Below are 68,846 nucleotides of genomic sequence, written 5' to 3' on the forward strand. Positions count from 1 at the left end.
TGGAGAGAGAGAGAGAAAGAAGGAAAGATACAGACAGATGGAAAGAAATAAAAAGGAAAGAGAGACATATACAAATATACATAGACAACAGAAGGGAAAAAAGGAAGGAAAGATAGATAGACAGACAGACAGAAGCTGCCTCAGTCTCTCTTCTACTTTCTATAATGTTCAGCCCACCTCTCCTCTTTTTCTCTCTTCCTCACATTCCAGAATTTTTTTAAAAAAAGTTTTGCCCATAAGAAAAAAACCTACAAGCCAAAAGGCAGCCCTCTGCCCTTGCCCCAGCCCAAATGCCAGACACCGGACTTGGAAAAGTGATGCTGGTTCATTCATTTTTTTTCTCCCCTTTCTGCTGACCTTTCATAGAAAACAAAATACAGTTGATTTTTGGATTGTTGTTTTTTTTTTTTGTAAATTGTTTTCTCTAAACAAGAGAGAAAGGAAGCCGCGTGCAGTGGTTTAGTCATCGGCAGGTGACTAACCCTGCTAAGCATTTCACCAGGCGACAGACACCAGGATGGGATGGATGGGGGTGAGTGCAAATATTTTGATGAAAGGAGAGTTGTGGGCTTTCTGGGGGGTGGAATTCTGAGTTCCCACCCTCCCTCCTCTCTAAAGTTCACACGTTTTCTATTTTTCATTCATTCATTCTTTCTTTCTCCCTTTGTGTGTTTGTGTGCGTGGGGGGTGTTAGATTTGTGATTCATTAATCAGCAAAAGGCATCATAGCCCCATTTCAACAGAAGACCTTTCAACTGCATATTGTGACTCAGCACTGGGCTCCAACTTTGTAAAAAGTTAGATGCAGAGGCAGCTTTCCCATCTGCTTGGTGGTATTTTTCAAAATAAATGTCTCTGCATTCAAAATTTGAAATATTAAAAAATTAAAAGTATTTTGCTAAATCTAAATGCAGCAGAATAAATATTTCCACCCTAAAACAGGTGACCAGTGTCCAAAAAGACGTCATCCCTTCCTCCAGGAATATTTTATGTACAATAAATACTTATGTAACACACACATACATGTTATATACAAATACACACACATACAATGTAAATTTAAATGCATTTAAAAGTCTAATAGGTTCAGCAGACATTTATACAGTCATCATTCTGTTTCTCCCTTGTTTTGCATTTACACATACATTTGTGTATGCACAAGAACTACATAATGATATGGGCCCTATCCTGCAGTCCTTCCTCTGGCAAAATTCCCATTCACCAGTTTGCAAAATACATACAAAACTCATTGCAGTATTGTGTAGCACTGGTGTCCAAGTTCAGTGAGTTTTTCCTCTCTGAACAACTGCTCTGGTGAATGACATAAAAAGCTTCAAGATCTCTGTAAAAACTCAGTTTTGTTTGGTTTTAGCAGTCTGGTTTAATATAGATGCGTGACTTTTTTTCTTAAAAGATTTTCAAACAAGAATATTTATTTTTTGCATAGTGCAACAACTAAAAAAAAGTTTATTTTCAATTAGCCTCATTTATGGGACAAGCTTTGCTCTTGGTGTCTCTGTAAACTAGATGAGAGCTTTGGAAATAAATTTTACATTTAAAATAAACTATCAAATGTTATTAAACTTGGTATGTTGCGGATACGGGAAAAGCAAAAAAATCCAAAATAAAAACCAGACAAAAAAATCCAAAACCGTGTTTATTCACATTAGTAAATATTTACATTTTTTTCAAACAAGAAAAGAAGGGAGAGCTTTTTGTTCTGTAGAACAAAATACAATCAATGGATCCAAAATTATTTTCATTTGTGAACCATACTTGTTGCTGTTATTGTTAAAACGTTATTAGGATTTATACTTTGTGGAAAAGGAAAAAACTATTACAATCCTTTTAACTTGGGGTGAGGGGATGCATTCATTTTTGCAAGTTTTCTCTTAATGCTTTGTGTAAAACAAAGGCACTTATGGTCACAACTTGTGTTAGATTTTTAAACAGTGCCTGGAGCTCCCAAAAGATAAAACTCAAAATTAGTTTAAAATACAATCAGGGTTTTTAAACCTCCCAATATTGCAACATTTTTGTTTGAAAATTCTTCAACTAGTTTTTCTCTTTGGTGGTACTCACCATAAGAGTGTGAATAACTCAAGTTTTCTGCCATTTCTTAAACAGGAATCCTGCTATCATTTACAACTTGTTTATGTATAATCATTTATATACACATGTGTATATTGATTCATGTAACAAATACACACAAACAGATTTAAGTGAGTCTATATTGCAAAACAAACAATGATATTGATATTTATAACACAAATACTGACATATTTATGTACATTTCTGTATTTCTTTTTAGATAAACACAATTCTAAGTGTGTAATATGTACACATACACCCCCAATATCCTTATTCCACCCCATGTTTTTATTAGATACACAGTATCTGACTGTAGGGAAATGTAGGTTACAGGCTGGTTAAAATGGGGGATTGTTTCCTTTGCAACATTAACAGGCAAAATGTGAGCCCAAAATGCACGTCTCAAATTGTGTTTGTTTCATTCTCAATCCAAGGGAATGCCTTTTTTAAAAAAACTGCTCAGAGCTGGTAGGCAGGAATGGGGCAGTGCGTTATGCCACCAGGAAAGCTTTGGAGACCCACTGATATTGCTGAGCAATTACAGACAAGGAAATTCTTTTCTTGGCTTCAGAAAACTGGGGGTTTACCCTTCCGCAGAGGGAAATTGAACAACACTAGCTTTCAGCATACATGTCTGCCAGCCACAGGTAACAAGAGACAGAGGGAGGGGAGTGGGAAAAGAAAAGAAAAGTGTAGGTGCCTCTTTGTAAGGTTCCCCAATTCCACTCTTTTCTTCAGGACTAAATCACACCCTATACCCCTGTAATACCCAGGGAGGTGGGGGTGGAATCCCCAGTAACCTAGAACAAGCTCTCTGAATGGGGGACAGATGTGGGGGAGAAATCCCATTATTTGTCATTTCTCTATTTGGCTTTTGCTTTGTTTTCTGGCTTTCAGATGAAGGGGCAGAGGAATAGACAGAGCAAGGGCTGAAGAACAAACTTTGAAAGCTAGGAGCAATTCCTTCCTCAGGCACAGACTGACTGAATTGGGGTCTTTTTGCTTTTACCAAAAGGAGCTGCTTCCCAGTTCCGGTCAAACAGACACTGCCGCGATTGCAGCCCTAAGACAGAGCAAGAGACGCTCACTGGATTAGTTTAATAAATTATCTTCTCATCCCAATAAAGTTACTGAAACTGACAGTCACTTTGTCCTTCCTGAAGCCTCTGCCCCTCCTTCACCCAACATAGAGAAAAGTCCCTCCCTGGGAGATGTGGTATCGCAGTACCAGAGCTTTGGAAGTAGGATCACCCTCAGCCCCTCTCATAGATTCATAGATACTAAGGTCAGAAGCGACCATTATGATCATCTAGTCCGACCTCCTGCACAACGCAGGCCACAGGATCTCACCCACCCACTCCTGCGAAAAACCTCTCACCTATGGCTGAGCTATTGAAGTCCTCAAATCGTAGTTTAAAGACTTCACTTTGCTCTGGCTGGTATAATCTGCTGTAAGGATGCCCCAGTTTATATCCAAGCGATGGGGGTGGGGGGTAAGAGCCTCAGTCCCAAGGCTCTAGGTGAGGGACAGCACTGTGGGGGAAGCTCTCTCAACCCCCACCCCTGCCTGGCTATTTCCTTTATACCCCAACCTTCACTACATCAGGGACCCCATCCCACCCCAGACATTCCCCCAACCTTGGGGACCATCTCCCATGGATGCTCCCCTCTCCACTATTTAAGCACCATGGATGCTCAACCAGTCCTGTGTAGTTCCTTGTGCGTGTCAATATGGGACAGTCCCACCAACGGTGTTTTTCTGCCTGGCCTTCTTAGTGGTGCTGCAGGGTATTTGGCCTCCCCTTCCAGCAGGCTGGTAGGGAAGCCCCCTACAGCTAATAGCTGGAGAAAGAAGCACTTAAGTCTCCTGTGTCCAGAGGTAACCATGATGCAGCCATAATCTTTGGGAGCTGAAACACCTGAGCCAAAGGTCATGTAGCTGTCTGCAGTCTTGCTGTCTTGGGTGCAAGAGCTAGGCTGGAGACTAAGGGTATAGATACTCTGCAAATGGGAGCATGCTTGCCAGTGTGGGCAGATAGATGTTCTAGCTCTGCTCGAGCTAGTCCGCTGAAAATACTAGTGTGGCCATGGCAGCACTGGTGAAAACTCAGGCTAGCCTCCTGAGAATGTACCCAGGGGGTTGGGCGGGTCTGTACTCAGGTGGCTAGCCCAAGCTACTCCTTGACTCCTTGGCCACACTATTATATTTAGTGTAATAGCTCGAGCAGAGCTAGTGTGTGACACTCCCAGTTACAGTGTAGATATACCATAAAAGGGGTCCTTGCCAGCCTTCCTTGGCACCACATGGGGCTGATGCTGCTGTGTTTTGCAGGGAAAGGGCTCTGGGCTGGAGAAATTGGGGCTCACAATAAACTACCTGCCAATGGCTGGGTGGGAAGTGGTAGCTGATGGGGCAGCCATGTGGGGGCTTGGTTCCCTGAGCCCAATCAAGTGCCATCCTGACCCTTGTCTGTGGGGCTGCCTGGAGCAGTGGTGGGGCTGTTAGAGTGGAGGAGAGAGGAAAGCCCTTCCTCACACAGGGAGAGAGCTTCCTACTCCTCCCCAAGCAGTCCCAGGCGCTGTCTGGATCCTCCCCATTTTGGGGGTGTTAACAAGGAAAGCTGGGTCTGGGCAGGTTCCAGCCTGGACATGGCTATTGGCACTGAGGCTTTGTTTGGCAGGGTCTGGGATGAGCAACAGGTTTGAGATGGGGGCCAGCTGGCCCCATCCGTCATGCTAGGCCTCTCAGCAGCCTTGGAGCTGGTGGGCTGGAGCTGCCCTGCAGACAAGAGCTGATGGGAGGGTCACCCCTCCAAAGCCCCGCCCACCTTCTGGGCTCTTTGTATATCCCAGAGGGCTCTTTGGCAGATTATGTCTAAGAATAGGGTAGAGCATCTCTGGTATGTGGCTCACGTGGGTGATACTTGGATGCCCCATGGCCCTGGCTGCTTCAGACTCTGTCTGGATGAAACTGTTGGTAGCACTGCTGGTGGCAGGTTTCAAGGCTGCTCCCTCCCCTTCCACCAGATTAGAAGCAGGAAGCTGGGCTTAGAACCTTGGTGTTGCTTCTCACTGGGATTTCTCCACAGAGAGCCCTTGGAGCTGGTCGGCTAACTTGGAGTCTGTAAAGCTCATTCCCTGTTGTTCCCTCCCAGCTGGCAGACAGCACTCTTCTCATACCTGTGCAGTAGCAGGTTCCCCCCGCTGCCCTTGGCTCCTTACAATTCTCCCTCAGGAGGCATTACAATGGAACTCTCCATTTCTACTCAGGCCATTTCAATCCTTCCCCTTTGAGGCCATTACAGAGCTCACGAAGTGTAACCCAGGGCTGCTGTTCCAGCTCTGCCCATTGGGATGCCAACCAATAGACATGGCTGCCAGCCCAGGGTCAGAGCTGCCATCCCATCCCATCCATTGGGGCATCAGCCCGGAGTCATGGCCACTGTTTCAGTCCAGCCCGATTGGGGCACCAGCCCAGGATTTTGGCCACCATTCCAGTCCTGCCCATCGGGCACTAGCCTGGGTCACAGCCACTGTTCCAAGCCCACCTCTTGGGGTGCTAGTGGAAGAGGCCATTGTTTACAGAAGGCTTCCCTGTCCTGTCTGCTCTATGACAATGGGCTGAGTCATTTCCTGTGGGCTGCTCTCCTCTTTCCTATCCAGTGCTCAGCCCATGGAGCAACTCACAACATCTAGTGAAGGGTATTTTTAGGAAAGGAGGTAGATATGCCCCATGCCAACAAGGGCAACTGAACCTGCAAGGCTGTTTCCCTAAGGCACTGAGACCCAGCAATGTCCCAAGAGCCTCCTGATCCAGCAGGCCCAGGGATGGCAGCAGACACTGAGAGATGATTACAGACCAGCCCTGTGAGGGGGTGACTCCAAGTGTCCTGATCTAGCCCTATCACCAGACTTTTTATACTGTCTCCAGACTCCATTCTGCATGCAATTCAACCACATTTTTAAAGCTTCCCACGGGCTCATTCCAAGCAACCATCCACTCATCTGGCACCAGACTCCTCTTGGTCTCTTGGCCTCTTGGACAAGTCTTCTCCTGGGTACCTCCTACCTAAAATCCCATGTTCCTTATGCAGAAGCCTCCCTTGATCCCTCTTCCTGACTCTCTCCTCACTTGGGAACATCACAGGTAGATTCTTTAATTGTGAAGCACTTTGGGAGACAATTTGTACCAAAAACACTACACAAAACACAGGGAAGTTCAATGGGTCAGGGACAGCCTCAGGCCCTGCCCATGAGCTGCAGGCCAGCCATGAAGATGGAGCTTACGTGCCATGCTGATGGTTGTTTTAGAGAGAGATAGCACAAGAACCAGGAGTGCTATGGCTATATCAGGCCCTGCCTGTGGGTTCTAGGCCCGCCATGAGCTGCTCTTAAATGCAGATGGAATGTCCAGAGGCCCTCCATGGAGTGGCTCAGTCCAGCCATGGTGATGGGGCTCTCAGAATCAGGGATGAGACAGCCATGTGATAGCAGGCAGTCCCCAGAGGATGTGTGTCTGAGCAGCCTGCTCCCAGTCTAGCCTGTCTCCTCTGCTTGGCGGCTGCATTGTTTAGGACATTGGTCGTCTCCATGGCACTGGACTGGGACATCCTCTGCGTGGGAGGGGATACTCACAGAGCAAAGGGCTCCACCTGGCCAGCTTGGCTCAGTGGGTAACACACGCCCTGGCAGGCTGCCAAGCTCTCCTATCCCCTTGGCAGGCGAGCTGAGCTCCTCTTGCCCGTCCCCCCAGGCGCCCCGTTCCTGGGCAACGTCACAGGAAGCATCGTGGGCGGCTGACCTCACCTTCTGCAGAACATGAGTTGCACATTCGCCCTCCAGCGGCGCCATCAGCCAGCCAAGCCTCCCACTTGCTGACCTTTCCATTGGCCTCGCTCCCATCCCTGCTCACTGCACCTTCCCTCCCCTCCCCACTGACCCTGTCTAGACTGTGCTCATCTCTCCTTCCTTCTCATCCATTCCCCCCGCCCCACGCCCCGCACCTACGCATCTTTTCTGCCTTCCCATCAGCCTCTCTCTTCTCTCTGCTTTGGGCGACAGTTGAATACCCCAGAGCTCCCTCCATGGCATTATCCCACCCCTGCAGGAGTGGAAGTTGAGTCCATAGGTCCCCTTGGAGATGGGAATCAGAGAAAGAAGAGCGGCCTCACAGTGAGACATGTAGGGACATGTGGGACAGCAGTCTACAGATACCCTACCTCTGAGACCAGGCAGCCAGACGCTGGAACCTCTGCAGAGGGGAGATTTGGAACTCTGGTGACCCTTCAGTTTCCTACTTTAAATCCTCCCCAAGCCTCTAAAATGCCCCCTCCCCCAAGTGAGAACCTGGGGCTGGGATCTCAGGGGCCCAGCCCGCAGCTCTGTCCCCTCCCACTTCCAAGGGGATTCCGGGTGGCTCTGCTGGGAGCCAGCCAGGGGATTTCTCCACACACAGAGCAGGCACTTCGCTTCCTCATTTCTCAGTGCAGTGATAAGCACCTGTCACCCCCTGCTGGGAAAAACATGAAATGCAACAGTTTGCCAGAACACAAAGACCAGCTGTGTCTGTCTGTCTCTCAAAACAAAGCCCACAGAAAATAAATAAAGATCTATATGGACTGGCTGCTGCCTTGGTCAGGACAGTCTCTGCAGGGAGCTGGTGGTTCTGGAATGTATGTGACTTGACCCTGAGTGAGTATGTGTGTGGGGAGCATGATGGGCAGTGATGGCTGAGCCTGAGAGGGTGGGGTGAGAGGGTGGGGTGTGGGAGCAGTACTGGAGAGTGAAGGGTGACCTTGTTTGAGTGTGGAGATGCAGTACTGGGGAGCAGTGGTACAGGGGCTGTCCTGTGAGAGTATGGTTGACGGTGCTTGGGGGAGCTGAATGTGGGGGAGATCAGTGCTGTGGAGCAGCAGGAGCTGACCCTGTGTGAGAGTGGGGGAGCAGTGCTGGGGAGCAGGGGGTGCTGACCCTGCGTGAATGTGGCATAGAGAAACAGTTCTGGGGAGCAGGTGATGCTGACCCTGTGTGATTGCAGTCGGGGGGGGGGGAGGCTGTGCTGGGGAATAGGCAGGACTGACTCTGTGTGAACGAGGAGTGGGGAAGCAGTTCATGGTGGTGCTTGGGAGAGCTGACCCTGTGTGAGTGGGTTGGTTGGTTTGTTGAGAGGGCCGCTCTACGGTGAGACTGACCTTGTGTGGGTGTGGCAGTCTCCCCCAGAGGGGGTTATAGACTCTCCCTGACCTAACTTAAGGGCTCCACAGACTCAAGCCCCACCACTCATCGCCTAGTGTTAGCCTCCCCTGTGTCTAGTCAGTGCAGGATCTGGGAGGTCAGGATAGAGGAGGGGAGGGGTGCACATGGCTTTGGACACTGCAGAGGTGTGTGCATCACGATCACAGCCAGCTGTGTCCTATCCACAGCTCCATAAAACTCTGAGCCCCGAGGCCAGAGATCCTCATGGGGATGCTCGCTCCATAGGAGCCCAGTTGCTGTTCAAGAGCTGGAACAGACACGCTAAACACCAAATCTGGTTCTTCTCCTCCTCTTGGGAGGAAGAGGGGCTGTGCCAAGAGCCTCTTCCAGGGGCCATTGATGTCCAGTTCCAGTTCTTTTCCTCCTTCTGAAGGCTAAACCCAGAGCCCATTGCAGGGGCACAGGAATGCAGTTCTGGTTCTTCACCTCTCTGCAGGACTGCACCCAGAGCCCATTCTATGGTGGGCACAGAAATCCCATATGTAACACATTTGGTGGGTCTGAGCCCAGTCCCCAACATCCACAATCCTAATGGGCACCTCCTAATGGGCTCCCAGCAGAGAAGCCAAGGAGTTACTGTACCAGAGAGTTATTGAGCTAATTCAGGGACGGTGGGGACTTGGCCCTCCACCAGCTTCCCTGGCTGTACCTGTTCTAGGGGATTCAGAAAGGGCTCTGGACTCCAGGGTTCTCACCTCGACCTATCATCTCCTCCATTTCCCCCCTCCTCCAAACTAAGCAACACACCCTAAACATATTAATCAAAGAGAGATGGGGAAAAGAAAGAAAAGGAAAGGAGGTGGGAAAGAAAGGAGGAGCTGTGGGATTTATTGCAAGCGAAGAGTGGTAGCATTAAGCATAAGGCCACTAACTTGTCTTAAATAAAGATAATTTCAGCATCTCTCCTCTGGCTCTGGAGGGGGTTTACCCTGTGGTTCTATTGCTTAAATCAGGATCAGAGCTCCATTTCATGAGAATACACAGACATCACAAACACAGAATAAAGGATGGTCCCTACTCCCAAGAGCTCCAATCATTATTAAAAGCCAGCACAACAAGTGAACATGATGGATGCTAGGAGGGTAGTAATGAGGGATTCTTGCAGTTACCAAGTCTGACAACAGGCAGGTCCCACATGAGGTATTTTTTTGTTAGAATTCCCTATCAAACCAGATCCCCTGGACTCCCTCAAGGCTCCACCCCAGGAACACGTGATCCTGGGCTTGCTGCCCATTATTTTTAGAGCATTTTATTTATTTTCCCTTTCTGTACAGACTCTCCACACCATGGCCCTTTACCCAACATCACTGTTCCCATCTCAAACCGTGGGCCAGTCCCTCAAGGAGTGTAATCCCCATCTCTTTGCTGCTACACAGGGGGCCAGGATGGGTTCCGAAAGCATAGGGAATCCACTGATCAGTTACGTAATGCCTGCTTTGATGTCCCCACCTGTAAGGATACCAATGGGGCCTGCCTGCTACCTAACTCCCTACTTCGGAGGCCTGTCACTGGGGACTTCCTTATTGCTATTGATCTTTTGTGTGGAAGGTGCTCAGATACGATAGTGATGCACAGCAGGCCAAAACTAGATATCTCACCCATCCAGGAGTCAATCTCCCAACACTACAAAAACACTCCCAGAGTCTGGAAATGCTGAAACCCGAGGGGCTGCTCAGCTAAAAGGAACCTTCATGTAGAGCTGCTGAGAGGGGATAGGGGGCTACCAGGGCCCTAGAAGCCTGGCATCACAGAAGGAAGGGGACAGAGGTCGGCTCCATTACCAGTTGCAGTTTGCAGCAAGAAGTACCTCTGGCATAACAGTCCCTTTGTGCTGCACAGAACACCCCTTGGAGATAACAGTCAGAGCTCCCGTTTCTCAAGGAAACAAAATTTCCTGTTAGCCCCATAGACTCAGCCCAGTGACAGGAGAGGGAACCAGAGGCTAGTCTGGCTCACACATCACCAGTAGAACAGTTAGATGAGCCAAGTGCTCTTGGTTACACTTGGGCAATCTAATGAAGGCAATGGGGTTAGGACTGTGTGGCTCACCTGGGACCAGGACCCAACGGTGATGAGGGGGAGGGGAATGTGGCTGCACGTGGCTCACCTGAGGGTGTGACCTGAAGGTCACAGGACAGTTTGGGTGATGACTGCACAGAGGTCAGGATATGGCCTGCCGAATCATTCTTGCTGGTGATGCTACAAGGCGGGGAAGACCTTAGCATAGCTCCCAGCTCCTGGGGAGTTTGAGGCATTTGTGTCACTGAGATGATGAGTACAGGGCCCCAAGAGGTGGGTATGACAGTCACTCACCAGAACAGAGCTCACCAGAATCGTTTGCCTGTGCTGTGATGGGGAGGCCGCGAGGTCCTGCTCAGCTAGGGCACAGGGAGGGAGCTTCAGCCCCTGACAAAGGATCCTGAGCTGGGAAGGGGCTAGGAAAGCCCTTGCAAAGGCTCCTCCTGGTCCCTTTGCTTCTTGGCCTCATCCTCTGCACGAGCAGCTTGTGCCCAGATGAGGTGCCAGTGCCGGGGCATGGCTGAGCGGCCACCTAGATCATGTGCCACAAAGAGGTAGACTGTGGTTGCCCATGGAGACCACAGCTTCCAACAAACCTGGGGTAGCAAGTGTGGGACCTGGGGAGGGAACCTGAGCCTAAAGTCTCCAAGAGGAGAATGAGGTGAGCCCAGAGGGCGGGAAAGAGTCTGGGCCCAGGGGAGGAGACTCGGGGGGGGTGTTTGAGTGGGGGCCAGAGGGGCAGCCTGGGCCCCAGGGGGTGGGGTATCTCTGAGATGGGGCAGGGAAAGGAGCCTGAGTCTAGTGGGGTGTGTCTCCGAGCTTGGGAGTGGGTCTCTGAGAGTGGGGGAGGGAGCCCCAGCAGGAGCTGTCTCGCGGGGGTGGGGGCAATCTGGGCCCCAGGGAAGGTCTGTGAGGGCAGGCGGGGCAGGACCTGAGCCAGGGGGTCGCAGGGGAGGGAGCCTAGGCCGGGGTGAGGCTCTTGGTTGACCCGGCACTCTACCTCCTGCATTCGAGGCCCCATTGGCTGGTAGTTCTGTCCCTCTCTCGTCCCAGCCAATCAGCGTCGTTCGGCTCCTCCAATGGCAGGAGGGGACGAGCCCACCAGGCGAAGTGGCCTGGGTGACGCGGGGACAGCCAGAACAAGGCTCCACCCAGGGAGCTCACGTGCCCTCTAGCCGGGCCGGCGCGGCTCCTCTCTGGAGACTTTGTCACGTGAAGTGAAGAGCTCCCCCTCCACGTGACCCGTGAGCCAGTAGGACAGGCTAAGAGGCGGGGCCGAGACCGGGCTCGGCCAATGGGAAGACGGCCGAGGGGAGGGGAGGTGGGTTGCCCAGAAGCGGCGTCAGGAGTGGCGCGGGTGCTGGGCGAGAGCATCCGGAAGAGGCGCTGTCTCTCCAGAAGCCCGGGCGCCTCCTGTTCGGGAGCTGTCCGGCGAGTGGCGGGCCGGGCCGCCCCGCTCTGCGCTGGGGTCGCTGGAGATCGGGCAGCACCGAGCAAGGACGGGGAGCGCGCCTCGGGGACAGGTGTGATGGGGCGGAGCTAAGGTGGGCGGGGTTACGGTAGGTGGGCGGGGCTAAGAGCGGTGTCTAGGGCAGGCATGATTGCTCATGCATGGGGTGGCTTGGGGCAGGATTTGGTAGGGTGTGTTGGAGTGGGGCAGGGTACGACAGGGTGCAGATGGATAGTGTGTGGTATGGGGATGGGATGGGTAGGGAGGGGAACAGCATGTGGGGGTAGGACAGGGTGCCAGAGCTGAGGTGAGGTGGGAGAGGGCAGGGTGCTGGAGGTGGTGTGGAAGTTTGGCAGTGTCTGGTGTGGGGTTGGGACAGGACAGGGTGCTGGAGGTGGGACAGGGCAGGGGAGCAGTATGTAGGAGTGGAGTAGGACAGGTTGCTGGGGGGACAGTGTGTGGAGGGCAGGGACAGGTACTGGGGAGGTGGGGGGGCAGTGTGTGGTGGGAAGGACTGCGCGCTGCAGAGTCTGTTGATGCCCCCAGCAGCGGCACACCTGCACTGACAAAGCATCTTCCCTTTCAGTTCTGTTTCCTTGCCTGGGTGGCTGCTCTTGTGCTGGCGGGATCAATAGGCCCTTCAGAGTGGTTTGGATGGGGATGCAGATGGAGAGTTGCAGAAACTGACAGTAGGGCTGCAGGCTCCATGCTAACAAAGCGAGCTGTAGGGAGGTGTGGGCTGGGACCCTCATCACCTGCCTCCAGTCCCAACTGCAGGCATCCCAGTTCAGTCTGGCCTTGGTGACCAGTGTGGTTAGTGATATGGACCATGTCCAGTCTAGGATTTAGGGGAGGGATGGGTTAAATCATAGAATCATAGAATATCAGGGTTGGAAGGGACCTCAGGAGGTCATCTAGTCCAACCCCCTGCTCAAAAGCAGGACCGATCCCCAATTAAATCATCCCAGCCAGGGCTTTGTCAAGCCTGACCTTAAAAACTTCTAAGGAAGGAGATTCCACCACCTCCCTAGGCAACGCATTCCAGTGTTTCACCACCCTCCTCGTGAAAATGTTTTTCCTAATATCCAACCTAAACCTCCCCCACTGCAACTTGAGACCATTACTCCTTGTCCTGTCCTCTTCCACCACTGAGAATAGTCTAGAATCATCCTCTCTGGAACCACCTCTCGGGTAGTTGAAAGCAGCTATCAAATCCCCCCTCATTCTTCTCTTCCGCAGATTAAACAATCCCAGTTCCCTCAGCCTCTCCTCATAAGTCATGTGTTCCAGACCCCTAATCATTTTTGTTGCCCTTCGCTGGTCTCTTTCCAATTTTTCCACATCCTTCTTGTAGTGTGGGGCCCAAAACTGGACACAGTACTCCAGATGAGGCCTCACCAATGTCGAATAGAGGGGGATGATCACGTCCCTCAATCTGCTCGCTAAATGGGATTAGATTAGCTCAGTCTCACTAACTCAGGCATTACATTGACTGGCTTAGTGTATGCTAATCATCTAAAGTACAGTTTGCTTTTTCTTGACTAGGTGTTAGGTTAATCACTGTTATTTAGCCATCTATCTTCCTAGCCTGGTGTAGCCAGAGCCCAGGAAGAGGGTGCACCCAGCTCGCTAAGGAGACCTGCAGCTGCTGTGAAAATGGCAGGAGTTGCAATCAGCACAGGACAGAAAGGCTCCCTGGAGAAGGAGGGGGCTGATTAAAAGAAGGGGAGAGGTTAGGAATGTGGGCAGTGACTTGCAAAATGAGGCACTGAATGGGCAAGTGCAGCTGGGACACCTGAGAGGGATGATCTGCCAGCCAGAACCTGGCTGGGAGATGGGACAGCCAGAGTGGCCAGAAGGAGCTGGGGGGAGGACACGTGGCAAAGGAGACCACCTGGGTCTGTGATGGGATGAGGCTGCAGGAAAGGCTGGTGCAGGTTGAGGCTGGTGTGCATCTCCCACAGCAGGAACGAGCCCTGTTCTTTGCAGAGCTGAGGCAGTTGGGATGTTGTGTTTGGGAGCTGGGCCTCTCGGAACCAGAAAGGGATTGACAAACTCTAGGGCATGAGAAGAGCCACAAAACAGTACAGGGAGCTGGAGGGGGAGACTCCAGAGAAGGGGGTGGGGGGGGCAATCGGCCTAAGGGCAAGGGAATGAGCCCCCAGGAGGGGGAGGGGTAACATGCAGGGGCAAGATTAGGAGCTCCAGCAGGGGACTAAGAAAGTAAATCTACCTCCCTTGATTCTTCTTGAAGCTTCAGTCTGACAGAGGTTCTCCTTCACTTCCCGCTAGGCACTCCTGTGTGGCTGTTCAACAGCTGCCTAGCCCCACCCCAGAGGTGGCTGCACATTAGTGCTGGATAAGGGCAGGGCCGGTGCAACCATTAGGTGAACGAGCCGATCGCCTAGGGCGTCAAGATTTGGGGGCGCCAAAAAGCGGTGCCCCCCAATTTTTTTTTTTTTTACATTTTAACTTGTCTTTTCTCTGAGCATGGGCGCTGCCTGGCCGCCGCGCAGCACCGGGGGACGGACCCTGGGCGCAGCTTTCACTGTGGCGGGCGGGGCAGCACTGCGGGCAGTAGCAGATTCATCATGGTGCCAGGCCCACGCTCCGAAGGGGCCCCAGCGGCCACTCTTCTCCGTCCCCCGCCCTCCCCTGCAGGGGCAGAAGCTTGGTGCTGGGGCTCTGTTCTACTTCAATAAGGCAGGCTGTGCCTGCAGCCGAGCTCCTCCCCTCCCCCGCCTCTTCCCCCAGCGTGCTGGGTTCCCACCTCCCCCTCTCACTCCCTCTCCCTCCCTGCCACCGATCAGCTGTTGCCAGGGAGAGGGAGGAAGTGGAGAAGAGGCAGGAGCGGGGCCTTGGGGGAAAGGGGTGGAATCGGGGTATATCCCCTCCAGCCCCCTGCCGTGAGCCGCTCAGGGCAGGGGGCTGGGAGCATCCCCATGACCCTAGCCCACACCTCCAGCCCTCTGCCCTGACCCCTGCACCCCCCACACCTCCCTGCCCTGACCCCTGCACCCCCCACAAATACCCAACCCCCCCACACCACATGCCCTGACTCGTGAACCCCCCTCACACACACCCAGCCCTCAGTCCTGACTCCTGCACCCCCACATATACCCAGCCTGCCCACCTCATGCCCTGACTCCTGCACATCTCCACCCCCAGCAGGGACTAATCCTCCCCCCATGACCCACTGTGCTCATCTTGCCCCTGGCCCCTGTCTTGTTCCAGCTGGGGATCAATCCTTCCCCCCCACCATGCCCAGTTGTCAAGGTGGATAAAAATCAATGACTTAAAAAAAATGGATTTTTTTTTAATTTAAATCGGATTTTTGAGGGAAAAATCCATCTAAAGATACATTATATCTTAATTAAAACTATGATGGAATAGGGATTATAAATTCTAATTCTATAGTATGAGACAATATATTCATGTAATGTTTAAGAAAAGTTTTGTAAATGATTTCTAATAGTTCATGGATTAGGGACCCAATCTTATGGGGTTCTGTATAGATTATTTATGTTAATTTTTCTATCTACCCAATGGGACTCAGTGCTCAGTCTAGAAGATACCATCAGAGATGCTTAGTTTTGCAGTTCTCAAACTGTGGACTTGTGTCTCTAGAGATAACACGGTTGTTAACAGCAAACATGTTTTTAAATAAATAAATTAATGTATAGAGGTGAGAAATAACAGACCTCAACTCTATTGTCCCTCTGCAAATTTGTGTACACAGGGTCAACCCCTTACCTCTCTTTAAAAGTGAAAAGTTTCAAAAAGTTCAATGAATAGAAGAATAGAATTTGGGGCAGAATAGATCTGGACAAGGAGAAGTCTGGAGATAAATGTGAGAAGTGAGGGACATATGCTTTTTTTTGTTAAAATATTTTATGTTTGCTGTTGAAGAAAAAAATCGAGACTACTTAAAAATCAAAGACTACATATGCTTTTTTTTGTTAAAATATTTTGTTTGCTGTTGAAGAAAAAAATCGAGACTACTTAACGTTGTTGTTTTAGCTAAGTAAAACAATTTAAATGTCTTTCTGGTGATGTTCTCCTCCTAATACAGCCTGGCAAGAAAATCCTCCAAATATTAATGATTAACCTCTTGAATTGAAGATAGTTCACCTCCCAATGACTTCATAAATATCTGCTCCAATTATCTTTGATAAATGAAATAACCAAACAATCATTCATTTTCATCTGAAAAGTTTTCAAAAATAAATCATTTAAAAAATGTATAGTGTGTACCTTCTAAAAATGAAACCTACATCTATCTCTGAGTTGTGAAGAATATGTATTAAGGTTATAACAACCAACAAGAATGCACTTTTATGTAGAAACCCATGATTAAATCAAGTCTTTCTAACTAGTGATTTAAGTCATGATTTAAATCAAATCCACCCTGCCCGCTGTGTTCTTGCCCCGGCCTCTTCATTCCCCAGGGGGGCCCACAAAAAGTTAATCCAGCCCTGAGGGGAGCCGGGCCGGCCCCCTCCAGGGTGGGGAGCACGGGGCCTGGCCTGCTCTGAGGCGGAGCACAGCCCCTACGGGCCCACAAGATGGGCCAGGCTTGTCCCGCCTAAGGCAGGACCCTTCGCAGAGCAGGGCTGTGGCAAGACCAGATGGGAGCTGCGGGCGCTAGGGGGATGGAGCGGGACTCCTTGCCCAAAGCCTGAGGGTAAGGGATAGCTCAATGGTTGGAGCATTGGCCTGCTAAATCCAGGGTTGTGAGTTCAGTCCTTGAAGGAGCCATTTAGAGATCTGGGACAAAAATTGGGGATTGGTCCTGCTTTGAGCAGGGGGTTGGACTAGGTCCCCTGAGGTCCCTTCCAACCCTGATATTCTATGGTACCTGCCGCTGCCTCCCCGTGTGCCCCCTGCAGCCTCAGTGACCCCTACCTGCCCCCCTCATTCTACATTTGGCCCAGGACATTTTTAAATTTCTTGGGGCAGTTTACCCATCTCAGGATTTCTGTGGGAAGTGCTCACGTGGAGCCACAGCTGGTCAATGCAGAGACAAGCAGGCACCATGAGGCATTATAGTTACCAAACATGGAAACCTCCCCCTCTGGGTACCTAGAATGTGTGTGTGTGCGATGTCATTTTCCTCGTCACGCGCAGCCGTCACCCGTTCTGACAGATTGTTTTAGTGCTAAGTTGACTAGTTTTCGGAGGTTGTCGACTGAGGCTAACTATTTTTGTTGAGTTGTTTCAGATCTAAGACTCTGGCAAGTGCTGCTGCATCAAGTATTAACTTTGTGTCAGTTGTGTGTGTATGTTCAGTGTTTGAGTGTATATGTTTATGTGCGACTATGTGTGTGTAGGTTGTTGAAATTTGTCCTATTGATATTGTCATTGCCACTTTGTACCGTAGTGAAGCAGTACGAGGGGAGGGGAAGGGGGGGGCGCAACATGGAAGTTTTGCCTAGGGCGCAAATATCCTTGCACCAGCCCTGGGTAAGGGATCCCTGTGCATACAGGGGAAGTGCTTTGGGATCCTTCAGGGGAAAGGAACTAGAGATGTGCTGAGTTGATTATTCAGGGTGGTGTCTCTCCCATTTCTTCCCAGCATGTTGTACTGATTAGTCCCTGGAAGAGGCCCCAGGGCAGCACCCAAGGCACAGACTCTCCCCACCACAGGGCTGGATTATCTTGGGGTTCACGGCGCTGTGACCGGGGTTAGAGTTTGACACTCTCCCCCCCCAAAGGTGGGAAAGAGCCCAGCTGCATCACTCTGTGGCCATGAGGTGCCTTGTTACCGGGGGCAATGTCAAAGGTGCGTGCAGGGCTACCAGCTGGGCATGGGGATGGGGAATAGGACGTGAGGCCTTTCCCCCTAAGGGTCACTGGCTCCCATCTGGCCCAGGGCAGAGGGACTGGTCTCAGCAGGGTGGGGAATGGGACACGGGGCCTTTCCCCTCTAGGGGGCGCTGGCTCCAAATGGCCTTTCTTCCTGCCTCAGAGAGCAGGAGTTTAGGGGAGTGGGGGTGGGATGGGTCTGGCGTAGGGTCACTGTCTCTCTCCTTCCCCCCCAGTCATAGGGAAGGCCGTGCACTCTCTGTCCCGCATCGGAGACGAGCTCTATGTAGAGCCCACGGAGGATGGGGTAAGGGGGGGTTTGTTCTAACTGTTGGGGGGCACCCTTCTGATCTGAGGGGGAGGGAAGAACTGAAGGGGGTTGTCAGCAGAGGACAGGGGTGTCTAATCAGGGTTTGGGAGTTGTCACTGAGCTCCAAGAGGAGCAAGCTGGGTCGCTCTCTGGTTGGTGATGGGCTGGCTCTCCTGCGGGGGGGTTGGTTGGTGATGGGGCTGGCTTTCCCATGGGGGAGGCGGAGGAGCTGGTCGGTGGCGGGGCTGGCTCTCCCCGTGTTGGGCTGGTCGGTGATGCGGCTGGCTCTCCTCTCCACAGCTCTCCCTGCGTGCTGTGAACTCTTCCCGCTCAGCCTATGCCTGCTTCTTGTTCGCCCCACTCTTCTTCCAGCTTTACGAGGAAGGGAACTTGGACCCCGATGGGGAGACCTTCCGCTGCAAGGTCCTCATGAAGGTGAGGCTGTGGTGCCGTCAGGGTGTCAAGGGTGGGCCTCAGAGGGATGCCCCAGGGCATAGGGATATCTGGGATATGGGAAGCCCAGCAGAGGGCCCTGGCTCTATGGTGGGGGAGTAGTCCATTTGCCCAGGGAGAGCTGGGCTCAGGGCTGTGCCCCTGGCTGCACCCCTGGCCTGTGCTGTCTCCTAGCAGCCTGTGTGCCTAGTTCCTGTGTCCCAGGGGCTCGCCTGCAGGGAGCAGGAGCTTGTGACTTCCTTTGCCCTGGGCAGTGAGTGCAGCTGGCACAGGGTGTGGTGGGGGAGTGAGGAGGGGATCGGGGCTTGGGACCATCCTGTTCCATGGGAAAGAATCTTGGTGTGAATCTGCAGGAGTCCTGGGTTCTCTCCCTGGCTCTGGAAGGGGAATTGGTGTCTCATGGTTACAGCAGGGGAGCTGGGAGCCATTTCCCCAGCTGTGTGGCGGGAGGTGCAGGTGGTGACAGGGTGGTGTCTATGACCCCCTAGTCCTTCCTGGGTGTGTTCCGCTCGCTGCCCTCGCTGGAGAAGACTGTGGAGAAGTGTCTGATTTCCCTGAACCCCCGGGCCAGCCGGCTGGTTGTCCAGCTGCACTGCAAGTACGGTGAGTGCACCGCTGCTGGGGAGCCCTCTAGTGGAGTGGGAGGCGGGGATCTGGGTGGCCCTGCTGGGACAAGAAGGGGTGTCCAGGAAGCTCCATTAGCAGGGTGGGGGAGGGAAATGAGGGAGCCCTCCAATGACAGGGGGCACCTCAGGGGTCCAGTGACGGTAGCAGGGGGCCTGGATGGAGTGAGTTTGGGTTGGAGGGCTGGGGCAAGCAGAGCTGGGGGCCAGGTGGGCAGAGGGGGCCCTGCAATGAATGGTACTGGGAAGCGGAAGGGGGCTTGCAGGTGGGCGGGGCCAAGGGGTGAGTGAAGCTTTGGGGGCGGGGTGTGTGTGTGTGTGTGGCAGTTTCCAAGGGTCAGACCCTCGGCCTGGTTCCCTGTTGAACATAGGGCCAGGCTGGTGAGGTGCATTGGGGAGGATCTGCAGGGGCGGGTTCTGGGCTGGTGATGGTCCTGATGCCAGGGCAAAGACGGCCCTGGCCCTGAGCTGCTGTCCCGATGCCCTTGCCAGGAGTCACCAAGACCCACAACTTGTCATTCCAAGAGTGCGAGTTGCTGCAGGCCGTTTTCAACAAGGATTTGTGCGCCAACATGCTGCGCGCCCCTGCCCGGTGAGTGGCCTCTGCCAAGTCAGGGGAGAGGAAGCGAAGCATGAGGTATAGCTGAGGAGTTCACAGCCTTTTTCTTTCTGAGGCCTCCCTGCATGCTATAAAAATTCCAGGGCTCAGTGGGGAGGCCTCCAGGCTTCAGCTACCAAAGCAGGGGCGTCTTCTGGGAGGGAGGGACATGAGCCCGGTGGGGCTGGGACTCAGGGGCTTCAGTCGCAGTGTCAGGGGGGATCTTGGGACTGTGGGCTTCAGCCACTGGGTGAGGGGAGGAGTTCTGGGCTTTAGCCCTGTGGGGCTGGGGGCTTCTGCCTTATGGGGCACCAGGGCTCGGCGCGCCAGGCTTTGGCCCTGCAGCTTCACTTCTGGCTTTAGTCTCGCGGGGGAAAGGGACTTGGGGTTCCGGGCTTCAACTGTGGAGCCCGCAGACCCCTGAAACCTGTTCACGGCCTCCCTGGGGTGCTGTGGACCCTTGGTTGAGAACCACAGATATAGATGAGGGGAGCGCAGAGAGATTGGGAACATATGCTGGCTCCCTTGGGTGCTAGTTTGGGGTGGGAAGATCGGGGGGGCAGAAGCTGTCTCTCTGGGGTGCTAAGTCAGCATGGAAGAGGTTGGAGGTTCGGGGGGGCACAGCTGGCTCTCTAGGGCGCTAGGTTGGCACGGAGAGGGTAGGAGGATTGGCGTCACAGCTGGCTTTCTGGGGTGCTAGGTTGGCACAGGTGGGAGGATCGAGGGGCACAGCAGGCTCTCTGGGGCAGTAGCTTGGCACGGAGGGGGTGGGAGGATCGGGGGTTCAATTGGCTCTCTGGGGCGCTCCACGGAGTGGGTGGGAGGATGCAGCTATGTCTGTAGGGTGGGGCTCACAGCTCGCTCACCTCTGGTGGCAGGGTGCTGGTGGATGCTGTGGTCCATTTTCCGGTGACACTGGCCGAGGTGACGCTGGGGGTCAGCCCTGCCGGGAAGGTGAGCTTCCGCAACTACCTGGATGAGGAGACAGGTGAGCCAGCCCGCCCGCCCACCATGGGCTTCATCCTAAAGAGACACAGCACGGCCCAGTCCTCCTGCCATGGGGCTGGATTGGAGCTGGCACCCCCTAGAGGGGAAGAGCCCCATGTCCAACTCCACAAGCCCTGGTGTCTGGGCTGGCTGGCATCTCTGGGGCGGGAGGTTTTGGCAGCTGTTTATGGAGAATGGCCGGTGGGTCCTGGGGGGTGGCTTGGCAGTGTGGGGACACCAGGAGGCTGATGCTGAGCCCCCTCTGTCCCCAGAGCCCAGCAGGATAATGGTGACCGAGCTGTGCCTCTCTGAGGATGAGTTCCAGGACGTCCAGGTGCAGCAGCAGTCCCATGTCACCTTCTGCCTCAAGGAGTTCCGGGTGAGCAAGCAGGGCCCCCCTGCCCCCCAGCTCTTCTGCTCTAGCCCCAGAGGGTGAGGCTGCCTCACTGACCCTGTCTGTCTGCCCCTAGGGTCTCCTGAGCTTCGCTGAGTCCTCCAACCTGCCTCTCAACATCCACTTCGACTCCCCAGGCAGGTATGTCCAGGCTAAATGTTTGTGGGGTGGGGATGCTCCCTCTACCTCAGTGCCCTGAGCTGGCTCTCTCCAGATGGGATCACGTACTCATTGCCACTCACTCCCTGCCCCTCTGGATTGGCTGGGGTCGCATGTGGACTCCCCAGCCTCTTGCTGTAGCTCTCTTTTTCGCTCTGTACACACCCTCTGCTGTCCCTGTAGAGTCTTGGACCGCCCCTCCCAATCTGTCTCATCCCCCTGTGCTATCCCTGCAGGCCTGCCATCTTCACCCTGTCAGACCCCCTGCTGGAAGTGCACCTGGTCCTGGCCACCCTGTCAGACCCCAACAGCAGCTCTCAGGTCCGTTCCACAACCTTGCAGGCTCAGCCGGCCAATGGGTAAGCAGGGCCCTGTGGGTTTGAAAGTAGCATTCAGTTGTCATTAGAGTTCAGAGTGAACAGCCCCATCAGACTAGTTGGCTGCCACCTCCCTCGTAGAGCTGCTGTTGCAGGCTGTCTGCAGACTCAGGTAGCAGCTTCTGTGGGGAAGCCTAAGGGTGGGAGAGCTAGGTTACTGGGCTGGCCACAAGAGGGAGGGGTAAGGACCCCATCTCCAGAGGCAGGGTTTGACTGTGGCCCCAGCCCCACTCCCTTCTCCCCACAGTGCCTTTCCCCTGGCTACTGCTGATGACTTCACAGCCGATGATATTGATTCCTACATGATTGCTATGGAGACCACATGTGAGGAGGGGCCAGGGCTGCCCTCCAGCCCCACCTTTCCCCAGAGATGCCCCCATCCGTGCGTTGCCCTGGAGTCAGAGAGCAGTGCCATGGAGAGTGATCTGGAGGTGGCTGTGCCAGGGACCCCCCCCCCAAAAAAGGTATGTGGTGGTGACTGGGGGGGTGCCCTAATGTGGGCAGAGGCATCAGGGCTGTTCTGTGGAGGGGAGCTGTGTGGACTCCCAGTTGCTGGTGGCAGGGGTGTATGGGAGCCTGGGGGGAATGGGACCATGTGGGTGGAGGGGGAGCATGGGTGGAGAGGGAAGCTGGGGAGTCCTCTTCCCCTGCCCCCCATCTCTCCCCCCCGCCCCCACATCCTGCTGCATCTCTTTCAGTTCCGCTCCTTGTTCTTTGGGTCGGTGCTGACCCAGTCTCAGGCTGGGACCCATCCAGGGCCCAGCCAGGATGTGCTGGCTGAGGATAGCGAGGGAGAGTCCTGAGAGGTCACCTTCTGCAGCGTGGCTCCAAGCCCCCAAGAACCTGCATGGAGAAGCTGGACTTTACAACCCCATTACCTCTGCTGAAGCAGGGCTAGGGATGCTGCTTCCAAGCCCCTGTGAAGACATTGCCCTGTAAATAAAGCTTTTATAATAAAACATGCTGCTGCCTGCAGAGCTGCTGCTGGGGCTGAAGGAGAAGCTCCGCTCCACCCCCAGCCAGTTGGCGGGGCTGCGGGCAGGATCCTTTCCTTCCCACACCTTGCAAAAGCTAGGCCAGGCTGTTCCATCCCCCAAGTGCCTCTTACTGTAGCTAAGCTAGCTGGGTTCCCTGCTGCTTGCCTAGGTCCTTCTTGCAGGGCTGGTGGGTTTGAGGCTGTGACAGGGGGTGTATCTGCCCCAACTTGCCCTGCAGGGACTGTCCTCACTCAGGGCAAATTCCTGGGAGCTGCTGGAGCCCTGCTGCTGGCCGTGAGTGAGCTGGCTATGGAGCTGAGCTGCTGGGCTAACAACAGCCACAGGCTGAGTAGCTGGGGCACACTGTAACCCTCTTACTGCCCAGGAGCACCATCCCACCCTGCCCTGGGTCTCCCCACCCCACCCTTTCCCTGGTTAGAAGCCAGCAAATCTGCAGCTGCCAGTGTGCACAGTGTCTACCTCGGCTGAGGGAAGCTGCCAGACTGTCTGCTGGGGGGCCACAAACTAGGCAGAGCGGGGGGCTGTGTCCTGCTCCTGGGCACCTGGCTCTTATTAGCCCTGCTGCTTCGCAGCCACACTGGGGGCAGGAAGAGCAGGCCCATGCTTTCCCCCTCCAGCACACTCCCATTGTAATGGCTGTCATACCCCCTTCCAGGCAGCTGAGTTCACCCCAATATCCTCTGCTACAGTGACCCCCACATGCTGCCTCCTCCCATCTTAATGAGGGGGCAGTCTGGGCTCAGCTGCCACTGACACCCTCAGCACCCCCTTCCTGGCAGGGAGCCCTTGGCTCCTGGAGCCATCAAGGTCTCTGCAGGGGGCTGTGGCCCTCTGCTCTCCATCATACCAGGCTAGTTCATGGCCCCACCATAACACAACCCCAACCGATGGTGTAGGGGCAGCACAGCTCTCCCCAGAAGTGGCTGCATATCAGCACTCTGCCGGGGGAGGGGGGGGGCGCGTGAGGAGGTGCTGGGGGCTGGAAGGCGCTAGGCCCCTGCTTACAGGTCAGAAAGGAGCGCCCTGTGGCATTGGCTGCAACAGGCAGGGGCTGAGGGGAGATACCATTGTCCACTCCCAGGGACATTAGAGCCTCAGCATGGGGCAAGACAGGGTATTCCCTGCATAGCCCCTCAGAGAGCCCCTGCCATGGGTTGGGAATGGAGGGACAGGGAGGCAGCAGGGTAAGAATTTCTGGTAAATATTTATTCAAAAAAAATCTTCTCAGCATTGTGGGGGAGGGGCAAGGGGCTCAACTGGCAAAATAGACTTGATCCAAAAAGGTTAAACCCACTCCCCCAGAATCAAGAGCCCTCTCTGGCTCCCTCTCCCCAGAGCAGGATTTTTGGTATCAAACTCCAGGAGTCTAAAAATAATAAATCAGCTCTGCCCCAGGCAGGCAGGGTGGGCACTAGACAGCAGAGCCCCTCTGTGCAGAGAACCAAGGACAGGGCAGTGAAGGGGCACCCCCAGTCCATGGGGTAGGGCAGGGGGAGCAGCTGGTTACTTCTTGGCCTTGGCTGAGTTACGCGGGGGTGTGACAGGGCGCCCGCCGGGGTTCAGGCCGCTGAACTGCCCGTACTTGCCCTTGTTCTTGTCAGCCGGTTTCAGGATCTGCAGGAGAAGAGGCAGGTTGGATGCAGAGAAGGGGGTCCCAGCCTGCTGGGCCCTGCCCCTCAAGAGCCGGCACAGGTACTGGGCCAGGGCCCATTCCAGCCCCCGCAGCCCAGAGGATCTACTGCTCTTGAAATTTCAGCCCCGCCCCCTCACTGAAGAAGTGGCTGCCATAGGGACACACCTCCTCAGAGTCCAGACTTGGGGTCCCCACAGCTCCTCTAAGGCCCAGACCCTTCCCCATCTGGGCTGTTACTGGAAAGGGGGGGTTGTCCTCTGCAGGAGGTTTCGTCCCCCACTCGCCATTATCCCAGCTGATGTCTGACACCCCTCCCAGCTCCCCCTGGCAGGGAGCTCAGGCTGCAGGGCCAGGGCTGCCGCAGGGTGCTGGCTCCACACTCCCCCTGCCCCAGCAGGGTGGGCATGGCACTGCCCTGCCCTGCCCCGGGCTCACCTGGAAGGAGCACATGAGCGTCTCGTCCACACTCATCATAGCACCTGCGTTGTCAAACTCGCCGCAGTAGTTGGGGGCTGAGAAGAGTGTCACCAGCTGGCGCTTGGCAAAGAACTCGTAACCATCCTCCACCACCTGGGGCAAGGAGACAGAAGTTAGTATCTGGCCCGACCCACCCCCAGGCACCCCACTCCATGCCCCCAGCTCTGCCTGACCCCCAAACTGACACAGCCTGGCACCACAGACTAACCCCTCTCTGTCACCCACTTGGGACACAGGAGCAGGAACAGACTGATCCAAACAATGCAAGCCACCCCCAGCCAGCAGGTTCCTGTACCCCAGCCAGGGGAAGCCCCACCAGAGAGCACCCCACACAGTTCTGACGATGGCCCTCCATCCAGACCCACGGCCCCCCAGCCATCCCGGCCCTTCTGATGCCCCTCAATCTCATCCAACAGCCCCCTAGTGCTGGGCTCCCCCGCTAGTACCTGGTGTGCCCGACAGATAAGGTCCAGGTCATGTTTGTGCAGGAACTTAGCGACCACCTCAGAGCCAAAGGTGAAGGAGACGCCGCGATCATTCTCGCCCCAGCCCTGGACATCCTTATCGGGGTCAGACCAGAGGAGGTCACACAGCAGGCCCTGATCTGGCACGTCCGTGGGGCGCATGATCCTGCGGATCTGCTCCATCGACTGCAGGTCTGGCGAGAGCCCTGAGGGGAGGGGGGAAATTAGTCTGTTAGATTCCGCCCCACACACTGTGGTAGCATATTAATAGGGCCCTTCGTTTTCAGTTTTTATTTTATTTAATTTTCCCCAGGAATTTATCAGTGTTTATTACCACAACACCACCACCAGGTGAAAAATCAGTGCAAAAAACTTAATTTTTCTGGGTATATATTGGTTTTATTTTGGTGGACGGAAGGACGGGGGAAAAGTATTCAGTAAATTAATGCTGTGAATTCCATTCATCAATGTGATTTGCTGCAGAACTAAAACAGAACTCAAAAACGTCACCTCTGAGTTTAAGAAAACAATAGATCTCTAATCCCCAAATAAAGCTTTTTATTTGAACAGTTTACTGGTGTAGACTTAGAACTATTCGCATATAAATATTTACATTTAATAATTGGGCCACACCATTTGCAGCACATACACTCAACTTCATCCTTTTCTCATGTTTTTGTTTTTGAAAACTTTTGAATACTTCCTTCTGTTCAGAAATGTATTCTGATACAGATTTTCTTCTCATTTTAGTGTGTCAGATCTTTAAACCGTTATCTGCTAACAGCTTGAAATGTGTACGTGGTGAGCATGAGATTCATCAGTATGTTCAGATGCACATGCACTTCAGATTTTGCATGTTGCCTCTTTATTTCTTGCATGTATCTTCTAGACCAATACATAGCCTTAGTTCAACAGGCAGCTTTGCATATACACAGACTAATGTATTATCGTGATACATATAGTTCATGCAATGCTTTGTATTTTCCTAATCAAACATTTTTTTATATATATTTGAATGACGGAAAAGTAGGGTGAAAATCAGAAAAAAAATGAATAATACTTTTTGTAAAAACCTGGGGATTTTTCGGTAAAAATCAGTTTAAACTGAAAACAAAGGGGCTTACATTTTAATTATCCCACCATACACAGCCCCTATAGCAACTCCCTGCCCCCCAATATCTGCCTTGCAGCAGCCCACCCCAGATGCTCCCACCCCCACAGCTCTCCCAGCATCCATTAGCCCTACCCCAACACCCTGCCCTGATCAAGTGCCCACAGCCCCATGGGACACTAGCACCCTCCGCCTTCCCCAGCAGTGCCCTCTACTGGATGAAGCCCACACTGGAATTCCTGAAACACCCCACTAGGTTGTCTCCCTGCCCTGCCCCCCCCCAGGACAGGGTCACTGCCCCACACACCCTGCAGCCCCTCCCACACCTCCATGGCCGCAGAAGATCTTCTCGTCCACAATGGCAGCGATGGGCAGGCAGTTGAAGCAGTCGGTGAACGTCTTCCACAGCTTGATGTTGTAGCGCCTCTTGCCTGTGGGGGACAATGTGGGGGGATGGGAGTCCAGCCACTGTGGGAGACACAGAAGCTGGCCCCCCCCCAAGCCTGGGCCCTGGCCTGCTGGGAGAGACCTAGGCCATACAGGGAGCCAAATGAACTGTACAGTGACGGCACATAGGGCCTTCCTCTGTAGGGGGTGCCAGTCAGACCCTGTCAGCTAGGGGGCACATGGGATATAGGGCAGAGGCTGCCCTCTGCCATGGACATTGGCACACTCATGGTTCGGGGTGTAGAGGATATGGTGGTCAGGGCAGATGGGGTACAAGAGTATAGATACGGGGTGGTGGAGGATATGGAGTGTACAGGGGGCAGAGTAATGCGGGCACACTCATCATAGAAGCCGTAAACGCGGTTGATGCTGGAGCGCTCATGGTAAGGGTGAGGGGAGCTGGGTTGGGGGGGGGAAACTCAGGGGGCCAGGTGGTGGTGGTGAGGGGCCCCCACACTCACACTCATCGTAGAAGCCGTAGATGCGGTTGATGCTGGCACACTCATGGTTGCCGCGCAGCAGGAAGAAGTTCTCAGGGTATTTGATCTTGTAGGCCAGCAGGAGGCAGATGGTCTCCAGCGACTGCTTCCCCCGGTCCACATAGTCTCCCAGGAAGAGGTAGTTGCTCTCAGGCGGGAAGCCTCCGTACTCAAAGAGCCGCAGCAGGTCATAGTACTGCCCATGGATGTCACCTGGGAGGTCAGGAGGTGAGTACAGCAGCTACCACAGCCAGGCCTAACCCGCCTCCCCCACAAAGCCAGGGTCCTCCCCCCACAGACCTAGGGATCCCTCCCACCTCTGGAAAAGGCCAGGAAGTGGGCCACGGATCCAGCCCTGGCTTCCCCCCCGCCGAGCCCAAGCCAGCGAACCCCCCCCAGAGTGAAAAAGAGGTGCAGAGAATCCCCCCAGCCTCTACCCCATGGCTGCTAGGAGGAAGGTTCCCACCCCCGACCTTGTTCACTCACCGCAGATTTTCAGTGGTGCCTCCAGCTCCAGCAGGATGGGCTGGCTCAGGAAGATCTCCCGCGACTTGAGGCAGAGGCCCCGGATCTCACTCTCCGTCAACTGCACGTTCTTGCCGGGCCGGGAGCCTTGCACTGCAACACAGCACAGCGGGCGTCTCTGCTGGGCTGCGGTCATAGCCCCTGCAAAGCTCACAGACCCCCCCACAGCTCAGGGCAAGGCCCCAGCTCCAGCTGGAATGGTTCAAGGGACTACAGGGCTGAACTGCCTGAGGCTTTTCTGGGCAGCCCCCCCACACACACACGGGCAGGTTAACAGGTGAGTCAAGACCAGCAAAGGGGGTGGAGGTGTCAAGGAGCCCTGGCCCAGCCTAGGTCCTCACCAGCTCTGTGCAGCCGGCTCAAGAGGTGCAGTGAGGCTGGACCCAGACCCACCAGGGCATCTCACACAGGACCTTCGGCCAGAACCCATATGGGATCTTCAGACACTCTACCAGTTAGAGGAGAGCTCGTACCCCCTACAGAGGAAAGGCCCTGCATCCCATTTCCTCACCCCTCTGAGCCAGCCAGTCCCTCCACCCCAGGGCAGGATTGGACCCAGCACCCCCAGTGGGGAAAGGCCCCCCATGTCCCATTCTCACACCCCTCTAAGCCAGCAAGTCCTCCCACTCTGGGGATGGATCAGAGCCAGTGCCCACTAGAGGAAAAGGTCCTGTATCCCATTCCCCACCCCCTCCGCTCCTGGTCACACTAAAGCCCTTTTCAACACTGCAGGCTGCAAGAATACACGTTTTAAGAAGCAGGGTGGCCTGATAGTTGATACTGGATTGTGAGACCAGGCACCTGGGTTCTTTCCCCAGCTCTAAACTGTTCTGTAACCTTGGGCCACTCAGTTTCCCCATATGACACACAGGACTAATGCTTCTGCTTTGCCTTTGTGATGCATGGGGATGCGAGATCAGATAATCTGCCGCTCAGCAACTGCTCCGGTCCAGGGTCCAGCCCCAGGGGTCAACTACCACCCAAAAAGCGTAGCTAGGGTCGCCCACCCAAACACCCGTAGTATTATAAGGGTGCATGGAAGTAACAGCTAATCTCTCCCTCCCTTTTGTTAGCAGCACTGGGAGAGCAGAGGTCGCACTGGGACCACCGTCACCTCCCCCTACACCGGTCTGTCTCTTTCCACAAACGCCTCCCTCTTCCCGGTCTCCCCTCCCTCCACAAACGCCCCCGCCCCCAGGGGTCTCCCCCTCCAGCGGCGATCAAGTCCCCACACCGCCCCCGGGAATGGGAGAGTCCCTAGCTCCTCCCCGGGGCCTAGGAACAGCGAGTCCCACCCAGGACTGCCATGAAACGTACACGCCATGGGCCCGGCCGGCGTGGGGCAGGCAGCAAGCGGCCGGGCCGCTACCGGAGCCCCGGTCCCCGCCCTGCACGAAGGGCCAGCCTGACCCCCGCCCAGGAGCGCGCTGCAGGCAGGGAGACCCGAGCGAAAACAAAGGAACCCACGAAGTCAACACGGAACTTCCCGGAGCGCCCGGCCCGTTCCAGCCACAGCGCCCCGGGGCTCCCCGCGGCCGACCCCGCCACAGCCCAGCCCGTGCGGGGCGGGGGGCGGGGGGCAGGGCAGGAGCCAACCGGACAAATCCCCAGCACCGCCCCACGCCCTCCATCGCCCCCGCTCGGGCTCCTCCCGTCCCGGCCCCACCGCACCTTCCAGCAGCCGCCCGATGATGGAGTCCAGGTTGAGTTTCTCGCCCTCCGACATGGCGGCTCTGCGGGGGGAGGCCCGGACTCCTGGGTTCCTCGCGCTGCACTCACCCCCCGCCCGCCTGCTTGGCTCCGCGAGGTCCGGGCCGAGAGCCTGGCTCTGACTGACTGCCGCTTTCAGCGAGGAGGCGGGTCGGGAGCGCCGCGCCCCCTAGAGGAGTGGAGGGATTATGAGCAGACACCGGCCTATAGCCCCGGGGGAGGGCGCGGCTCCGCAGCGCGGCCTCTGTCAGCAGGGGGCGCTGCAGGGAGCGGGGTGGGGGCGCTGGCTGGGGCGGGGGGAGCTCCCGGCTACTCCAGCCCCATCCTCTGCCAGCAGGGGGCGCTGCAGGGAGCCGGGTGGGGGCGCTGGCTGGGGCGGGGGGAGCTCCCGGCTACTCCAGCCCCATCCTCTGCCAGCAGGGGGCGCTGCAGGGAGCCGGGTTGGGGCGCTGACTGGGACGGAGGGGAGCTCCTGGCTACTCCAGCCCCAGCCTCTGCCAGCAGGGGGCGCTGCAGGGAGCCGGGTGGGGGCGCTGACTGGGACGGAGGGGAGCTCCCGGCTACTCCAGCCCCATCCTCTGCCAGCAGGGGGCGCTGCAGGGAGCCGGGTTGGGGCGCTGACTGGCACGGAGGGGAGCTCCCGGCTACTCCAGCCCCAGCCTCTGCCAGCAGGGGGCGCTGCAGGGAGCCGGGTGGGGGCGCTGGCTGGGACGGAGGGGAGCTCCCGGCTACTCCAGCCCCAGCCTCTGCCAGCAGGGGGCGCTGCAGGGAGCGGGGTGGGGGCGCTGGCTGGGGCGGGGGGAGCTCCCAGCTACTCCAGCCCCAGCCTCTGCCAGCAGAGGGCACTGCAGGGAGCGGGGTGGGGGCGCTGGCTGGGGCGGGGGCAGCTCCCAGCTACTCCAGCCCCAGCCTCTGCCAGCAGGGGGCGCTGCAGGGAGCGGGGTGGGGGCGCTGGCTGGGGCGGGGGGAGCTCCCAGCTACTCCAGCCCCAGCCTCTGCCAGCAGAGGGCACTGCAGGGAGCGGGGTGGGGGCGCTGGCTGGGGCGGGGGCAGCTCCCAGCTACTCCAGCCCCAGCCTCTGCCAGCAGGGGGCGCTGCAGGGAGTGGGTGGGGGTGCTGGCTGGGGCGGGGGGGAGCTCCCGGCTACTCCAGCTCCAGCCTCTGCCAGCAGGGGGCACTGCAGGGAGTGGGTGGGGGTGCTGGCTGGGGCGGGGGGAGCTCCCAGCTACTCCAGCCCCAGCCTCTGCCAGCAGAGGGCACTGCAGGGAGCGGGGTGGGGGCGCTGACTGGGACGGAGGGGAGCTCCCTGCTACTCCAGCTCCAGCCTCTGCCAGCAGGGGGCGCTGCAGGGAGCCGGGTGGGGGCGCTGGCTGGGGTGGGAGCAGCTCCCGGCTACTCCAGCCCCAGCCTCTGCCAGCAGGGGGCGCTTCAGGGAGCGGGGTGGGGGCGCTGACTGGGACGGAGGGGAGCTCCCGGCTACTCCAGCTCCAGCCTCTGCCAGCAGGGGGCGCTGCAGGGAGCCGGGTGGGGGCGCTGGCTGGGGTGGGAGCAGCTCCCGGCTACTCCAGCCCCAGCCTCTGCCAGCAGGGGGCGCTTCAGGGAGCGGGGTGGGGGCGCTGCCCCACAAACACACTCCCCGTGGCCTCAGGTTCCCCTCCCCCTTCATCCGCATGCTGCCTGCTGCATCAGCCCTGTCAGGTGCAAAAGGAAATGACAGCAAAGAGGAAATAAGTTTGCAGCGCCCGTGGGGAGCGCGCTGGACTGAGGTGTTGGCAAGGGACGGATGCACGGCCGTGCCACTTGGGCACTGCTCCACTGGGAATGGCCCCAGCACAGAGCATGAGCTAAGGGGATTGGGCACATTGAAGGTGAGTGGGAACGAGGGAATGGAGCACGGGGAGGGCTTCTTGGGGACAATGTGGGGACATTGCCTAGGAACCCCCCTGAGCTGTGCCAGGGGGCCAAACTTGGAGACCAGGGCTGCACAAAGTCACCCCCGGGATAGACACAAGAGAATTGGGGTGGGGGGCTCTGTGTGAGGGTGTTACGCTCCCTGCCCAGAAACCAGGCCCCCGTGGGTTCCTCCCCCCAGTACACAGGGCAGACTCTGGGGGAGAGGGGATGAGGGGCACCAGGGGGCAGACCCTGGCGGAGATGGGGGTGCAGGGCCCTGGGCAGGTCAGACCCTGGGGATGTCTCCTGGGGTGTTGGGTTCAGGGCTGGCCATGCTGGGCGCTCACTGCAGGCCCCTCTCCCTGCCCTCTCTCCCCCTGCAGGGTGCTGGGCTCGCAGGCATGGCGTCTGGCCCCATGTCCTCTGCTGACTCCTCCAGCCTCAGTACCCCGGAGGAGCTGTTGGACACCTTCGACTCAGCCCTTGGGCGCCATGATGACTCCAGCTCGCTGGGCTCCGACTCTGAGCTGAACGGGGCTGCCCCCTATCGCCAGACCGACCGCTATGGTTTCCTTGGGGCCAGTGGCGCCCAGGATGGGTGAGTGGGGCAGGCCTGGGCATTGGAGTGCTCAAAGTGGGCATTGCAGAGGGGTGCTGCAAAAGGCACTCCTGTGTCCCCTAGGGGTGAGCACGCTGCATGGCTGACCTGGATGCCTGGGTCCCATTCCTCGTCCTGATCTCTTCCTCCCTGGAACCATCATGGGTACTGGGCTGATACCCACCTGAGCTTTGAGCCTGGATCCAGCATCTCCCTAGTCTGTGAGCTGAGGATATGGGGTGCTCAGGCCCATAGAACGGACATACACAGAGGAGCTGAGCCCCTGGCCTGGGGACTGGGGAATCAGCCCACATCCAAGAGGAGCAGCTTGTGGTTGTGGCCCTGCCCCCCACCTCTCTCCTAGTCCTGCTGCCCCCTGGGGGGTGGGGCAGAAGCAGGGAAGAGGTGGAGTTTGGGGAACGAGGGTCTCAGAAACTGGGAGAGAGAACAGTTTGGGACTCTTGCATCAGGGCCCTGTGCACCAGCCCCACCTCCCTAACAGCCGGATGTAGGGGAGCCCCCGACCCAGGGAATATGTCAGGGATGCCCTCTGCGGTCTCCAAACCCAAGGTGCTAGTGAGGGCAGGCCCTCTGCTGGGGAGGCACAACGGTCCCTGGGCACCCCAGTTCACTCTCTGTACCTTCCCCCAGCTGGGGAATCACGAGTGGGTGTACAGCTCCAAAGCTGGATCCAGGTAGAGTCGGCTCATGCCATCAGCCTCATGGCTGGGTCAGCTGAGGTTGCGGGAGTTTTCGGGGTAGGGTTTGGAAGAGCCCATGCCACCCTGGTGCCAGTGTGCCATGCTGCTGCCCCGCTTCCTGCAGCAGAGTGTCCTGTGTGCCCTCCTTCCTAGAGGCAGCCCCAGCCCCATAACTGTCTACGTCTACAATCACAATAACACCTAGCTCTTCCAGAGCACCTGCCATCCCATCTCCTATTGGATGGGAGAGGTGCGGGGGTGGTGTCCTACTCCCCATTGTACAGATGGGGAAACTGAGGCACCAAGCAGGGCAGGTGACCTGCCCCAGCTCACACAGCCAGCACTGACTGCAAAGTGCTGCAGGGTGAAAGATGCTATGTTACTATAACATCCTCTCTTGCTTCCCTGGGACCTGGATTATTGGGGTGTCTCCCTGGACACTGGGCTAGCTGATGGTGATACCAAATGTGAGGGCTAAGCTTAGCTAGTGCCAAGGGGTTTAGTGGTGATTATCCAGCATGGCAAGGCTAAGGTCTGTTTGGTTGTTGTTTTAATGCACAGTGTGCTAAAGGCAGATGACAAGGGTGGGGTTTTCTAACTACCTGCTCAGTCAGGATTCCAAGGTCCGCCTTTGGGGGAGGGGGGCATGTTTAAGTAGGGTCTAACCAAACAGATCCCAGTTCCAGTTCTGAAATCTGCAAGGTGTGTCTGCAAAGGAGCAGAGCTCAGGAACACCAGAGATGGAAGCTCTGTCTTTGGAGGGGATTTTCCCTCCCCTTCCTTACTGTTCGTTACAAAAACCGTAGGAAATGAAATGCAAACTATGACATCAATGCAACACGCGGAGGCATGGGAAGGCTCCTGGATCCCTGGCTGGAAGGCCAGAAGGGGCTGTTCTGATCATCTAGTCCAGTGGTTTTCAACCTTTTTCATTTGCAGACCCCAAAAAAATTTGAAATGGAGGGTGCAGGCCCCTTTGGAAATCTTAGACATGATCTGCAGACCCCACCCATGATCTGCAGACCACAGGCTGAAAACCACTGGTCTAGTCTGATCTCCTGTGGAGCCCAGGGGTGACTCCTGCACTGATCCCAGAACTTGTGATGAGCTCGAGCGGGTCTTTAGAGATGTCCCCTCTGGACTGCCAGGCACCGAGGCCTGGAGAATGCTCCGGCCCTGGGGGAAGCTGGGGAACTCTGCCCCATTCCCATGCCATGATCCTGCAGAGGACATAAGCTCAGAAGCTGTGGTTTTCTTTCTAACTGCTCACACCTGTCCATGGCCCTTTTCTTTCTTTGGGTTCTGGGGGTGGGGCGTGTGCTAATGACGGGTGTGAGGCCCGTGTCAGCCCCAGAGAAGAGCTCTGGCCCCTCACCCCTCTGGGAAGGGCTCTGAGCACTGTGAGTGCTGGGCCAAGGGAGGGGAGCATCCTGGACCCCTCGACCCGCATGAACTAACTTCCTGTTTCAGCAGCTCATGGCTCAGCCACATCCTGTCCCTGTCTCCATGGTGATGTGCACACCGTGCTTGCAGCAGTGTGCGGTCAGGGACGTCAGTGCCCCAGCCTCTCCCACCCCCACCTCACCCCGCCGAGCGGCTCAGGGTGTGAACGGGCCCAGGAGAGAAGAGAGAACAGCCCTGTTCAGCCCCACACCTGTTTTCCCTGGGATCCTTTCCTACAGCCTTGCCCTGGGGATCCACTCTGTGCTGCTGGGAAGGTTGCATGTGGTGGGGCTGCCAACCTGCCCCCGAAGGCAATTCCCCTGCCCAACAGACCTGTCACTGCCCACACCCGTGTCCTGATAAAGAGTATAAGAGTGAAGCTCTGTGGGTTAAAACACTGATAGTCTTACTCCCTCTTTATTCAGTGTTTATTTGCTCATTATTCAGTATTTGCTCGCTCATTACTCAGTGTTTATTTGCTCATTACTCAGTGTTTACATGGACATTACTCGGTGTTTATTTGCTCATTGCTGGGTGTTTATGTGGACATTACTCAATGTTTACTCACTCATTACTTGTTATGTGGACATTACTCAATGTTTACTCGCTCATTGGTGTTTATATGTGGACATTACTCAATGTTTACTCATTCATTACTCTGTGTTTACGCACTCATTACTTGGTGTTTACTCACACATTACTCAGTGTTTATTTACTCATTACTCAGTGTTTACACACTCAATAGTCAGTGTTTACACACTGATTACCCAGTGTTTAGGTGCTCATTACTCATTACAACAAAAATGATTAGGAGTATGGAATAGCTTTTACATGTGAAGAGATTAAAAAGACTGGGACTGTTCAGCTCGAAAAAGAAACGACTAAGGGGGGCTATGGTAGTGGTCTATAAAATCATAACTGGTGTGGAGAAAGTGAATAAGGAAGTGTTATTTGCCCCTTCACATAACACAAGAACCCGGGGTCACCCGATGAAATTAACAGGCAGCAGGTTTAAAACAAACAAAAGGAAGTATTTCTTCACACAACACACAGTCAGTCTGTGGAACTCATTGCCAGGGAATGTTGTGATGGCCAAAAGTATAGCTGGGTTCAAGAAATAATTAGATAAGTTCATGGAGAATAGGTCCATCAATTACTTTTAGCCAAGATGGTCAAGGACAAACCCCATGCTCTGGGTGTCCCTAAACCTTTAACTGCCAGATGCTGGGAGTGGATGATATGGGATGGATCACTCAATAATTGCCCTGTTCTGTTCATTCCCTCTGAAATACCTGGCATTGGCCACTCTCAGAAGACAGAATACTGGACTAGAGGGATCATTGGTCTAAGCCAGTATGGTCGCTCTTACATTCTTAGTGTTTACTCACTTGTTACTCCATGTTGTTTACTCACTCGTTACAGCAGCATCACTATAGTGTAGACACGTGCTATGGTGAGGGAAGGCATTTTTCCATTGCTGTAGTAAATCCACCCCCGTCGAGAGGCAGTAGCTAGGCCAATAGAGGAATTCTTCCATCAACCTAGCTGTGTCTGCAGTCAGGGTTAGGTTGACCTAACTATGTTGCACAGGGCATGACATTTTCCACAGTCCTTAGTGATGTAGCTAGGTTGACCTAAGTTTTATATGTAGACCAGGCCTCAGTGTTTACTCGCTTGTTATTCAGTGTTTACTCACTCTTTACTCAGGGTTTACTCGCTCGTTACTCAGGTGTTACATAGGCCCAGATGGAGGGCAGGCAGTTTGTGGCAGGTGCCAGTTCTGCCCTCCTCACAGGCTACAACAACCCTTGAGGCTCAACTAGTGCCTCTGCTGCAGTAGACCGATGGAGCTTTGCACAGAACAGTCAGAGACGGTGCAGCACCTCCCCTCCCCTGTTCTGCCCCTAGGACACCCCATCTACCTGGGGCTGCTGCAAGGTGGCACATGAACTGGCAAAGCCAACTTTGCACCTGGACCTAGGGTCCTCTGCATAAAGACTCCCTAGGGCAACAGGGAGTTGAGCCCTTGGCATTTGCTAGGTCATTACTCAGCCATGTTTAGTTGGTTATTATTCAAATGCCACCTGGTGTTTGCTTAGCCATTGCTCAGTATTCAGTTAGTATTTACTCAGTCATTATTCAGGGTTTACTCAGTGGTTATTAAGGCATTGTGTGGTGTTCATTTAGTCATTACTCAGTAGTCAGGGTTTACTAAATTGTTACTAAGTGTTTATTGAGTCATTGTTTGGTCTTTACCTGGTCATTACTCATGGTTTACTCAGTTGTTACTTGATCACTCCTTTGCTGCTACTCGGGTTTATGTAGTCATTACCCAAGCATTACTTGATATTTACTCAGATGCTACTCAGCAATTACTTGCTAATGCTCAGTGTTTACTCACTTGTTACTCAGGGATTAGTAAGTATTTACTCAGTCATTACTCACTGATTAGTTGTTAATCATTACTCCTTGCTTACTTGGTCGTTACTCAAACTCATGGTCTCCATGGCAGAGGGAATGCATCCAGATCTGGTTGCTCAGAATGTGCCCCATGAATTTACAAACCCAATAAACAAGAGATCTGTGCTTCTGGTGGGAGTGTGGGGGTTGTGGGGTGTCTCTGAAGCACATGGAGGGTGAAAAGCAATGCTCTGGGTCTCTAAACAATAACAGACGGTTAAGACAATGCTCCCTCAGCACGCAGAATGTGGGGGTGATGCTGGGGGGGAGGTCTATGGCTCATCTGGGGGTAGTGTTGGCAGGGTGATGGTGCTGCCAGCCTGTAGCTGGGGTTAGGCAGGAGAAGGGTCAGAGTTAAGGTGATGTTGGAACATCCTGATTTGCCCAGTGTTTAGTTTTCACATTCCCAGGTGCCACCTCCCCCTGCCCAGCCCCAGGGTAGGGCAGGGGTACAGGGAGCTGAGGCAGCAGTACGCAGAGAGGAAGGATTGGACAGGGGGTGGGCAATGAGGAGGCTGTGCTCTCTTCCCAGAGAAGTGCCCCAGGAGGGGAGCCTAGTGCGGCGACTGAATGAGGGAGAAGAGGGGGCACAAGCGAGGAGGAAAGAGGGAATGAAAGAGAGGTAGAAGGGGTGCACCAGGGGGACAAAGAGATTGTAGGAATGGAGGCACAGGGCGAGGAGGAGATGGCCTTTGGCCTGACACCCATTCTCTTCACTAATCCAGCCCGGCCCAGCCCCCAGTAGAGCTCGTCCGGCACCGGGAAAACAGATGGCTGGAGATGACATCACACTGGGAGAAGGCCATGGCCAGGAGGTACAAGAAGGTGAGGAGGAGCCACAGAGAAATCCCAACCCCTCTATGGGGCCACCCCAATTGCCCAGTGGGGCACTCAGCCCTCCCATGGAGCACCCCAAAGGGCCCTGCTAATTCCCCCAGGGAGCAACCAGTCTCCCCATAGGGCACCCCAGTGTCCTCCAGTCCCCCAGGGGTTGGCTGCTGCCAGGGCTTCCCCCATTACATCTCCTGACAGTGTCATACCACACAGCTGAGCCCCCTGGAGCTAGGGTCTCCCTGCCCCTGAAGCCTGTGTCCCAGGGCCCTGGCTCTGTCTAGTGTCTATCATGCTGGGCCCCCATTCCCTGGCCTCGTCCCATGGGGGGGTGCACTGGGTCCCCTCTCCCTGGCCCTGTCCTGTGGAGGGTTGTGCTGTGGTTGATGCAGTTCTCTGGCTCCAGGTGAAGGTCCTGTGCCGTAAAGGGATCCCCTCGTCCATGCGCGCCCGCTGCTGGCCCCTGCTGTGTGGAGGGCAGGCCAGCATGACCCGCAACCAGGGCAAGTACAAGGTAACCAGATCCTCCCCTCTCCCCTGCCTCCCTTGCAGCTCCCACTCTCCCTCGGCATCCTCTGCCTCCCACCCACCACCTCTGGCCCACCAGCATCCATGCCGATGCCCCCAAGCTCTGAGCCAGCTGCCTCCCACACTTTCACACGCCTGGCTCTAGGCACTGGCTATGCACAAGGCTACCCTGTATTGACTAGCGTGCAGAGAGGATAACATCCCAGCTAGCACTGCTGCTAGGGGAGCGCTCCTTTACCTCTTGCAGCAGGCACCTGCATTGCTGCAGTGGCAGGAGGGGAGCTCTCCGCTCCCCAGAGCCAGAGGGCAGGGGGTTAATATAGAGGGTGAAAGGGCCTGATCTTGTTCTCCCTGACCCTGCTGACTGCCATGGGGTGACTGGCAGGAGAACAGGATCTGGCCCCAGGGTGAGTCATTGTCAGTGTCAGAATATGATGTCTCGAGGCCCAGATCCACTGGATCTGTGCTATGACCCATCTTATAAACAGTGCTGTGTGGGTACCCCTTCAGTGTACCAGTCTCCCGAGGGGTCCCATACTTCCTTCAGGGCTGGCCACAAGGCCTTAATGCCTCCAAGATGGAGCTGCTGGACTCCAGCCCTCCTGTTTTGTGCTATGAGCTCTGCCCCATGGGTCCCAGCTGAGCCAGACGCCTGGTCAGAGATATTCACCCTCTCCAAGGCCCCGCTGGCACATGGTGCAGGGAGTCCTGAGGGGAGGAGCAGAGGGACAAAAGTTAAGACATCATCTGTCCTGACCAGCACCAGGGCTCCATGAGCCATGCTGCTGCTGTGAGAACTGCAGTTTCCTTTCTCTGTCCGTGTCCCTTTGTCCCTCAGTCCCAGGTGAGAGACTGCAACTGATTTCATGTGTTCAGCCTGCTGGGAGCCCTTGCTGATAGGTGGCAGTTCAGTCATTGGGGTTTCCATTGCTCTTGGTTGGTCCCAGCCAGAGCCGAAGGACCCACATCCAGTTGCTCTGATGCCCCTTCTGGCCCACACTGCACCTGCAAACACAACCACCATGCCAGGAGCCACTAACAGCCGCCCCAGGCCCTGATCTCCCGCCGCTAACCCTGAGCCCCTGCCTGGGGGATGGAGTGGGGTGGCCCACTTCCTATCGCCATAGTCACCCATTGCCGTGTCACCGTAGGAACTGGAACAGTCACCTGGCGACCCGCAGTGGTTGGAGACCATTGAGAAGGACATCCACCGCCAGTTCCCCTTCCACGAGATGTTCCTGTCGCCTGAGGGGCACGGGTAAGGGGGTGGCAGGGGCACAGCCAAGTGCTGGGGCAGCAGAGGGAAAACCTTGCTGGGGCTAATGCCTGAGTTGTCCCTGCAGCTGGAGCGGGGTGCTGTGTCCTGCCACCCAGGCCAGGATGATCCTCCTGGCTGGGCAGCGCTGCCCTAGTGGGCCTGTGGTTCCCATTCCAGGCACTTGCCACTGAGTGGTGCTGTCTCCCCATTGACACCAGCTCCCAGCGGCTCCAGTTAAAGAGCAGGGATTGTCCAAGGGGCAGGGGGAATGTGGCTGGGGTCCATGCCATTGAGTTGCGCCGGCTGGGGCACCACTCGGGCATATGAGCCAGAGTCATCCCCCCACACCCGGGCAACCTGCAGCTGAATGGTGTCCCCTGGGGAGTGCCCAGCTGGGCAGCAGAGTTACCCCCAAACCCCTGAGGAGAGGGGGAGTGTGTGACCCATCTATTAGTCCCCATCCACACTCCTCCTTCCTTCTATCTATCCCTCCCTCCCTTCCTCCCTCCCTATTCACACTCCTTCCTCCCTCCATCCACATGCACACCTATCCCTCCCTCCCTCTATCCACACATCCACCCAAGAGACTCCCCTCTAGGTATCTATTTAGAGAGTTCTGTATATACGTAGCCTCATGGACTCAGGACACCTGGGTTCTCTTCCCAAAGGTCTGATCTGACACGGGGTGGGGTATGGGTGGTGGCAGGGGATGATACTGGGCTAGATGGGCCCAGTGTTCTGGTCCTGTATGGGGAGGGAGCTCTGCACCGGGCACCCCATGTCCAGGCCCAACTCTAACACCCAGCCCCATCCGTGCAGGCAGCGAGGGCTCCTGCAGCTCCTGAAGGCCTACACTGTGTACCGGCCCCGCGAGGGCTACTGCCAGGCCCAGGGCCCTGTGGCTGCAGTGCTGCTCATGCACATGCCTGCTGAGGTGAGTCATGCTCAGCAGCTACTGGGAACCATGCCCTCCCCCAACTGCACTGCCTCCCCCCCTGCCCTGGCACCTGACCTCACTGCCCTGCCCCTCCTCCACTCCCTGCCCCTCCCCCACTGCCCAGCATCTGTCCTCACTGCCCTGCCCCTCCCCTACTGCCCTGCCCCTCCCTGCAGGTCACCCGCCCTCACTGTCCTGCCCCTGTACCCATTGCCTTGCCCCACCTCATCCTACTGCCCAGCCCCACCTCACAGGGCACCCACCCCCATTGCCCTGCCCCTGTCCCCACTCTCCTGAACCCACACCAGGCACCTGCCCTCACTGCCCTGCCCCACCCTGTCGAGTACCCACCCCCACTGTTCTGCCTCCCTGTGATATAACCCCATCCACTCATGGGCACTGACTCATGGGCACTGCCCTCCCCCATGGAGCAGCCAGCTCCCATCCCCTCACAAGACACCCTCCCCATCCCCATGGGTCACCAACCCCACTCCCAGCCCTCATTAGCCAGTACCCTCAGGCCCCTTTGCATGCTGGGGCAGCCAGTTCCCCTCTTCCCCATACATGATACACACCTTCCCCCTCACATAAACTCTGTGTTGCTCCCCTGACAGCCCCCTGTGCCTCTCCTCTATTCACCACTGCCCCCGTGTGCTCCGGGGACCCCAACATCCCCCATGACTAATGTCTCTCCCTCCTCTGCAGCAAGCCTTCTGGTGCCTAGTGCAGATCAGTGAGCGCTACCTGCCTGGCTACTACAGCCCCGAGATGGTGAGAAACCCCCTGTGCCCCTCCCCCAGGATGGGAATTCCACAGGGTCATGGACCCTTATAAGATGCAACATAGAGTCAGCAAGGGATGGGGAGGAGCCTGCAGCTGACTGGCCACGCCCTCCCCACCAGGGGGTGCTGGGACACCAGGGATGGAGAGGAGCCTGCAGCTGCCTGGCCTTGCCCTCCCCATCAGGGGGCGCTCGAACACCAGGGAGAGGGAGGATTCCTGCTGTGACACCACGGAGGGGGAGGAACCTGCACTGCCCAGCCCCACCCTCTCCAGCAGGGGGTGCTGTGACACCAGGGAGGAGGAGGAGCCTGCACTGCCAACCCTACCTTCCCCAGCAGGGGAGTAGGAGAGGGCTATGGAGCTGGAGCCTGTATGCTTGGCAGCAGGGTGAGGCTGTGCAGCGGGCAGATCTGATGGGTTCTTGGTTGCCCCCACAGGAGGCAGTTCTGCTAGATGGCGAGGTCTTCATGGCACTGCTGCGGCGCGTCTGCCCCAAGGCCTACAAGCACCTACAGAAGCATGATGTGGGGCCGCTGCTCTACGTCACTGAGTGGTTCCTGTGCCTCTACAGCCGCACCCTGCCCTTCCCCACCGTGCTGCGCATCTGGGATGCCTTCCTCAGCGAGGGTGTGTGATACGCTGGCTCAGCCCAGAGCTCCACCAACTGCCAGCCATCCAGCCTGCAGCCAGGGCTGTACTGGGGGCATGGTCCTGCACAATTTATGCTCCCCCACAGCTGAGACATCCTGGCTGCTCTGGGCCAGGAGGGGCGGGGCCGGGTCATGTTGTCTTGGTGGTTTCACAGCTCCCCACAAGCCTGCTGCCTGTTTCATGGCTCCACCTTCCCCAGCTCCGCTGACTGCTTCATGGCTCCCACACACACCTTGACTGGCTGTTTCATGGCTCCCCTCCCAGGTCCCCTGGCTGTTTCATGGCTCACCTGGCCACCTCTTGGCTCCCCCTCCCAGAGGCCTTTGACTGTTTCAAGGCTCTCCCCCCACCCCCCCAGCTCACCTGGCTGTTTCATGGTGTCCCCCACACACAGCTCCCCTGGCTAGTTCATGCCTCCCTGTGTAGGTCCTCCTGGTTGTTTCACATTCTCTCTCTCTCTCTCTCACTCACACAGAGCTCCCCTGACAGTTTCATGGCTCCCCCTCCCAGGTGCCTTTAGCTGTTTCATGACTCCCTCCTAGGTCACCATGGCTGTTTCAGCCCCTCCTGCCCGCTCGCCCCCATCTCCTGGCTGTTTCAGGGCTGCGCCAGCGCCCCCTACTGCTGGCTTGGGGCCTGACGGCTGCGATCTCCCTGCAGGGGTGAAGGTGCTGTTCCGGGTGGGGCTGGTGCTGGTGCGCCTGGCTCTGGGCTCTTCGGAGAAGCTGCGGGACTGCACGGGCGTGGTGGAGACACTGGAAAAGCTGCGCAGCATCCCGGCCCGCCTGCTGCAGGAGGACACATTCATGGCCGAGGTGAGGCACAAGGCAGGGACCAGGCTGGACTTTTGCTGCAGAGATAGGAACCTTCTCCAGCCTCCAGCACAGCCCCTGGCGGGGCCAGGCCTCCCTCCTCTATTCAACCCACAGGGCCAGGCATCCCCAGCTCCTTCCTCCCCCATTCTCCTGCCCCCTCCCCAACTCAGTCCTTGCAGGGACAGGCCTCCCCAGCTCTGTCCTGCCCCCTTCTTCTGCCCCCTCCCCAACTCAGCTCCCAAGGGCCATGCGTCCCCAGCTTTGACCTCCCCCTCGCCCTGCCCTGCCCCTTCCCCAATTCAGCCCCCTGAGAGGCTTACAGCACAGTGCACACTGCTGGGGAGGGAAGGGCTGGGCAGCTGCTTTACAGGCTTTACTTCCCCCCCACCCCCGCAGTGTCATAGAATCATAGAATATCAGGGTTGGAAGGGACCTCAGGAGGTCAACTAGTCCAAGCCCCTGCTCAAAGCAGGACCAATCCCCAACTAAATCATCCCAGCCAGGGCTTTGTCAAGCCTGACCTTAAAAACCTCAAAGGATGGAGATTGCACCACCTCCCTAGGTAATGCATTCCAGTGTTTCACCACCCTCCGAGTGAAAAAGTTTTTCCTAATATCCAACCTAAACCTCCCCCACCGCAACTTGAGACCATTACTCCTCGTTCTATCATCTGCTACCACTGAGAACAGTCTAGATCCATCCTCTTTGGAACCCCCTTTCAAGTAGTTGAAAGCAGCTATCAAATCCCCCCTCATTTTTCTCTTCTGCAGACTAAACAATCCCAGTTCCCTCAGCCTCTCCTCATAAATCATGTGTTCCAGTCCCCTAATCATTTTTGTTGCCCTCCGCTGGACATTTTCCAATTTTTCCACATCCTTCTTGTAGTGTGGGACCCAAAACTGGACACAGTACTCCAGATGAGGCCTCACCAATGTTGACTCATATCCAGCTTCTCATCTACTGTAACCCCCTAGGTCCTTTTCTGCAGAACTGCTGCCTACTCATTCGGTCCCTAGTCTGTAGCGATGCATGGGATTCTTTCGTCCTAAGTGCAGGACTCTGCACTTGTCCTTGTTGAACCTCATCAGATTTCTTTTGGCCCAATCCTCTAATTTGTCTAGGGCCCTCTGTATCCTATCCCTACCCTCCAGCGTATCTACCTCTCCTCCCAGTTTAGTGTCATCTGCTGAGGGTGCAATCCACGCCATCCTCCAGATCATTAATGAAGATATTGAACAAAACCGGCCCCAGGACCGACCCTTGGGGCACTCCACTTGATACCGGCTGCCAACTAGATATGGAGCCATTGATCACTACCCGTTGAGCCTGACAGTCTAGCCAGGTTTCTATCCACCTTATAGTCCATTCATCCAGCCCACACGTCTTTAACTTGCTGGCAAAAATACTGTGGGATACCGTGTCAAAAGCTTTACTAAAGTCAAGGAACAACACGTCCACTGCTTTCCCCTCATCCACAGAGCCAGTTATCTCATCATAGAAGGCAATTAGATTAGTCAGGCATGACTTGCCCTTGGTGAATCCATGCTGACTGTTCCTGATCACTTTCCTCTCCTCTAAGTGCTTCAGAATTGATTCCTTGAGGACCTGCTCCATGATTTTTCCAGGGACTGAGGTGAGGCTGACTGGCCTGTAGTTCCCAGGATCCTCCTTTTTCCCTTTTTTAAAGAGGGGCACTACATTAGCCTTTTTCCAGTTGTCCGGGACCTCCCCCAATCACCAGGAGTTTTCAAAGATAATGGCCAATGGCTCTGCAATTACATCCGCCAACTCCTTTAGCACTCTCTGATGCAGTGCATCCGGTCCCATGGACTTGTGCTCGTCCAGCTTTTCTAAATAGTCCTGAACCACTTCTTTCTCCACAGGGGGCTGGTCACCTCCTCCCCATGCTGTGCTGCCCAGTGCAGTAGTCTGGGAGCTGACCTTGTTCGTGAAGACAGAGGCAAAAGAAGCATTGAGTACATCAGCTTTTTCCACATCCTCTGTCATTAGATTGCCTCCCTCATTCAGTAAGAGGCCCACACTTGCCTTGACTTTCTTCTTGTTGCTAACATACCTGAAGAAACCCTTCTTGTTACTCTTAACATCTCTTGCTAGCTACAACTCCAGATGTGATTTGGCCTTCCTGATTTCACTCCTCCATGCCCGAGCAATATTTTTATACTCCTTCCTTCATTTGTCCGATCTTCCACTTCTTGTAAGCTTCTTTTTTATGTTTAAGATCAGCAAGGATTTCACTGTTAAGCCAAGCTGGTCGCCTGCCTTTTTTACTATTCTTTCTACACATCGGGATAGTTTGTCACTGTAACCTCATAAGGATTCTTTAAAATACAGCCAGCTCTGCTGGACTCCTTTCCCCCTCATGTTATTCTTCCAGGGGATCCTGCCCATCAGTTCCCTGAGGGAGTCAAAGTCTGCTTTTCTGAAGTCCAGGGTCCATATTCTGCTGCTCTCCTTTCTTTCCTGTGTCAGGATCCTGAACTCGACAATCTCATGATCACTGCCTCCCAGGTTCCCATCCACTTTTGCTTCCCCTACTAATTCTTATCATAGAATCATAGAATATCAGGGTTGGAAGGGACCTCAGGAGGTCATCTAGTCCAACCCCCTGCTCAAAGCAGGACCAATCCCCAATTAAATCATCCCAGCCAGGGCTTTGTCAAGCCTGACCTTAAAAACTTCTAAGGAAGGAGATTCTACCACCTCCCTAGGTAACGCATTCCAGTGTTTCACCACCCTCCTAGTGAAAAAGTTTTTCCTAATATCCAACCTAAACCTCCCCCACTGCAACTTGAGACCATTACTCCTTGTCCTGTCCTCTTCTACCACTGAGAATAGTCTAGAACCATCCTCTCTGGAACCACCTCTCAGGTAGTTGAAAGCAGCTATCAAATCCCCCCTCATTCTTCTCTTCTGCAGACTAAACAATCTCAGTTCCCTCAGCCTCTCCTCATAAGTCATGTGTTCCAGACCCCTAATCATTTTTGTTGCCCTTCGCTGGACTCTTTCCAATATATCCACATCCTTCTTGTAGTCTGGGGCCCAAAACTGGACACAGTACTCCAGATGAGGCCTCACCAATGTCGAATAGAGGGGGACGATCACGTCCCTCGATCTGCTCGCTATGCCCCTACTTATACATCCCAAAATGCCATTGGCCTTCTTGGCAACAAGGGCACACTGCTGACTCATATCCAGCTTCTCGTCCACTGTCACCCCAGGTCCTTTTCTGCAGAATTGCTGCCTAGCCATTCGGTCCCTAGTCTGTAGCTGTGCATTGGGTTCTTTCGTCCTAAGTGCAGGACCCTGCACTTATCCTTATTGAACCTCATCAGATTTCTTTTGGCCCAATCCTCCAATTTGTCTAGGTCCCTCTGTATCCTATCCCTGCCCTCCAGCGTATCTACCACTCCTCCCAGTTTAGTATCATCCGCAAATTTGCTGAGAGTGCAATCCACACCATCCTCCAGATCATTTATGAAGATATTGAACAAAACCGGCTCCAGGACCGACCCCTGGGGCACTCCACTTGACACCGGCTGCCAACTAGACATGGTCACATGTTGCCAAATTTCTTCACCGCCCTCCTGTCCCCACTGCGCAGCCTGCTCTGAATCTTCAGAACATTGTGTCCGTAGAAGCATATCCTGACATCTGTCCAGGAAATCTTCAGTTTCTCTTATGCAACACAGGGTCGATACTTGTTTCTTCAGACCTTGAACCTTCTCTTCCAATATGGAGACCAACTTGCACTTTGTACAGACAAATTCGCTTCTGTCCTGTGGAAGAAAGACGTGCAGGTCACAACAGCTGAACACTCCCCATCCATATTACCTTCCTTCTACGAGCTTCCTCAGGAGTTGTAGTAACTACTCAGAGAAGCCGGCAAGATGGCAAGATGTAAGCCTCAGTGGGCCCTCCCCAGGCGAACTCCCAGGAAAACTCCCTCTGTTCGCCGCTCAGCTGGTTTGCAGCTGACTGGCTTTTTATAACAGTCAGGCCCACTCAAAGTCATGGTGCCCTCTGCTGTTTCTCTTCCCTGCACACACCCAGCTGAGGCCTCTCACCTGTGCACTTGGGGTCTCTTTGCACACGGGGCTCCCCCCAAGACTCAGACCCAATGATGTCCCCCCACTCCCATCTCCTGCAGGTTTACGACGTGGCCGTCTCGGACCGCGATGTGGAGCGCGAGTGCCAAAGCCAGCTAGCCAAGCTATGCAAGGTCCGGCCTGATTTCGGGTACCGCCCAGAGCAGCGCCTGCCCAATGCCAAAGCCGTCTTCGACGCCCAGCAGCTGGAGGATGCGCAGCAGCCCGAGAAGGACAAGCACCCAGCGCCCACATTCCTCATCCCCGAGATTGTGGTGGACCCGCCCCCACCCCTCCTGAAGGAGCAGCGCCGGCTGGAGAAGGAGCGGCTGAAGGAGCAGCGCCGACAGGAGCAGGAGCGGCATCAGCAGGAGGAGGTACAGCGCCGGCAGGAGGAGGCGGCAGCCGAGAAGCAGGCACGGAAGAAGAAGCCCCCAGGCAGGAAGAAACCGGACACGCGTGGCAAGACTTTCCACATGGCTCAGCATCCCATGCTCAGCCCAGCGCAAGGGGGCAGGAAAGGGGAGGAGCCTGGTCCCGCCAAGAGAAACTCTGCCCCTTACCTAGAGACCTATTTCTGAATGGGTAGGGCGGAGCCTGCCCTAGCAAGAGAGACTCCACCTCTCACTGGAGACCTGTTTTGAATGGCAGGGGCGGAGCCTGCCCCACCAGGAGAGGCTCCACCCTCTATTTGCTCAATGGATGGAGAAGAGACAGTGTGGGGCGTCGCTTTGAAGAGGGAAGGGGTCTTGGGCTTAGAGGGTTGAGACCCCCCCTGCATCCTGTAGCACCGATCAGCAAGGCCTGATTTTCCCAGTCCCCAGCAGCATTCACACTGTGTGATGAACATGCCCACTGCGATCTGGCCACTGGTGTCAGCAACATGAACAGTCCGGCCCCTGCCTGGGCCTTGCTCACTCACAAGCACTGCCCCTCCATTGGAGTCCTGACTGAGGCACACAGCTCCTTACGGGAGAGCCAGGCCCCTGGGTACTGTGGCAGCCACCCTGTGAATACTGCAGCCTATGATTGTAGCGGGGAAGGGGGTCAGATTGAAAACTTAAAGGGAAATGAAACTTCTTTCTGGGTTCCCTCCCCCCCGAGCTGTGGCCAGGATGGGGGGTGGGGCTGATGAGCCACCGCTTGGTAGCTTGTCTGTGTAGATGGTATTAAAAGTTCGTCCTGGGGGCAAAAGCCAATCAGAAGTGTTGAATCAGGAGCCTGTTTGTGCAGGAGACCACAGTGGGAGGAAGGAAATAGCCCCAGCCACCTACGGGCTGGGGCAGGGCAGCTCTTACCTGCCAAACAACAGGAATTACTGGGGGAAGGAAGTATGCCCTAAGGCAGCCTCCTGGGGATGGGCCAGGGCAGGAATGGCAGGAGACTGATTGATTGATTTTTCATTGTTCTTAAAATCCAAGGGTTTGGGTCTGTGTTCACTTGTACAAATTGGTGAGGATTACTATCAAGCCTTCCCCAGGAAAGGGGGTGTAGGGTTTGGGGCGATATTTTGGGGGAAGACGTCTCCAAGTGGGCTCTTTCCTTGTTCTTTGTTTAAAACGCTTGGTGGTGGCAGCATACTGTTCAAGGCCAAGGCAAAGTTTGTACCTTGGGGAAGTTTTTAACCTAAGCTGGTAAGAATAAGCTTAGGGGGTCTTTCATGTGGGTCCCCACATCTGTACCCTGAGGATCCCGCAGTGGCTTTCTATGTGGAAGCCAGCTGGGCTAGAAACCTGGATGGCCAGCAGTGAAGGTGCCCTATCCCCGGTGGTGGTCAAATGGGGGTGGGATTAAGGACCTTCCCCCTCCGCCCCACAGATGAGTTGGCCTGTGGAGTCAATGCTAGGTAGCAGCCCAAGGCTGCATGATCCAATGACAGCAGGGCCAGTAATTTTTCCACAAAGGGCAGCCAGTAACCAGCTTAGCCCCCTTGTCAGATTACACTGCCATATATAGACAGGCAGCCACACACCTGCAGGGCCCTCCCCCATGCTAATCTGGGCCCATAGGCTGGCCCTTGACACCTGCGCCCCCAGACAGCATTAACTCTCCACCAGGATTAGGCACTGGCCCTGCCAGGTGCAGGAGGCTCACGGAACTGGAAGCAGCTGCTCCCTGCAGAGCCTGAGCTGTGTGCTGGGGCAGGGGGAGAAAGCGCTCCCCTCCAGGGGACAAGGAACAGAAACCCTGGGCAAGTCCAGCTGAGATCACTGACTTGTTTTGGAGCCTGGGACCGGATTGGAGTCGGCGCCCCCTAGAAGGGAAAGGCTCTGTGTCCCATTCCCCACCCCCGCTGGCCTGGAGCAGCCAGTTGCCCTATGGGTCCATGTAACCCATGTGCTTTGCCCAGGCTGTGGGGATTTTGGTTGCTCCTCGGGCACCTGGCTCTTGGCGCAGGACTCCTGGCACTTCCCCCCCAACACACACACACCCAGCATGCAACCTGCCACCTCCCTCCCCGGTGATAAGATTAGACTTTATCGTCTCAGCTGTGTTGATCTATGGTGGTGGCACTGATATGTAGGGCCTCATTGCTCCATCTCTGCGCTGCCCGTGAGGCTGGGGTGGAGCTCTGAGTCAGGCATGGGGGCTGTTATAGCAGCCCTGCGAGGGCTACTGCCTGGTCCAGGGCCCCGTGGCTGCCAAAAGGGCAGAGGGGGAGCCCACAGCAGGGTCTCGCAAGGTGAGCGGGTGGCTCAGATTGGGAAACTGGGGCACAGAGAGGGGAAAGCCTCCTGCCTGGGGTCATGGCCCCACTCTGTGCTCATCCCTGCCCTAGAATCAGCCATGCCTTTTAGAACAAGGCCCCGAGTCCAGATCTCCCGTGGGTAGCTGCTCAGAGGCCGAGGGCTCACTCCCCCTCCCTTAGGGCGTAACCCTATAGAATTCTCTGCCTCCTATAGAATCCCATAGGTTGAATCCAGAACCCTCCAGAAAGAGATTCATTCTCCAGTCTGGTGTCTTTGTATAGGCCCCCTATGCCATGTCTGGCTGGTTTCATCTCCTATGGAATTCCGTAGAGACCAAGGAGGGATAAGTGAGATCTTCCCCTGAACAAGCCCAGGCCAGAGATCTCCGATAAATCCAGCTTTATTAAGGAAAAGTAGAAAGTCCTGCTAAAGGCAAACTCACTGATGGGTAGCCTCACAATGGGAGCCCTGCGAGCCAGGGTCGAGGCCCACCTGTGCACAGACAAACAGTGAGAGACAGGCCCTGCCAAGGCTGAGATCAGGGCCTCCTTGTGCCAGGCACTGCACAGACACACAGTGAGAGACAGGCCTGCCCCGGCTGAGATCAGGGCCCCCTTGTGCCAGGCACTGCACAGACACACAGTGAGAGACAGGCCCTGCCCCGGCTGAGATCATGGCCCCATTGTGCCAAGCACTACAGACATACAGGGAGCCCTGGTCTACACTACAACTTACGTCAGTATAGCTATGACAGTCAGGGGTGTGGAAAATCAACACCCCACGTAATGCAGTTGTACGGACCGAATGCCTGGTGCAGACAGCGCTATGTGGACGGGAGGGAGTCTCTGGCCAAATTAGCGACTGCCTCTCAGGGAGGTGGATTAATTATGCCAACAGGAGAACCTCTCCTGTCAGCGTAGGTAGCGCCTTCGGTAAGCGCCGCTGTGCTGCTGCAGCGCTGGAATTGTAGCCAAGCCCTGACCTCTCTCTCTGGCTTTGACTGCCCTTGAGTGCTGGAGAGCCAGTCCTGGTGTCAGGTTCCCACAACCCATAAATCCTGAGCTGTGCGTGGGCATGAGCTGTGCTGGGTCTGGCTCTGGGTTGTCCCTCTTTTGTCTCAGAGGGGGTGGCACGGGCAGGTCTGGCCTTCCTAGAACAACACCCACCTGGGCCCTGTTTCTGGGACCTCAGCTTAATAGCCACACTTGTTCTGACCTTTGTGAGGCGGCCCCTCATCCGTCCAGCCACTGCTTTGTTTACCCCTGGCTTGGCAGAAGAGCAGGTGTCCGAGTCCCACCATCAGCTGCCCTGGAGTCTCATTCCATCATAGCGGCAGAACCAGGGGCCTGGGGGTGGGGGTCTATCTTTGCTGCCCCCACAGTATCTCACAGGGGTGAGAGCAGGACCTGCCCTGAGCCCCCAAGCCACCGCAGGCCTGGCAGAGACACCCAGCCTGGGGAAGATGCAAGAGCATGTGTGCCAGCCACTGAAGTGTGATGAGGTTGGGACAGGACACTAACACCTGAGTGGAGGGCACAGGGTGCCAGCCACTGAGGTGTGATGGGGGATGGGAGAGGGCACTGATACCTGCGTAGGGAGGCACAGGCTGCCAGTCACTGAGGTGGGGGATGGGACAGGGCACTGGCACCTGAGTAGGGGGGCACAGGCTGCCAGTCACTTGGGTGGGGGATGGGACAGGGCACTGGCATCTCAGTAGGGGGGCACAGCATCCAGCCACTGGGGTGGGGGATGGGACAGGGCACTGGCATCTGGGTAGGGAGGCATAGGGGGCACACAGGGCCCCAGTCACTGAGGAGAGGAGTGCAATGGGCACCAGCCACCAAGGAACTTCCATAAGAAGGGCAGAGTAGGAACTACCAGGAAGCCCCTTCCCAGCCTGGAACTGTCTGTTCCCCTCCTGCAAGCCCTTACCCTCCCTCCAATCCCTCTGCCCCCGCACAAGCACCAGGAGCTCTTGCCCTCAGCTCAGAGCCCGTTGGATTCTGAAAGGCACTGGGTACATGGGGAGAAACACGTAAAGCACTGGTGCTGTTGCGTGCTGGGTTCACCCAGCGGTTGAGGGGGAGAGCTGGGCCTCACCCTCAGCGCTTTGGCATTGCTCTGGCTGCAAGGCAGTAACCGTGGGAGGCGGCAGCCGATCCCTGCCAGCATCCCAGGGAATGTGCTGCGTCCAGGGGCCGAGCTCTCTTGAGCTGGGGGACAGCTAAAAACTGAGTGGGGGGGATGAGCCCCAGAGCTCCTGGTGCCTGATTAGCCATGGCCTCCATCATCTCTGCAATTTTCTGTTGGTTAAACAACTGGTTGATGGTGCCAGTTAACACCTGGCAGCATAACATCCCCCCTCTCCCATGCTGACACCTTGAATGTTTCCCTGCCAGAAAGAAGAATAAGGGTTGGGAGAAAAGGAGGGTATGGGGGAGACAAGAGGGTGTGCATATCGCCTGGCATTGTGGGGAATGGGGGATCCTGGTATGGGGGAGGGGAGAAAGGGATACACAGGGTCCCTACATGGGGAGAAGAGGGGAAAGGGGGGCAGACAGAGCCCCTGACATGGGGCAAACTTGGGGCCCTGATATGGGGGGAGGTGGCACACAGAGCTGCTGACATTGGGGGAGAATAGGAGAACCTGGTACGGGTTGGAGGGGGAAAGGGTGTACACAGAGCCCCTACCATGAGAGGAGAACGGAGGACAAACAGAAGCCCTAGTGTGGGGGAAATTGGGACCCTGCCATGGATGCAGAGGGACTGAAGCCCTAAGCAATTTGATCAATGTTACATGAGAAGAGCTGGGAACTGAACCCAGTCTCCCAGCACTTTAACCACTGGACTGTCCTGCCTTTTTCTCCAGCCCTGCTTCTCTTCGGACTCAAGGCTCTTCTGTCCTTCCCTCTCTCATGTAGCTCCTCTGCAGCCCCTTTTCTGTGTCTGTGCAGCATCTGGCATGATAGGGCCTTCAATCTCAATGACTCTGACCAGCAGCCAGCGTGATGAGGCCATGATCTCAACAGAGACCTCTGGGTACAGCCGTAAAATACACACATTAGAGACCCGTTCAGAGAGGGTCTCAGAACATTTCCCCGCCTCCCATCTTAAGACCCTAACAAGGATATGGGGGTGCTAACAAAGTGACCCAGTAGCACAGCAGAGACAACCATGATGTCACCCCGTGAGCTCTCATTGGCTGAGCAGTACCCTGGTGGCTAGGAAAAGCTACCCAGTGGCTTACAGGTGGCAACACACAGTGTGTCAGCGACGCAGCTGACACGTACCTGGCACAACTGCGAGTGACACTGCCTGTCCCATCAGACCTGCTCCAACTTGTCTCCATGGCAACCAGACAGACTGGTCCCTCGCTGAGATCAGGTAACCAGAGACACGCCCTTCACTGTGCTGAAGGGAACATAAGCATAGGACTCCTGGGTTCTACCCCAGCTCTAAGTGGGGAGTGGGATCTCGTGAGCAGAGTAAGGGGGGCTGGGAGCCAGGACCACTGGCTACTACTCCCAGCTCTGGTAGGGGAGTGGTGTCTAGTGGTTCGTGCTGGGAGCCAGGACCCTGGGTTCTATTCCTGTTTTGCCACTGATTGTCTCTGGGGTCTGATTTCCATGGGCACCCGGCTCTTTGGCCCCATGTGAACTTGTTAAGGTGCTAATGGCTCGTTTTGTCCCAAGCGCTTTGCTGCTTTGGGAGCTCTTGGCATGAGATCAGCACTGATTTTTATCTGTATCATAAGCCGGGGTGCCTGGGCCAGATAGGCTGGGGAAGAGGGAGCAGAATGACAGTGATGGATGAAGATATGACCTGATGGCCGTGGTGAGCCCCAAAGCAGGAAGGTGGATGTTGACAGCTCCCATCGATTGAGGAAGGAGGAAAGGGGAAGAGGATGTGATGGGTTCTACCTCATGTTTACCCAGCCAGTGAGAGTCTGGGAGCACAGGCGGGCAGTGGGGGTGGGGCACGAGCCAACGTCAGACACAAGGGGCAGAGAACAAGGGCAAGATGGGTGTGGGAATCAGGAGATGTTCCCACAACCCCCACATGCTTTGGGCTCATCAAACAGCCCTGATTGTTCTGCACTCGTGGGTGTGGCACTGGAGCCAGCCTGGAGCTAGCTAGTTGTCCTGCCCTATCTCAAGGCTGACACAGGCCTCCAGCAATGCCCTCTGGGTACACGTCCTGCAGATCCAAACAGCAGAACACCTGGGGGATTGTGGAAGGAGAAGCCAAACTCTCATGGTTCCCCTCTGGGAATGTTCCATGATTCCTTGGGCCTAGCCCGTGGTTGCTCCAGGCCTGGAAGCTGCGTGCCTGGTGTGACAGGGTCGGGCCAAATGGCTACAGGAGAGTAATCCTATTGGGATCCGGGAAGTGGGCGGGCAAAGCCTAAGATCCCCCCCCCCAGCCTAAGAGGGGGATCCACAGGACCTGGACACCAAATAAATCGGGGGGACAACTCATGAAATAACAGGGACAGGAGTGTGGTCAAAGGGTCAAATGAAGGGAACCGGATGGGGACACCGAGTTACAGGAGAGTAATTTTTTTTTTTTAAGGCAGAAAAGAATTTTATTTGTGTAACACTTACAAAGAATCACCAAAGAAAATAAAGCAAAACTATGCAACAAAACAAAAGCAAACAGAAGGTATGTCACAGCAGCCTTCAGGAGGGAGAAGTGTTCAGTCTAGCCTGGGCCCAGAGCGGGGGCTTCCTCGACACTCGTGGTCTTCCACCCTCCTGAGTTACCTGGTGGCCTAGAGCGGGGGGGCTTCCTCGACACTTGTGGTCTTCCACCCCCTCGAGTTACCTAGTGCCATGCCCAGTGTCACCGATTATTCCTCTCCAGAGAGTGCCCGACAAGATGGGCACGGCTGCGGGGTGTGCGGTTTGGGGTGGGGGGGGATTACACCCACGTGTTATAGGACCCCTGCTAGGTGACAGTGATGATGGTATCCACAGCGGCGACGGCTGGGGTTGGGGTCTCTCTCTTCCCCTCAATCAAAGGGTCAGACGGAGGGAACCGGACGGGGACACCGAGTTACAGGAGAGTAATAGAAGGCAGATATATTAGCCCCAGGTTAAGTAGGTCCCTTTTCCCTGTGTAAGGTAACAGGGTAGGTTGTTTTTTTTTTTTTGAAACAGAAAGAAAGTTTATTGGTAACGCTTACAGAATTACCAAAGAAAACAAAACAACTATGCAACAAAACAACGCAATCAGAAGGTATAACACAGCAGCTTTCAGGAGGGAGAAGTGTTCAAGCTAGCCTGGGCCCAGAGCGGGGGGGCTTCCTCGACACTCGTGGTCTTCCACCCTCCTGAGTTACCTGGTGGCCTAGAGCGGGGGGGCTTCCTCGACACTCGTGGTCTTCCACCCCCTCGAGTTACCCAGTGCCGCGCCCAATGTCACCGATCCTCCCTCTCCTGAGAGTGCCCGGTAAGATGGGCACGGCTGCGGGGTGGGCGGTTTAGGGGTGGGGGGGGTAGACACCCATGTATTATAGGACCCCTCCTAGATGACAGAAATGATGGTATCCACAGCGGCAACGGCTGGGGCTGGCGTCTCTCGCTCTTCCCCTCAATCAAAGGGTCAGACGGAGGGAACCGGACGGGGACACCGAGTTACAGGAGAGTAATAGAAGGCAGATATATTAGCCCCAGGTTAAGTAGGTCCCTTTTCCCTGTATAAGGTAACAGGGAAGGTTTTTTTTTTTTTTTTTTTTTTTTTTTTTTTTTTTTTTGAAACAGAAAAGAAATTTATTTGTAACAGTTACAAAGAGTACAAAAGGATAAAGAAAAACTTAGCAACAACACAACGCAATCAGAAGGTATAACACAACAGCTTTTCAGGAGGGAGAGGTGTTCAGGGTAGCCCAGGCCCAGAGCGGGGGGGCTTCCACGACACTCGTGGTCTTCCACCCTCCTGAGTTACCTGGTGGCCTAGAGCGGGGGGGCTTCCTCGACACTCGTGGTCTTCCACCCTCTCGAGTTACCTAGTGCCACGCCCAGGGTCACCGACCCTCCCTCTCCCGAGAGTGCCCGACAAGATGGGCACGGCTGCGGGGCGGGTGGTTGGGAGGGAAAGGGGTACACCCATGTATTATAGGACCCCTCCTGGAAGACAGTAATGATGGTAGTCACAGCAACTAACGGCTGTGACTGGCGGCTCTCGCTCTTCCCCTCAATCAAAGGGTCAGACGGAGGGAACCGGACGGGGACACCGAGTTACAGGAGAGTAATAGAAGGCAGATATATTAGCCCCAGGTTAAGTAGGTCCCTTTTCCCTGTATAAGGTAACAGGGAAGGTTCCAGAACAATCAGGAACCTTCTGGAGACAATTAAGACAGACAGGCTAATTAGAACACCTGCAGCCAATCAAGAAGTTGCTAGAATTAATTAAGGCAGGCTAATCAGGGCACCTGGGTTTAAAAAGGAGTTCACTTCAGTTTGTGGTGTGAGTGTGAGGAGCTGGGAGCAAGAGGCACTAGGAGCTGAGAGTGAGAACGCGGACTGTTGGAGGACTGAGGAGTATAAGCATAATCAGACACCAGGAGGAAGGTCCTATGGTGAGGGTAAAGAAGGTGCTGGGAGGAGGCCATGGGGAAGTAGCCCAGGGAGTTGTAGCTGTCCCACAACTGTTCCAGAAGGCACTCTAGACAGCTGGGTTCCACAGGGCCCTGGGCTGGAACCCAGAGTAGAGGGCGGGCCCGGGTTCCTCCCAAACCTCCCAACTCCTGGTCAGACACAGGAGTTGACTTGGACTGTGGGTTCACGAAAACGGCCAAATTGACGATTGCCGTGAAGCTCCAAGGTAAGCAAATCTGCCAATAAGCACAAGACCCACCAAGGTAGAGGAGGAACTTTGTCACACTCGTTAAAGGTCCCAGCTCTCCTCCTGGAGGAGAGAGAGTCCCTCAAGGGAGCCAATGCCACACTCTGCAGCAGGGCAGGATAAATACCCAGAAGCCTCTGGGGCGAACACATGTCATCAAGTGGCTGAGTCAGTTATAGCAAAGGGACCTCTAGACTCCTGAAAGGTGAGGAGCCATTAGCCAAACAGACAGCAGCCATCCTTGACCCTACATCACAAATCAGAGCAGGCCACCCTGGCACTCCTGAAAAACCGTACAATAATACACCAAAGAGTAACCCTGACCATAGAATCACAGAATATCAGGGTTGGAAGGAACCTCAGGAGGTCATCTAGTCCAAGCCCCTGCTCAAAGCAGGACCAATCCCCAACTAAATCATCCCAGCCAGGGCTTTGTCAAGCCTGACCTTAAAAACTTCTAAGGAAGGAGATTCCACCACCTCCCTAGGTAATGCATTCCAGTGTTTCACCACCCTCCGAGTCAAAAAGTTTTTCCTAATATCCAACCTAAACCTCCCCCACCGCAACTTGAGACCATTACTCCTCGTTCTGTCATCTGCTACCACGGAGAACAGCCTAGATCCATCCTCTTTGGAACTCTCTTTCAGGTAGTTGAAAGCAGCTATCAAATCCCCCCTCATTCTTCTCTTCTGCGGACTAAACATCCCCAGTTCCCTCAGCCTCTCCTCATAACTCATGTGTTCCAGTCCCCTAATCATTTTTGTTGCCCTCCGCTGGACGTTTTCCAATTTTTCCACATCCTTCTTGTAGTGTGGGGCCCAAAACTGGACACAGTACTCCAGATGAGGCCTCACCAATGTCGAACAGAGGGGAACGATCACGTCCCTCGATCTGCTGGCAAAGCCCCTACTGATACATCCCAAAATGCCATTGGCCTTCTTGGCAACAAGGGCACACTGTTGACTCATATCCAGCTTCTCATCCACTGTAACCCCTAGATCCTTTTCTTCAGAACTGCTGCCAAGCCATTCGGTCCCGAGTCTGTAGTGGTGCATGGGATTCTTCCGTCCTAAGTGCAGGACTCTGCACTTGTCCTTATTGAACCTTATCAGATTTCTTTTGGCCCAATCCTCTAATTTGTCTAGGGCCCTCTGTATCCTATCCCTACCCTCCAGCGTATCTACCTCTCCTCCCAGTTTAGCGTCATCTGCAAACTTGCTAAGAGTGCAATCCACGCCATCCTCCAGATCATTAATGAAGATATTGAACAAAACCGGCCCCAGGACCGACCCTTGGGGCACTCCACTTGACACCGACTGCCAACTAGACATGGAGCCATTGATCACTACCTGTTGTACCCGACAATCTAACCAGGTTTCTATCCACCTTATCATCCATTCATCCAGCCCATACTTCTTTAACTTGCTGACAAGAATACTGTGGGAGACCATGTCAAAAGCTTTATTAAAGTCAAGGAACAACACGTACACTGCTTTCCCCTCATCCACAGAGCCAGTTATCTCATCATAGAAGGCAATTAGATTAGTCAGGCATGACTTGCCCTTGGTGAATCCATGCTGACTGTTCCTGATCACTTTCCTCTCCTCTAAGTGCTTCAGAACTGATTCCTTGAGGACCTGCTCCATGATTTTTCCAGGGACTGAGGTGAGGCTGACTGGCCTGTAGTTCCCAGGATCCTCCTTCTTCCCTTTTTTAAAGATGGGCACTGCATTAGCCTTTTTCCAGTGGTCCGGGACCTCCCCCGATCGCCAGGAGTTTTCAAAGATAATGGCCAATGGCTCTGCAATCACATCCGCCAACTCCTTTAGCACTCTCGGATGCAGTGCTCGTCCAGCTTTTCTAAATAGTCCCGAACCACTTCTTTCTCCACAGAGGGCTGGTCACCTCCTCCCCATGCTGTGCTGCCCAGTGCAGTAGGCCGGGAGCTGACCTTGTTCGTGAAGACAGAGGCAAAAAAAGCACTTAGTACATTAGCTTTTTCCACATCCTCTGTCACTAGGTTGCCTCCCTCATTCAGTAAGGGGCCCACACTTGCCTTGACTTTCTTCTTGTTGCTAACATACCTGAAGAAACCCTTCTTGTTACTCTTAACATCTCTTGCTAGCTGCAACTCCAAGTGTGATTTGGCCTTCCTGATTTCACTCCTGCATGCCCAAACAATATTTTTATACTCATACCTGGTCATTTATCCAATCTTCCACTTCTTCTAAGCTTCTTTTTTGCGTTTAAGATCAGCAAGGATTTCACTGTTAAGCCAAGCTGGTCGCCTGCCATATTTACTATTCTTTCTACACATCGGGATGGTTTGTCCCTGTAACCTCAATAAGGATTCTTTAAAATTCAGCCAGCTCTCCTGGACTCCTTTCCCCCTCATGTTATTCTCCCAGGGGATCCTGCCCATCAGTTCCCTGAGGGAGTCAAAGTCTGCTTTTCTGAAGTCCAGGGTCCGTATTCTGCTGCTCTCCTTTCTTTCCTGTGTCAGGATCCTGAACTCGACTATCTCATGGTCACTGCCTCCCAGGTTCCCATCCACTTTTACTTCCCCTACTAAATCTTCCCGGTTTGTGAGTAGCAGGTCAAGAAGGGCTCTGCCCCTAGTTGGTTCCTCCAGCACTTGCACCAGGAAATTGTCCCCTAAACTTTCCAAAAACTTCCTGGATTGTCTGTGCACCTCTGTATTGCTCTCCCAGCAGATATCAGGGTGATTGAAGTCTCCCAAGAGAACCAGGGCCTGCGATCTAGTAACTTCTGTTAGTTGCCGGAAGAAAGCCTCGTCCACCTCATCCCCCTGGTCTGGTGGTCTATAGCAGACTCCCACCACGACATCACCCTTGTTGCTCACACTTCTAAACTTAATCCAGAGACTCTCAGGTTTTTCTGCAGTTTCATACCGGAGCTCTGAGCAGTCATACTGCTCTCTTACATACAATGCAACTCCCCCACCTTTTCTGCCCTGCCTGTCCTTCCTGAACAGTTTATATCCATCCATGACAGTACTCCAATCATGTGAGTTATCCCACCAAGTCTCTGTTATTCCAACCACATCATAATTCCTTGACTGTGCCAGGACTTCCAGTTCTCCCTGCTTGTTTCCCAGGCTTCTTGCATTTGTGTATAGGCGCTTGAGATAACTCGCTGATTGTCCAGCTTTCTTAGTATGAGGCAGGAGCCCAACCCTCTTACGCTCTTCTGCTCATGCTTCCTCCCGGTATCCCATGTCCCCACTTACCTCAGGGCTTTGGTCTCCTTCCCCCGGTGAACCTAGTTTAAAGCCCTCCTCACTAGGTTAGCCAGCCTGCTTGCAAAGATGCTCTTCCCTCTCTTTGTTAGGTGGAGCCCGTCTCTGCCTAGCACTCCTTCTTCTTGGAACACCATCCCATGGTCAAAGAATCCAAAGCCTTCTCTCTGACACCACGTGTGTAGCCATTTGTTGACTTCCACGATTCGACGGTCTCTACCCAGGCCTTTTCCTTCCACGGGGAGGATGGACGAGAAGACCACTTGCGCCTCAAACTCCTTTATCCTTCTTCCCAGAGCCACGAAGTCTGCAGTGATCTGCTCAAGGTCATTCTTGGCAGTATCATTGGTGCCCACGTGGAGAAGCACATGGGATACTCTTGGGAGACCCCCGCTATCACAAATCAGCAGAAACAGCCCCTGAGTGATCCTACAGTTACATATCAGGGTACCGTTGTGGGAGATAGAGGCATTAGCTATGGGGTTCTGAAACTGGGGGTGGGATCCCTCAGGGGGTCACGAGGCTATTACATGGGGGTCACAAGCTGTCAGCCTCCACCCCAAACACCGCTTTGCCTCCAGCATATATAATGGTGTTATATATATAAAAACGTGTTTTTAATTTATAAGGGGCGGGGGGTCGCACTCAGAGGCTTGCTCTGTGAAAGGGGACACCAGTACAAAAGTTTGAGAACCACTGCATTAGCTGCTGGGAGGCAGAGAGAAGCACTTGTAGCAGGGGGGATCAGCCACTGGGAGCCCCGAAAAAGGGACACATTCCCTCTACTGCTCTAGCCATTGCCAGGATGCTGGGCGGCTGGGGGGCAGGCAAGGGGAGAGAGACTGGAAAGGTTAAAGCCATTTCAGAAGTGGCAGGGGTGGGGGTGGCTGTTGGGAACTGTTCTAGTGTGTTTGTTTTGTGTCTCCTGTGTGTGTGTGTTTTAGGGGTGGGGATCTGTGCTATGATTTATGGGTTAGTGACATGTTAGTCAGGGCATTTTACAGCCTGTGCTATTCCTAGAGCTCCTGGGGCTCTCCTTCCCCCAGGCCCTGCCGTGATCCCATAGGCCCTTTGCCCCCTGCTCTGCTTTGGCTCAGGGCAGTGCTGGCCGCTCACACGATTGAGCTGGTTTAGTAAACCACTGTACGGACCCTGTGTGCTCCCATACTGCAGCATGAGCTGCGCAGGTTGACTCCTCACTGGCCCAGTAATAACCCCGATTCAACTGAAATCAGAGCAGCCACATGGCCTTCTACATGGGTCTGGCTATGTCACTTTCAAATCACAGCCCTGGTCCTGTCTGCACACAGCTGCTGTAACCTTCCTGGGCCAGTTATAGTGGTACAACCCCCCTTTCCCAGTGTGGATGCAGTGACAGTAGTACAATGAGGTGCTGGACTTGAGGCATTGATTTGTTATTGGAGGATCACTGATGTTCTGGGGCTGGCTGCTCTTGTTTGTTGTTGTGTGTCACTGGGGTTGTGTGTGCTGGTTTGTTATTGTAGGGTCACTCAAGCTGGTTTGTTATTGTAGGGCCGATTGAGATCACTGAGGCTGTGCATGCTAGTATGTTATTGTAGGGTCACTCAGGCATGTTGGGGTTGCTTCATTTCCAATGGGAACACTATTCTGGAGTCCTTGGGATCCACCGGAGAGGCCAGGAATGCCCCTGTTTCCAGTTAATCAGAGACCTCTAGCACAGTGCTAGAAACCTCAGTGTCAACACCATCATAGGTCAGGGCTTCAAAATTCCCACAGCCCCTGGCTTTCCCCTTGGCAGCGGGATTAGGGAGATGGCCAAAGGGGAAATGGCCAGTTACAAACTGAGCTTCTTCGGGTAACTCCCCTTGCACAAATAGGGTTGCCTGTTTTACTTGGATGTATATCTGGAGGGTTCATCACATAACATAATCTTTAATTAAAGATTCATCTTTAATTCGTGGAGACTTCAGGACAATCCTGGGAGGGCTGGCAATCCTATGGCCTAAACGCTTGGCAGGACTACAGCCAGAGGGGGTTTAGCTGCTGGATAAACCCATTAGCTTTGTGTGATGATTGTACTAAGCACACCCCAACGTACAGCCTAGCACAGGATCCCCTTTGTGCAGCCAGACTGCAGGGAGAGGGGGAGTCAAAGTCTCAGGACAGACTCTGCCTTTCAGGCATGCCAAATCTCAGCTAAATTTGGAATCAGCTGCTTTGATACAATTCCCCGAGAGTGGGTTCGGAGACTCCAGTGGAGCACTGGCCAATTCACACCAGCTGGGGATCTGTCCCATTGACTCCAGTGGAGCTGTGTTGATTCACACTAGCTTGGGATCTGGCCTAAGGTTTGGGTGTTGGCCCCATGAGCAGGAGTCAGAGGAGATGGGGTCCTAGCAACCCCCCCCCATGCTTAGGGACATGTGAGGAGTGGGATGAGCCCAGGGCCTGAGGGTTAGGAGGCCCCACTTGCGAAACATGGAGTGGTATTTGAGGGAAGGGACTCCGGAGGCAAAATGAAGTGGGCCCATTTGGTTGTTGCTGGGCTGAGCAATGGGGAACTGCCAGGCTGGGTGGGGGAAGAGATGATGTCTTCAAAGAGACACCCTCTGCTGCCTGGGAGTGGTCTGTATCACTGGGGAGCTGCCTGGAGGAGATCTGTGTAATGGGGGGCTCACTGGTATTTGGGGGATCTGTATAATGGGGAGCTGACTGGGGTCCGGGGGATCTGTAGAAAGCGGCATCTCCCAGGAGCCTGGGGGAACTGCATAATGCAGGGGCAGGATCTCACTGAGGCCTGGAGGGGATCTGTATAATGCGGGGGCTCACTGTTACTTGGGGGATTTTCATACTGGGGGAGGGCTCACTGGAGCCTGGGGGGATTCTGTATCATGGGGGGTTGGCTTCTCTCCACTCTTTGTTGTTTACAAACACTCGGAGCAGGCGAGGTGCTGGCACCCAGGGGGTCAGGCCGGTGGCGGGAGGGACCTGCCGGAACAAACTGCAAGTGTTTCCCGGGAACAAAGGATAAAGGGAGCGCGGGGCAGCGAGGCCGACAGAGGGGCCTTTGTGTGCCAGCCCTCAGGTGCCCCCATGCCGCACTGCCTGTTGGGAGCAGGGCCAGGGAGCCTGTCAAGGGTAATTCCCCACTCTGACTCTTCGAGTGCAGAAGGTGGGGGCCTGCAAGGATTCTAAAAATTAATACTGGGCACTCCAGGCTTGTATTAAACTCCCAGGTGCCCACTCGCTTCCTTTTACCTATGCATAGCAGTGAGACTTTTTAACCCTTTACAGGTAGAGCAATTAGAGAACAGCTATGAAGAGGGATTTTATAGCTACTAGCTGGCTGGGTGTCCATAAAAGGGAATTACCCCCCTCCCTTCATTTATCTCAGAGCCGCAGACCTGAGGGGAGGAGGGAGGCACCAGGGAGAGTAGAGGCCGCACTGCTGGGATATCCCCACCCATGGACGTACTCAGCGGCCTTGTGGCCCTGCCTCGTGTGGGCAGCCTTTGGGGCCTGCAAGTTGGGTGTGGTTCCAGGCAGTGGGACCCATGTGGCCCCCCCCAGGGTGGAGTGAGACTGCTGGGGCACCCCAGGCCCTGACCGCCCCAGGCTGGCCATCACCCCCAGGCCATCACAAACCAGAGCAGGCCACCCTGGCACTCCTGAAAAACCCTACAATAATACACCAAAGGGTGGAGCCCTGATACTCATGGGAGACCCCCACCATCACAAATCAGCAGGAGCAGCCCCTGAGTGACCCTACAATAACATACCAGGGCACCGTTATGGAAGATGGAGGCATTAGCTCAGGGGTTCTCAAACTGGGGGGTGGGACCTCTCAGGGGGTCACGAGGCTATTACATGGGGGGTCACGAGCTGTCAGCCTCTACCCCAAACACCGCTTTGTCTCCAGCATTTATAATGGTGTTAAATATGTAAAACGTGTTTTTAATTTATAAGGGGGGGGGGGTCGCACTCAGAGGCTTGCTCTGTGAAAGGGGTCACCAGTACAAAAGTTTGAGAACCACTGCATTAGCTGCTGGGAGGCAGGGAGAAGCACTTGTAGCAGGCCCCATTGAGGATGTGGGGGCTCTGGGGCCGTGGCGCTGAGACAGGCTATGAGGGGTTCCCTGTGCGGGACTGAGGTGACCCCGGCTGCCCTGATGGGACAAATGGGGACACACAGCTCAATCCCAGGGAGGGTGGGAATCTCATTCCCGGGCTCCATCCCTCCTGTCTGTCTTGTTCCTGAGCAGAGAAAACAATCACCAGGGAAAGGAGTGGAAAATGGATTATGTGAAATGAAAGGAGGGGCAGAGATAGCCCTTCCCCAGGACAGAGCTGAGTGGTCCTGGCGGGCAGGGCAGGCCCGAGAGGGACTGGTGGAGAGGGGGAGAGGCAGAAGGGATCTTGGGGGGTACCAGGTAGCTGAGGGGTTCAGGTAGAGGGGGGGAGCCCTGCCAGCGTGGGGTGGGGCAGGCCAGAGCGGAAGTGGATTTAGGGGGTGGAGATGTGCGAGATGGGAGTGGGGCGGGTCAGAGGGAGGTCAGGCAGAGATGGTCCCTCCTGGCATGGGACAGAAGGGGCTGGGGATTGTTGGGCATTCTTAGCAGGGTACCAGTGCTGCCTGGGTCAGACTGGCTGACTCCCCACCACCCCAAGGTTGTCCTTCAGGGCAGTCTGTGTGGGGTGGGGGCACTGCTCCCTGTTATTGTTCAGGCCATCCTCCCCAATGAATTCAGACCGGCAATGCCTCTTTCGGCCTGTGGCTGGGGGGATCTGGACAGGGCCCCCTGGGGGCTTGGACATGGGGGGCCCTGCTGGGGCCTTACAAGGACTCCTTCACCTAGGAGCATCAGCAGCCCAGTGGGTGGCTGCCCCCACCCCCTGAAGTGCCGGGGGAGCTCATTACACTGGCAGCTTCTGATGCTGTTGCTCCTGGTGATGGTGGTTGCCATGACGCTGTTTCCAAGCCTGCAGGATCCCAAAGGAATTTCCATCCCCTGGGATGGCTCATGCTCTGCTGCCACCCCAGCTCATTCAGCAGGCCTGGGGCCCCACCTCTGGGCACCTCTAGTCCTGTCCTCCACCCCCATCTCTGCCCTTCTCTGTAGCTGGATGGACCATGCCCAGTCCCGTGGCAGCCGGGACCCCTAGATCCCCACCTGTCTCTCCAGATCTGCATCCCACCATGGGGTGGGGTGGGAGAAATGGGACGTAGGGGGCAGCCCGTTCCAATGCCAAAGGGCCACCTCCTGCCCTGCTGCTGAGAGGCAACATCGTCCCAGCATTTTCACTGCTTGCCTGTTTTCCCTGCAGCGGCCCCTGCACCTTCTGATAAACTTCCAGGCATTCAGAAGGCACTGGAGTGCTAGAGAGCTGTGAGGGTGTGGGGGGTGTAGTGGTTAGAGCAGGGGGAGCCAGGAGTCAGGCCTACGCTTATAGCAGAGGGTATGGGTTCCACTAAGGGCACTGTGGCAACTGGCCCTCCTGGGTTCTATTGCAGCTCTGGGAGGGGAGTGGGGTCTATTGGTTGGAGCTGGGAACCAGGACTCCTGGGGTCTGCTCTGGGCTTTGGGAGGGGCATGGTGTCTAGTGGATAGAGCAGGGGGCTGGTAGTGGGGGGGGACAGAGCCAGTGAAAGGGGGGCCATCACTTGTGGCCTGACTGCCAGCTCCTTTGTAGGGCTGGGTGAATAGCTCCCACCTGGCCTTTGGGGGCTGTGGAGGAGCCAGTTACTGAGCAGCTGAGCAAGTCCCCTTTGGCTGGTGACAGGAAGTGAGCATCCCCGCCCCCTTGGCTAGCTGTTGGCATCCCGGGCATCTTGGCCGCATCACGTAACAGGATTAGCGAGCTTCGCAGTGCCAAGGGGGTCCTGCTGCCCTAGCCCCACCCACTGTGTATGGAGCTACCTGCCTGGGCACCCCTGCCTGGGGCAGACTGATGAGCTCTAGGGCCTCTATTTGTAGAGCAGGTCTGAATGGCTTCCCCACCCACGTGCCCCTGCCAGCTTGCCTGAACCCTGACCCGGTGGGGACTGCTGCTAGGCAGCTGGCAGTCCCTGATCCAGTCGGGAGCTGGAGCCTGGCAGCTGGAGAGACTCTTAGGGGCCTCAGTCCTAAATATATATGGCAGCCCCAGCCTGGCCCCTGGCCCCCCCTCTACCACCAGAGGGCACTGCAGCTGCCTCTGGGGCAAAGGTGGCCTTTGGGCTATGGTCCTAGTGTAGGATGCTGGTGAGCTGGGTTCAATTCTGCCCACTGCCTGTGAATGGCCTTGGGCCTTCCCATTTCCCCTCTCTCTGCCCAGTTTCTCCACCTGTGGTGCGGCGTGACTCTGATTCCCTTGGTGAAGGTCACCTGGGAAATGCTGGGAGAAGCCTGTTGTCCAGGCCTCAGCAAGGGCTAGGGACAGCTGCTTCCCCTCAGGGGCTGTCAAGTGATGAGGGCTCTCAGCTGCAGCTGCTCCTGGGTGGGTTCACAGAGCAGTGAGGTGACAAAGGCTCCAGAGCCTCTTAGCTCTTCCTGCCCTATCAGATGCCTGGCCAGGGGCTGGTCTTTCAGCACAGCCCCTTTGGCTTCAGTGAGACATGGGCCAATCCCCGGGGCTGTTCGTTCTTCCCTAGAGACTGGGCCATACTCTATCTAGCTGTCCATCCCCCCAAGACCCGTCTATTCAGTGACCCCAGGATCATGTTTTGGGGCAGACAAATAGCACCTTAAAGTCTCCAAAAGACCAACTTCGTATTCCCTCATGGACCCACCTGAACAGTGTAATACTAACAGGCCAAGTAGGATGGGAGGGTCAGGACTCCTGGGTTCTAGGCCAAGTCTAGGAAGGGAGTGGGGTCTAGTGGTTAGAGCTGGGGGAGGCAGAAGACAAATAGGAGCCAGGACTCCCAGGTTCTACTCCTGACTATGTCATTGCCTTGCTGTGTAGCCTTCAGCAAGATCCTGTGCCTCAGTTTTCCCGTTTACAATTCAGGGATGGTTACCTGTAGCCCTGGGGCCTTGTGATGACTCATTAGCTAATGTTTGTGCAGAGCCTGGAAGATGCAAGGTGCTAATTATCTTAATAAATCCAGCTCCCCAGAGCCACAGTGAATTCACAAACAAGCAGCCCTTAGCACCCAGCAATAGTGGGGTGAGGACAGGGGTGGCTCCCAGCTGCTAGAGCCAAACTGACCCAGACAGAACGATCCACACACCACCCCTCTTATGGGTGACCTGCAAAGCACAAAATAGGGCTAGCACCTGCCACCCCCCTGAAAAAAAAAAGTGTTAAAAGCTATGGAAATTCTAAGGACAAAACTTGGGTCCACTTGTCCACCCAATGCCTGGTTTTGGTTCCTGGCTTTGCCGCTGACTTCCTGTGGGACCTTGGGCAAGTCACTTCTCTCTCAGTTCCCTAAGGAATAACAATCTTTCCCTTGCCCATTTAGACTCTAAGGCCCAGATCCTCAAAGGTATTTAAGTGCCTTACTCTCCTGGGGCACAGAATGTCTGACCAGCACTAGTGCCAGTCTTAGCTGGGGCTCTGGTGCTATCGTAAAACACCTAATAATCCTCTTTCATTTCTGCTTAGGGTTTCTCCAGCCATAGGTGGAGATGTTCTCTGTCTTGGTCATTTGCTCTCTCACTGTTCATCCCCCGGCTGCTGCAGAAGCTAAGTCTTGATGCTCATAGTCTAAGAGATGTTAGATGGGTGGGATCTGAGTTACTACAGAAAATTCTTTCCTGGGTATCTGGCTGGTGAATCTTGCCCATATGCTCAGGGTTTAGCTGATCACCATATTTGGGGTCAGGAAGGAATTTTCCTCCAGGGCAGATTGGAAGAGGCCCTGGAGGTTTTTCGCCTTCCTCTGTAGCATGGGGCACGGGTCACTTGCTGGAGGATTCTCTGCTCCTTGAAGTCTTTAAACCACGATTTGAGGACTTCAATAGCTCAGACATAGGTGAGAGGTTTTTTGCAGGAGTGGGTGGGTGAGATTCTGTGGCCTTTGTTGTGCAGGAGGTCGGACTAGATGATCATAATGGTCCCTTCTGACCTTAGTATCTATGAATCTATAAGGCTCTGCGTGGCCCCAGGGGGAATTTCACTGTGAAATGCCCATCAGTATGGACTGAGGCCCTGGCCCCTTTCTACAGAGAACCACGTGCAGGGTAGATTGCTCTGCTTTTCGCCCACTCATGCTGCTGTGGCTAGGGGAGGGTTAGCTAGTCCTGGGCCAGCTGGGAACCTTGCTGGGGCTGCCCCTGGGGCCCGAGCGGTTTGCCAGTATTGGGGACCGATATTCCCTTTAGAGGAGAAATCAGAGAGATGCATCAGGTCCAGCCTTGTTTGCACCAGCATTGATGCTAATGGAGCTCTGGCCCTTTATATCAGCTGGGGATCCGGCCCACTGACTCCAGTTACCCCATACATCATCACTAGAATCTCTGTTCCATTTGGATGTTGCTCCCAGTCTGTCGCCCCTCTGTGATTCACAGCTCTGCATCGGGCTCTGCTAGTGCTGGTGATCCCTGCTAAGCTCTCAGCCTTTTCTCTGTTCCAGTCACTCTTGTTCTTATTCCTATGACAGAAGCATCTAGAAGCACCAGCAGAGTTCAGGGTGCTGTTGTGCTTGGCACTGCATAGGCACTGAGGGGGAGACAGTCCTTGCCTCAAAGAGCTCACCATCAAAATAGACAAGACAGATGCAGAAAGGCATACAAAATGGAGGGGGGGGGGGGGTTGTACTGAACATGCTCTGTGCTGCAGGACTGTATGTCATGGGCCCTGCACTGCTACAAGCTGATGGAGTGTCTTCCTTAGCTTAGTGGTTGGGGAATGGAGCTTTGAGGTGCTCTCCCAGCTGCTGTGGTGAAGTTCTGTCAGGGCAGGGCATGTGAGCACTGAGTCTAACAGCCCCACCCCCAGTGCAGGTGAGAAACTGAGGCAAAGAGAGGTGATTTGTCCAGGGTCACAGAGGGGTCACTGCAGCTCAGAACTCAGATATCCTGACTCCCAGCCTCCCTCCTCTGCTCTAATCACTATACCCCCCCATCCCAGAGTTGGGAACAGAGCCCAGGAGTCCTGGCTCCCAGGCCTCCTGCTGTAGCCGTTAGACCCCGCTCCCCTCTGTGGCTCTTTGGAGCGTGGCTGTGCTGTGTACGGTTCTGGAATCCTGTGGACCTCTCGTGCCAGGATCCCTTGCTCGCATTCCTGTTAGTCACTGACATGCAGGGCCACCTGAGCTACAGCGTGCTCTGCCTCGGTGCTCTTGAGCCTGGGCCAGGGCAGCAGTGTGGGAGGACGCAAAGCCAACTCTCTGACCTGTGAGGATTGTGCAGGCCTCCTGTGACCTGGTTCTGAACTGTCATCTCCACCGCCCGAATGAGAAACCCCGACAGCCCCAGGAACTTGTCTACCTGCACGAACCTGGCAGCCATGGGCAATATGGGCACTGGGCAGGGTGGTCTAGGGGGAGCCTGGGACAGGAGTAACTCACCAGGAGGACAGCACAGGACTGTGGGCCAGGATGTCTGGCTTCTATCCCTGGGTCTGGGAGGGGAGGGGAGTCTAATGTTTGGTGGGGGAGGCCCAGGACTTTGGGGTTCTATTCCCAGCTGTGGGGGTGGAGTGGGTTCTAATGGTTACAGCAGCAGGCTGCTGGGAGCCAGGACTCCTGGGTTCTATTCTCAGCTCTGGTAGG

General features: G+C 55.1%; 3 protein-coding genes across 7 annotated transcripts; 2 read left to right on the forward strand and 1 right to left on the reverse strand.

Annotated features, from left to right (window-relative positions):
• The first annotated feature begins 11,699 nt into the window (after positions 1-11,699).
• RAD9A (RAD9 checkpoint clamp component A) lies at positions 11,700-22,496 on the forward strand. 5 transcript variants are annotated; one of them, XM_077820829.1, is made up of 12 exons: positions 11,700-11,909; positions 17,391-17,597; positions 17,857-17,927; positions 18,231-18,365; positions 18,872-18,986; positions 19,499-19,598; positions 20,483-20,592; positions 20,864-20,970; positions 21,062-21,126; positions 21,381-21,503; positions 21,769-21,985; positions 22,220-22,496. In XM_077820829.1, exons 2-12 carry the CDS (start codon positions 17,564-17,566, stop codon positions 22,322-22,324), a joined length of 1,182 nt encoding a protein of 393 aa, XP_077676955.1. In that variant the 5' UTR covers positions 11,700-11,909; positions 17,391-17,563; the 3' UTR covers positions 22,325-22,496. The 5 variants fall into 5 exon arrangements, with proteins under 5 accessions (XP_077676955.1, XP_077676954.1, XP_077676956.1 ...); XM_077820828.1 differs by having other exon boundaries at positions 11,700-11,888; XM_077820830.1 differs by lacking the exon at positions 21,381-21,503 and having other exon boundaries at positions 11,700-11,888.
• Positions 22,497-23,704: 1,208 nt separating this feature from the next.
• PPP1CA (protein phosphatase 1 catalytic subunit alpha) lies at positions 23,705-29,495 on the reverse strand. The gene is made up of 7 exons (XM_077820834.1): positions 29,327-29,495; positions 27,617-27,748; positions 27,113-27,343; positions 26,531-26,635; positions 25,076-25,299; positions 24,588-24,722; positions 23,705-24,133 (listed from the first exon to the last, which is right to left on the reverse strand). Exons 1-7 carry the CDS (start codon positions 29,379-29,381, stop codon positions 24,023-24,025), a joined length of 993 nt encoding a protein of 330 aa, XP_077676960.1. The 5' UTR covers positions 29,382-29,495; the 3' UTR covers positions 23,705-24,022.
• Positions 29,496-31,035: 1,540 nt separating this feature from the next.
• On the forward strand, positions 31,036-47,574 carry TBC1D10C (TBC1 domain family member 10C). The gene is made up of 10 exons (XM_077819819.1): positions 31,036-31,233; positions 31,642-31,856; positions 37,186-37,285; positions 37,698-37,805; positions 38,971-39,077; positions 39,897-40,011; positions 40,720-40,785; positions 41,235-41,424; positions 42,109-42,263; positions 46,432-47,574. The coding sequence occupies exons 1-10, from the start codon at positions 31,036-31,038 to the stop codon at positions 46,948-46,950; spliced, it is 1,773 nt and encodes a 590-aa protein (XP_077675945.1). The 3' UTR covers positions 46,951-47,574.
• Positions 47,575-68,846: the final 21,272 nt, after the last annotated feature.

The sequence above is a fragment of the Eretmochelys imbricata genome, chromosome 6 (genome assembly GCF_965152235.1).
Source record: "Eretmochelys imbricata isolate rEreImb1 chromosome 6, rEreImb1.hap1, whole genome shotgun sequence".
NCBI classification, from domain to species: domain Eukaryota; kingdom Metazoa; phylum Chordata; order Testudines; family Cheloniidae; genus Eretmochelys; species Eretmochelys imbricata.

Excerpts from the sequence above, each read along its gene's own strand:
- RAD9A (XM_077820829.1), top strand. The coding sequence starts at position 17,564 with ATGAGGTGCCTTGTTACCGGGGGCAATGTCAAAG. Across the intron at positions 19,599-20,482 it reads ATGCTGCGCGCCCCTGCCCG|GGTGCTGGTGGATGCTGTGG; the intron begins GTGAGTGGCCTC and ends CTCTGGTGGCAG. Across the intron at positions 21,504-21,768 it reads CAGGCTCAGCCGGCCAATGG|TGCCTTTCCCCTGGCTACTG; the intron begins GTAAGCAGGGCC and ends TTCTCCCCACAG.
- TBC1D10C (XM_077819819.1), top strand. The coding sequence starts at position 31,036 with ATGCTGCCTGCTGCATCAGCCCTGTCAGGTGCAAAAGGAAATGACAGC. Across the intron at positions 31,234-31,641 it reads GGGGATTGGGCACATTGAAG|GGTGCTGGGCTCGCAGGCAT; the intron begins GTGAGTGGGAAC and ends CTCCCCCTGCAG. Across the intron at positions 31,857-37,185 it reads GCCAGTGGCGCCCAGGATGG|CCCGGCCCAGCCCCCAGTAG; the intron begins GTGAGTGGGGCA and ends TCACTAATCCAG.
- PPP1CA (XM_077820834.1), bottom strand. The coding sequence starts at position 29,381 with ATGTCGGAGGGCGAGAAACTCAACCTGGACTCCATCATCGGGCGGCTG. Across the intron at positions 26,636-27,112 it reads CTACGGCTTCTACGATGAGT|GCAAGAGGCGCTACAACATC; the intron begins GTGAGTGTGGGG and ends TGTCCCCCACAG. Across the intron at positions 24,723-25,075 it reads TTATCTGTCGGGCACACCAG|GTGGTGGAGGATGGTTACGA; the intron begins GTACTAGCGGGG and ends TCCTTGCCCCAG.